General features: G+C 44.9%; 4 protein-coding genes across 4 annotated transcripts; 1 reads left to right on the forward strand and 3 right to left on the reverse strand.

The window, feature by feature from the left end:
- Positions 1-6,727: 6,727 nt before the first annotated feature.
- TXNIP (thioredoxin interacting protein) lies at positions 6,728-12,049 on the reverse strand. The gene is made up of 8 exons (XM_056853810.1): positions 11,795-12,049; positions 10,148-10,220; positions 9,896-10,043; positions 9,409-9,511; positions 8,850-9,106; positions 7,849-8,008; positions 7,552-7,703; positions 6,728-6,874 (listed from the first exon to the last, which is right to left on the reverse strand). Exons 1-8 carry the CDS (start codon positions 12,042-12,044, stop codon positions 6,839-6,841), a joined length of 1,179 nt encoding a protein of 392 aa, XP_056709788.1. The 5' UTR covers positions 12,045-12,049; the 3' UTR covers positions 6,728-6,838.
- A 16,577-nt stretch (positions 12,050-28,626) lies between these two features.
- On the forward strand, positions 28,627-35,822 carry LOC130481115 (intelectin-like protein). The gene is made up of 7 exons (XM_056853813.1): positions 28,627-28,687; positions 29,393-29,536; positions 29,702-29,949; positions 32,542-32,700; positions 33,717-33,837; positions 35,156-35,259; positions 35,670-35,822. The coding sequence occupies exons 1-7, from the start codon at positions 28,627-28,629 to the stop codon at positions 35,820-35,822; spliced, it is 990 nt and encodes a 329-aa protein (XP_056709791.1).
- A 9,654-nt stretch (positions 35,823-45,476) lies between these two features.
- On the reverse strand, positions 45,477-58,329 carry LOC130481127 (intelectin-1b-like). Its single transcript, XM_056853827.1, has 7 exons — positions 58,263-58,329; positions 53,775-53,935; positions 52,470-52,717; positions 51,600-51,758; positions 49,414-49,534; positions 45,758-45,861; positions 45,477-45,635 (listed from the first exon to the last, which is right to left on the reverse strand). The coding sequence occupies exons 1-7, from the start codon at positions 58,325-58,327 to the stop codon at positions 45,483-45,485; spliced, it is 1,011 nt and encodes a 336-aa protein (XP_056709805.1). The 5' UTR covers positions 58,328-58,329; the 3' UTR covers positions 45,477-45,482.
- Positions 58,330-61,529: 3,200 nt separating this feature from the next.
- Positions 61,530-67,282, reverse strand: LOC130481117 (intelectin-like protein). The gene is made up of 7 exons (XM_056853817.1): positions 67,190-67,282; positions 66,428-66,571; positions 66,013-66,260; positions 64,503-64,661; positions 63,749-63,869; positions 63,217-63,320; positions 61,530-61,682 (listed from the first exon to the last, which is right to left on the reverse strand). Exons 1-7 carry the CDS (start codon positions 67,248-67,250, stop codon positions 61,530-61,532), a joined length of 990 nt encoding a protein of 329 aa, XP_056709795.1. The 5' UTR covers positions 67,251-67,282.
- Between the last annotated feature and the right edge of the window lie 3,312 nt (positions 67,283-70,594).

A 70,594-nucleotide genomic window follows, 5' to 3' on the forward strand; every position in this document is an offset into this window, starting at 1 on the left:
ATCTCCTGCTGTTACAACTGATCTCCAGCCGATAGAAATCACCTGGAAAAAATGGCCGCTTTGGCAATTGGACTCTATGGCACTGAAGTCCCTCCCCTCCTCAAATACCGCCCTCCTCAGGCTCCGCCCCAAAAACCTCCCGCCGGTGGTGAAGAGGGGCCTGGTCACCCTACCCATTGGAAAAGGGCTATTCAAACTTGCATGCATAAAGGTTCTACATAACTTTAGACTTAGTCTGTCTGCATAAATATGGAATTTGGGTGCTTCGAGGTCAGAGGGATGAGGCCTGAGCCCAGCACCTCTTCGCTTCTTCTGCTCTGACCAACAGCTGAATTTGCTCTTGGATTCGAAACCCAATCTGTCCCTCCAGCTTCTGCTTAAAATGCTTTGCCTGGCAGTCTTTCCAGACTGAGTGCCACCTGAATGCCAGTTGCCCCTGTGGCATCTTGAGGGTGACGGAAGAAAAAAAAGGAGGGGAATAAAACCCAACCTAAAAACAACAGCTGGGTACCCAAGGTTCGTTGAAAAGAAATTATATATACGTCTATGTATAAATACTGAAAGTATAATTTATTAGAAGCGCTATGTAAAATTTAAAATTATTTAAAAGCATTAAAATAGCACAGTGGCATATCCTGAGGTTGATAACTGTAACCACATACCAAATGCGTTTCGGCCTATGGGGCCTTCATCAGTGGTTAATTAAAACCTTTTCTTAAACCTGCACACATTTACAGAAATACATTAATGAATACAAATACAAACAGTTCAAATCCAACTAGGCATGTGTATATATTGTAAATTCTATTCCCAATTACTCAAACATCTGGTATAATAGGTTCTTGTTGTAATACTGATTAGTATAAGTCTCTCATATACTATGTGTGCAGGTATCAACCTAGTAAAGCAGACTGCTTTTAAATAATTTTAAATTTTACATAGCGCTTCTAATAAATTATACTTTCAGTATTTATACATAGACTTATATATAATTTCTTTTCACCCAATCTTGGGTACCCAGATCTTGAGGGTGACCCCTTAGATTAAGCTTAAATCCTACCCACCCTTACCCTCCCCTCTGTCTTGCCTTTACCCTGGTTGGCTTATAGAACGCCCCACCTGTTCTACAGCCTAACTGGGGTGCTTTTGGCTGGCACAGGCCTGTCCGAACTGCTTATTTAAGCAGCAGTATCAAATTCTCCCCATTGGCAGGGCCAGATCTTCAAAGCATGCTGTACAAAGTTCAATGTCTTGTGGCCCGACACGTTTGCTCCCTGGTCCACGTGTTAGCAGCCCCCTCTTTGCATTTATAAGCAAGTTGCTGCCACTTGATTTCTTTTTAAAAAGACAGAGAGCCCTGATGGACCAGACCAGTTGTCCATCTCGTCCAGCATCCTGGCTCACACAGTGCCCAGCCCGTTCATTTGGAGGTCCAACAACAGTGCATAGAAGATGAGGCATTCCCCTGATGTTGCCTTGGGGCACTGGTACTCAGAGGTTTACTGCCTCTGAACATGGAGGTTCCCTTTAATCCCAATGGCTAGAAGCTGCTGATAGACCTCTATGAATCTATCTAATCCACTTTTAAATCCATATGTGCCTGTGGTCATCACTACATCCTCTGGCAGTGAATTCCACATTTTAATCGCTCCTTGAGTAAGGAAGTATTTCCTTTTGTCTACCCTGAATCTACTGACCATCAACTTCATTGGTATTTCATTAGCATTTTGGGAGAGGGAGAAAAGGTTATCTCTGCCTACTCTCTCTACCCTGTGCATAATTTTATAAACCTCTATCATGTCCCCCCTTAGTTGTCTCTTTTCTACACTGAAAAATCCCAGACTCTTCAGTCTTTCCTTGCGGGAAAGGTGCTCCAACCCTTTGATCATCTTGGTTGCCTTCTTCTCTACTTTTTCCATGTTCTTTTCGAGATGCGGTGACCAGAACTGCACTCAATATTCCAAAGGAGGAGTTCAATGCCATGGAGTCCAATGGCCAAAGCGGCCATTTTCTCCAGGGGAACTGATCTCTATCGGCTATTCGACTGGAGATCAGTTGTAATAGCAGGAGATCTCCAGCCAGTACCTGGAGGTTGGCAACCCTAGCTGTGCCGCAAGGGGCTGAGCATTGCGTAGACTCGTTCCTTTGCGGAAGCTGACGGGTTCGAAACCAAACAGTTGATGTCTCAGCAGCTTTGCTGGGCTATGCAGAGATGAGGAAACTGCGCTTCCATAAGACAGCAGAGACGCTCTTCTTTATCTCCTTCTCGCATATGTTGGCCTGTTGGAACTTCCCCTTATCCAGGCCCTCCCAGCAGAGCCATTAGAGCACTGGTTCCCAACCAGGGGTCCATGGACCCCCAGGGGTCCGCGAGAACTAAATTAAGGTCCGCGAAACAAAGTTATAAACCCATAATAAATTAATATTTTCAATTAAAAGTTCTCTATTATAAAAATATATATTCAAATATTATTCTAAGTTTAATGTTTAACTAACAGTTATGATTAAAGTTTATTTTCAAATTCTCAGAATTTTTATTTTGGACCTTGGGGTCCCTGCACCGAACAGAAAAGTCCTAGAGGTCCCTGGTCAAAAAAAGGTTGGGAACCACTGTATTAGAGCAAACACGGCTGGCCCTCTCTATCACTTGTTCGATTGCAAGCCGCTGCCCTCTGCTCTGATTGCGAGATTTTATCCGCCTTATCTCAGGCAGCTTTCAGATTAGGTTGGTTTGTTTCCCTTACTAGAGTTTGGCAGCTGGTCAATAACACGGTTGCCAGGATGGAGCAGCCAGAGAAATCACCCCCCCACACACCCTTTTATAGACTTTCCCCACATTTATGGACTCCCCTGTGTTGCCCCATAAGCTGGACTCTGATCACCGCCCATCCTTAAGAATATCCTTTCACCTCTAAGCTGAGTTTGATCATTATGGCTGCGTCGATTCCCAGGGGAGAGGCCAGGGCTGAATGATGGCGGAGCCTGTGTTTGCTGGGCTGTGGCTCAGTGGCAGAGCATCTGCTTGGCATGCAGAAGGCCCCAGGTTCAATTCCCGGCATCTCCAGTTAAACTGAGCCACAGCCTCTCCCAGAAGAAGACCCCAGGTGAAAAGGACCACAGTGTAGCTGACTTGGGAAGGATCTCATCAGCTGTAAACGAGCAGATATTGCGCTAGACTAGATCACTCACAGGTTGGATTAGCTGCACAGGAGGGAAGATGTTTCTGTTCTGCTTTTCTGCAAACCCACAGCAAGTTTCCTGTCCTCTAGCAGCAGCTGCTGTGTGATCTCTTTGGCCTGGACCTTTTGCGATAATTTTTGCGCGCTGTGCTTGCTGCTGCTGTGTTTTTCCGATCCCTTTCTGATTTGTGACTTTGGATGGCTAAGGAGCTGGGCTCAGGAGCCTTTGTGCTAACAGCATGGGATATAAATATTTCAAAATACATACAAGAGCTTGGTTTGAATGTCAAGCATCTCACTTTGTTGGTAGCAGATACATGTGGGTAGGGGTAGAGGGGTTGCAGGAATTGTTTCCTGATTATTGAGGCTGCATTAATTGGTCTAGAAGAGACTGTGCTGCTTTACCATTCCAAGCTATGCACTTGTAACGAACAAACCATTCTCCTGCTAATTCAATTTGCCTCCTTGGGGTGGGGCTGTGGCTCAGTGGTAGATCATCTGCTTGGCATGCAGAAGGTCCCAGGTTCAATCCCCGGCATCTCCAGTTAAAGGGACTAGGCAAGGAGGTGATGTGAAAGACCTCAGCTTGAGACCCTGGAGAGCCACTGCCCGTCTGAGTAGACAATACCAACTTTGATGGACCAAGGGTCAGTATAAGGCAGCTTCATGTATTCAGGAGTCCTTGGTGTTTCAATCAGAACCACACCAGTGAGTGGGTGCTGCTGCAGGACAGGTCTTAGGCTACTGGCATCAATGGTATCCATATATGACATCAAACGAGACAGAGTCTGTCAAGTACATGGGCAGTCATCAAGCATGACATCCAGAGTCCGCACAAGGGGAACTGATGAGGCAACAGCCTCATGGACAGCTATCTGCCAAGAACAACCCTCTGTGGACTTAAAAGTGGACCCCTACAATAATGAGTATATTAGGAATGCTTCATCATGAAAGACCCATCTCATGTGGAACCAGGCCTGGGAGCAATAATCACTGGTGTGGACTAGGAACTTCACTATGGAAGAAGTTGATTTTTATATGCCGACTTTCTCTACTGCTTAAGGAAGAATCAAGCTGGCTTACAATATAGTCTTCCCTTCCCCACAACAGAAACCCTGTGAGGTAGGTGGGGCTGAGAGAGTCCTAAGAGACCTGTGACTAGCCCAAGATCACCCAGCTGGCTTAATGTGGAGTGGGGAACCCAATCCAGTTCACCAGATTAGCGTCCGCCGCTCATGTGGAGGAGTGGGGAATCAAACCCGGTTCTCCAGATCAGAGCCCACTGCTCTTAACCACTACACCATGCTGGAGCTCTACTTTTAAAGCTTAGAAAGAAATGGGGGAAGTGCTAACTTTCCATGGCGTTCAGTAAGTTTCTTTACATATGCTGCACCCCCCCCACACACACACATAGCCCTTTCCCAGTTTGTTCTTCTCCACCTCTCAGATTAAAGCAAGAGTCCAGTAGCACCTTAAAGACTAACAAAAAATATTTTCTGGCAGGGTATGAGCTTTCGTGAGCCACAGCTCACTTCTTCAGATACTGTGGCTCACGAAAGCTCATACCCTGCCAGAAAATATTTTTGTTAGTCTTTAAGGTGCTACTGGACTCTTGCTCTTTTCTACTACTGCAGACAGACTAACACGGCTGCCCACTGTGAATTATTTCAGATTAAAGTCATTTGTAATTTATGCAGAACACATACACTTCGGAAAACCCACTTGTGCCTTGCATGACACACAGAACTCAGGGATGGTGATGGATGCCCTGTCCCAGTGAAAGAGACCACATGAGAAGTTAGCCGCTTTAAGTTTTGAAAAACTTTATTAAAAACAGTACCCCAAAGGGGGCTTTCAGTAGAAGGACAATAGTACAAAATATAATTAAATTTTCAAACCCATACAAAAAGCAAAAATACACAGAAAATAAATCCACAGTAGAAAAAGAAAGTCAGTACACTCAACTTTGTGTCTGACCATCGTTTAGACGGTATCTTTTTACCAACCACAGTACTTTGCGGGGAGACAAAGCCAGGAATTGGTTAACACTCTGGATATGCAGTGCGATTAATACATTTTTGAAAAAAGAAAGTGCATTTTACTCTGTCAGTGGGGGATAAACCAAGTGCTTGGTGGTGGTGGTAGGGAACTAGTTGATCAAAGAGCAGCCCAGAAACAAAATAGTTTGCACTTTGATTTTAAGTCAGCCTTCAGCCATGGTTGAGGCGTATGGCTTTTACTGTCCGTCAGCTACGCTTGGAAGTAAAGAGCTGTTTGGCACCGTTGGTCTTTGGTCTAGTGCATTTAGATATTGCTGGAGATTTTGACACCAAGGCAGCCAAGGGGAATGCACGAGTTCTCACTGCAGACAGGAAGACACAAGGAAGATGCCCTCCTTCAAGGCCTCAGATTTCATCCCTGCACTGTGAGAGGCTGCTGCTGAACTGTTCTCACCACCACCACCCCGGGTATCAACACTGGTTTATCCACATAATACAAGACAAAAAACAAAAACAAAACCAGAGATACAAAAATAAGAACACAGGCATAGTGATTCTTCTCCCTTACAAAACCGTTGGCTTGTGTATACTTAAGGAGATGTCAAGTTAAAACATAAATAAAGGAAATTAAGTGCTACGTAAATGGGTCAGCTGTGAGGCTTTTCAAAACTGCCCACTTTTGGAAAGCTACTTTTGTAAGCAGCGAACGAGTTGCTTGTTAGATGACATAAAAGAACATTCAGAAATACAAAAAAAATCAGAAACAGGAGCTCGCCTCCCTTCTTTGGGGCTGCTCTCTCATCCACCTGGAGTATTCGCTGGTATAAAACAGCAACACTTTTTACCACCTGCTAATTTTTTCCTCTTTTCACTCTTCCCCTTCTTCGTCTAGCACAAACAGGACAACCCAGCATCTCTTAACACCCACAAAACATCCTAACGACTCTTTTGCCACACATAAAAGCCCCCCCCAAGAATGAAGTGTTAAGTTACTTAAAAAGTAATTTGTTCAGAAAGCAACACATACTAGAAAAAAGGCTTGTTTTAACATTGAAATCGTCAGACATAACCCCCCCGCCGCCCTCAATGTCTGTAGCTAGATCATAAGGTTCAAAACACTTTTGATCACCGATACTAAAGTTATTGATACATACATCTGTGGCAAACACAGCCACATTTCATTGCTCAGTCTTTTATTCCCCCTATATCATTAATCTGTTGGTTTTCTCCTTCTACAGGAAAACACTACATGCTCCCCGCTCTACAACTCCTACCTGCTCCTACCCCAAAGTTTTATTTTCAACACTTTTATTTCAGCACCTGATGGTTTGTGGGGGTCAAGTTCTTAAAGTCTTTTTGGGGAGGGAGTAGAGAAGCCAAAACCCACCACTGACGCTTAGAGGCTTCTCTTAACCTACGCCACGTCTCTCTGGACAAAAGGCATTAAAGGAAAACAGCCCTGCAATTCTACTCCTTGCTGATGGCTGTTAGGTTTCCTGCAAGACAGCGAAGTGTCCAGCCACCAAGAAGTCTTCTTTTTTTAAAAAAAAGAAAATTTCGGAATTTTCCGCCTGGCGCAATCTGCGAGTGCAATTCTTAAATGAGTCCAGAAAAGGCTGGAGAAGACAACTGTGAAAAGTTGCTTCGTTTAGCTGGTGCTCATTGAACGTTGTTGTTGGCAATGCAAGGATCCACCTGGAAGAGAGGAAGAAGGGAAGGATGAAGACCTGAGGCCTGCAAAATCAGATCACGTTTCCTTCCCAATGAACACACAGACGCTTGTGCTGGTAGTGGGGGGCACATCTCACATGAACACATGAAGCTGCCTTATACTGAATCAGACCCCTAGTCCATCAAAGTCAGTATTGTCTACTCAGACCGGCAGCGGCTCTCCAGGGTCGTAGGTAGAGGTCTTTCACATCACCTATTTGCCTGGTCCCTTTAACTGGAGATGTCAGGGATTGAACCTGGGACCTTCTACATGCCAAGCAGATGCTTTACCACTGAGCCACAGCCCCTCATCTCTCCCTAACTCAACGTATTTTGCCTTAAACAACTTTCATTTCACTCATGACCCCTTCATCCCACCCCCATTTCTACTTCATCGTATTCCTTCATTTGCACTCAGTGTGGACTTATTAGAAAGACAGACAAGGGGGGTATTCTCATTAAATATCAGAAGTGGGCAAATTGTTTTGTCTGAATTGCCCACAAGTCAGACATACAGCCAAAAACTCTGGAGAGCTAATGCAGAAACTAAAGATAAGACTGGATAACCCAGCTACTGCATAGGTTACGACTTGGACAGAACTCTGCTGGGTGTCATCTACTCTGCAGCTGCATTTCAGTCTAGAACATCCAGGAAGCCTCACCTCTGTGTAGGTTGGTGGGGGCATGAACTTGAACTCTGGTGCATACATGAAGATGGGGCTGTCAAAGGAGTTGTCCAGCTCATCTATAAGAGGGGCGGTAGGACTCTCCAGGCGGTGATCTTCAGGGACAATGTCCAGATAGCAGGGAGGTGCTACAGAGGAAGAAGATACAGGTTAATCAAAATCAGGTTAAAGTATTTTTCTCCAATCAGCTTCCTTTGCATCAACCTGTACTCCAAGTCTAGGGGCCATAATCTCCCCCCCCCCAAAAAAAAAACAGAAGAGGCTTCTGCTCACCTTCTGGCATATCAGGGATGTTGAGGTCCACCCAGCTCATCTCAGAACTAGCCTGGCTGGCCATGCTGGAGCTACGGCTGCCGATGCCAGAGGACTTGCTGCCGATGACGAGGGGCAGCTCCAGGATAATCTTCTTGGAACCCGGGACGCTGACATAGATCTGCAACAACAGAAAGACAACTGGTGAGGTTCAATCTTGAGACACACAGCGTTGAGAACTGCCTGGAAATCTCTAAACCGGCTTTTATTTTTTAAAGGATGAACGATGGCCCACGTTTAAGTTGAAAGCTGTTAAACACATGCCAAGGCATTACTCCATCACCAAAAAAAAGGAAGTATTTCAGAGGTCTGCCTTCTGCCCATTCAAATGCACCTAACAACTAGTGTGCTGACAATTGTATGCAAATACCTTGCATAAGGCCCTTTAATCCAGATCTAAAGTTCTTCCAGTTCCTTTCTCGGCCCTCATACAACAAGCACACAGAGGAGGTGGTATGGGTGAAGTGTGGTGGGGACAACCCTCACATGAACACAAGAGACTGCCTTATACTGAATCAGACCCTTGGTCCATCAAAGCCAGTATTGTCTACTCAGACTGGCAGCGACTCTCCAGGGTCTCAGGCAGAGGTCTTTCACATCGCCTACTCGCCTAGTCCCTTTAACTGGAGATGTCAGGGATTGAACCTGGGACCTTCTGCATGCCAAGCAGATGCTTTACCACGGAGCCACAGCCCCTCCCTAGGAAATTCCAAATGTGTCTGCCTGTTGCAGCACTGGTACAGGCAAGCCTTCAGCCCCTGCATTCAGTACAAGCTTTAGGTCCACAACCCAGCCTCAAATCCAACCCCAGATATAGACATGACCTGACTCCTGGGATTTAACAAAAGATGAACGGCACACAACTCAGCGATAAGACTCAGAATAGGTGGCACAGACTGATGGAACCCCCTCAAGCACAATGTTAAGTACAGCAGTTGCTTTGTAGGATCAAGATTCCTCACCTGTAGGAAGTACTCTACACGCAAGATGTTGCAGCCCAGGATTGATGGTTTGATTTTCCGGACGCGGATAGTCTTGCCACGCCAAGTTTCAGACATGCCGGAGACGATGTGGTTGCCTCGGACACAGGACAGCTTCTGGGTGAAGAACTTGGTTTGCCCATTGGCCAAGTAGGTGTGTTTGGAAATGATGGCTGCCTTAGGCACCACAATTCGGGAGCAAGTGTTCTCGAAGTCGGCGTTTATGCAGATGTCATCACCTGGAACAGCAGGTTGGAGAAACAGCTTAGCTACGGAAGACCTTTAGAACTTCAGATTGTAAAGAGATTCTTTGTTATGTGTTCAGTGCTGCTTTAGAACTGAATGAGACTTTTCCTAGAATGAGCTACCCTGAGCTGGTCTAAGCTCCCCGTTAACTCTGGCTTTTTCCCCAACCTGCAGCCTTGAGCTGTGCTTGGATTGGGAACAGTTCTGTCTAACTTTTAGCACTCGTACACAAGGATTCCTACCCTCCTCCCATCAATACCCCCATTCCCCAAAGTGAGAGGGATCCAAAGCTCACCATCACAGAACCCTTTGCGGTCAATCCTGGCGCTAACAGATATGTGTCCATCAGGAATGAACATGCAGGAAACTCTCTTTTCCTTCTTGGCAGAGACCGGTGACTGTAAAGAAGCACACAGAGATATGAGAATGAAATGTAAGACCAGAGACACTATTTCCAAACTGCATTCCTGTCCACATAAATCTTGGTTGCTTGACCTTTTGCCCAACCTTAACTGGTTTGTCCCTCACTTAGAGCTTTAATTGTAACATTGTTCACAAATGTCTTTTTAAGCATCCGTTGAAACAAGACATTTGGATGAACTTCAATTTCAGGCCAAAGGTCCAAAGACACACAGGCATTTCCACTAGCAATTCTGGATCAGCCCACTAAGAAGATTCTGAAAGACAGCCAGTTTAATACAAGCTGCTATAACAAACTTGACCGAGTGGGTGAGCTGCCAAATGAGTTGCAAGACTAAAGTAACACCCCCAATGATAATTACCATCAAGTCTGGAGTGTTGACGTCAATTTGATCCATAACTTCAAAGTGTTTCTTTATTTCTTGAGTTGGGAAAGACGGGCGATCCAGGAAAGCCTTCACCCAATAATCAACACAGCCATACTTCCCCTTGAAGGTAGTGCCAAGAGGTCTGAAGGGAAAAGAAGAAGATGTTCATTAGACAAAGAAAGCTTAGAAGGTAGCAATTTTGTGTTGTGTGACGTTATTTGGTGGTCACATGTGGCCAATACCTACCCTTGGGGCAGCTCAAATCCAAACTTGTATTCATAGGTGTTCCCTGGCCTCAGAATCACAGAGCCATCAGAATCTATAAAAGATATCATAAAGGGAGAAAACATTAGCCTTCCTGATAAAAACAGATTTACTATTTGTTACACAGCAGATACTGGCTCCAATGGAGAAGCTCAAGCTACTCCAGTTAAGGAGGAATTCCTTACCAAAGTGCTTAGACAGGTGTGGGAATTTTAGCCCCGAGGGTTTTAGGATATCCCCATTTTTAGTTGAACCACCAGAATGTCAAGAAATGCCTTCTTTCAGTCTACTACAAGTACAAGCAATTAAGATCAACATTTTTTTTGAGCTCTACCTCCCTCTATGAACACCTTTCCAAGTAATACTGTAAGGAATGAATCACAGAAGCCAGCAATCTAAGGAATTTCTCATTGCCCCAGCTCACTCATCACAGAGATCACCAGCCAAATCTGAAAGCTATGACACTGGGGGAAGGGGGGGCTCCCTGTATTATCAGTATATGTCTGTTGCCCGACCCAGCCAGCTCCACACAGCATCACCTGTTTGTGGGATGTACTGTACTTGCTCTTTTCCCATGGAAGCTAATTCAGCAGAGGACATACATGATAACAGTAGAAAGTGCTGCCCGTCATTCGATGACGATCCACCCCACCCACTCCAGCATCCTTTGTTCAACTTAGCAGGCTTCCTCCTTTTCCTGATACTCAAGCCTTAAAATTAGATGTTGTTTCCTAGTGTGCATCCTGCTACATCTCAGACTAAGGCGCTATTTCCATGAGGAATTTAACCACAGTGTAAATCCCATTTTAGTCCATCAGACTTAACTCCAGGTAATCACATAAGATTGGCTCATGGGAGGGGGGGGGGGTCCTTAAAAACACAACTTTAAAGTGTCTGTGTCCCATCTCTATGCCATGTGCTCAACTCTACAACATAGGTTCATAGAAGATTCCCAAGACCCCTATTGTCCTGTAATACTAATCCATTGTTTATCAGACATCTTATGCTGCATGGTGATGGAATCGTATATTATAATCCACCTTGAGTTCCAGAAAGAAAAGCTGGCCATAGATGAACCTAAATAAATAGGGCTAGGTACACAACCTAAAAATACCATGCGAACAAGACAAACCACATACAGAAAATTAGCAGTTTGCTAATTTTCTGTAAACCCAATTGTTAACGCTCTCTGCTTGGCTAAAAGTTACTGTACCCATCTGAGAAGACGATTCCCAGGCATACCACAAGCAGTGCAACCGAAACCTACGACCCTGCATCTACTGACTTACAGAGCAAACCCCATTCAATCAATCTTTATTAAAAACAGTCAATAGACCAGCACAGCTCTTCACAACTTACCACTAAAACCCTTAGCGTTAAGCTCTACCCACAAGTTTATACAAATAGTAAAAAAAAGAAGAAAAAGTTGTTTGCACTCTTTGGAGCAAATCCCATTCGGTTCACTTCCAAGCAAGGGCGTTAAAAGTAAGATTGGAAGTGGGGATTCTTTCAAGAGGATCACCAAAGGTTTCCGCTTCAATTGCTTTTCTGTAGGCTTCCCAAAGCCAAGCCAACCCCCCACCCCCCCAGATACAGACCCACCAGAACAAAAAGCCCAGGGATGCTCACCGGCGGGCTGGTCATCCAGCGTGATGACGTCTTCGTAGCGCAGGTACTCCATCACTTGCTTGCACTGCTGGGGTCCTTTGATCCACAGGACCTTGGCCACCCCGCAAGCCAAGATCTTGACGGAGGTGACGCGGGTGACCTCGGCCACTTCCACCGTCACCCGGCCGGCCACCTTCTCCCCGCTGCTGTAGACTTTGTCGGCCTCGCTGAAGGCCAAAGAGAAGGTCTTGATCTTCTTGAACATCACCATGGTGGGCAGAGGAGGAGGACTTTCTTGAGAAGGGAGCAGATTCGGTCGGCGTTCAACCGGTTTGGTTTTGGAGATCTTGCTGGATGTTTCCCCCCCCCCCTTCCCCTATAAAAATGCGAGAAAGGCTGAGCGGTACCACCCCAAAATCGAAAAGGTTAAATTGCAACGCTTTGGGCGAAATGGGTTTTTCCGACTTCCGGTCCTTTTTTTAATTTTAGGATTGGTCTTTTCAAAAGACTAAAAAGCCCGTGAGAAACGCTGCTCCTTGCGCGAAAGCACCTCTCGCACTCACGGCCGGGCAGGCGACTGCGCCGCTCCACCCGGATGCGCCCTTTTATACCCCTCCTCCCCTTTCTCACCCTCCCCGCCGTTGTTGATCCCCAGCTGCTCCATGCGGCCGGCTCGTGTACCCTCGTGCTGCCCTCGTGAACAGCGCTCCCATTGGCCGCCTGGCCGTGTTTACAATCCCGGGAGCCAATCGGAAGGCGGACGGCGGCGCGTGGACAGCGTGTGTGGAAGAGATGCCGGCTCTCGGTGACGACGAGAAGGAAAAAAAACCGTTGCAACGGGCAAAGCGGGGGAGGGGGGAGGGGAGGAGGAAGGGCGGAGTGACGGGGAGCCATCCAATGGGGAGGCGGGAAAGGGGGTTGAAGAAGCGCCGCAAGCCAATGAGGGTTGGGTTTGGGTGATTCGGAGCGGGCTGAGGTGCGTTTAGACGAGTGGGTGTGGTGTTTCATGAGTAACGAGGGGACTTTTAGTGGGGGAAGGTCTGAGTGGTGATGGCTTGCCTAAAATAGCCAGCTGTGAGGGGAAGTTCAATCTTCGGCCCACCCTTACTCTATCCAATTCGTTTTAATTTCATTAATCTATCTACTTTGTTTTAATTTCATTCTTTTTAATGAGGGGCATTCCTTCGCTATCTGGAAGAGCAGTGCCGCCAGATCAATTAAAATGGGTGCCAACGCTCAAATTAGTTGAACATGGAAAGATCCCCAAAGACTCACGCCCGGCTAAATTAAATTAAGCCGAAGCGTGGATTTGAATGCCCCAAACGGAGAGTGGGTGAATTCTCCTGTCTAAAGGAGTGCATCCTCAAAGTTGTTTTGACCAATGATCGAAATTTAAAAAAAAATGGTTGCATTATGAGACAGTCGAGTTAAATAAAAATAGCCATAATTGGACTCTTGACAAAATGCACTGGGGTATCTGGGAGAAGGGGCTGGTAGAAAGGAGACTGAACAGTACATAAAACAATCAACCACTTTTCAGCGTACAGCCCCCACTGCTAACAAAGCTAGAAATAATCAATGCTGAAATCAGATTTAAAATAATAACTCCAGTGCCCTAGGCATCAAAATCCAAAATATATATTGCCTCCTTCGCAGATGCATCATGCATACAATTGTGTTAAGGTCTTTTTAAAGTCCTGAAATGTAATTCACAGTGGGTAGCCGTGTTAGTCTGTCTGCAGTAGTGAAAAGGGCAAGAGTCCAGTAGCACCTTAAAGACTAACCAAAATATTTTCTGGTAGGGTATGAGCTTTAGTGAGCCACAGCTCACTTCTTCAGATACCCCTGAAGAAGTGAGCTGTGGCTCACAAAGCTCATACCCTACCAGAAAATATTTTGGTTAGTCTTTAAGGTGCTACTGGACTCCTGAAATGTAGAATTTGTTTATTTTAAAATGTGGCTATATTTATTAAACACATTTACTTTAGAGATGAACAAGTTATAGCTTTGAAGGAAACACTTGTTTGCAAATGAACAGCACCAAGTCATCTTCACTGTCGCAGAGATCTACATACTCATACACGTAGGTTTGCATCATAAGGCTCAGCACCGATACTTAGCACTAACACGCTAATATAAATAAGATAACATATTTCGTCATGTATCATTATACTATTGGTGAGGACAATTGCAGATCAGACAACCAGAGCATGTTTTGTATGCATTACTTGTGCCGCTGATGCCATGTTGAAGCTGGACAGTACAATTTTAAATTGGGACGAAGGCAGGGTATAAGATTGAAAATAAATAAATAAATGCAATGAGAAGACACATTCTAGACAATTTTGCATTTGATCTACAGACGTGTACAATTGTGAACCAAACAACATAAGCTTAACGTGTACACAGCTTCAGTTCAAGAAACAAACTCTTAATTTTGGCCTTGAATTTACAATTCATTATACTTTCCTCACCTCCAAAAAGTCAAACCTGGCTGTTTTAAACCCGGCTAAGATGAATCCTAATTCCTGCCCTCCCCCCTTTCCCTCTCAGGCAACAAGTGCATTCCACAAATGTCAAGGAAGTTTTAAGCCTGGGACAGGCTTACAGCCAGCTATGCTGTGATCCAGTGCACGTTCCTGAAATAGTGTTCTTTCCTGTGCCCTGCCAGCTTTCTTCTGCTCTTTGCCTCCCTGACCTCGATTTGTCCACCAACACTTCCTAGCGACGCTGGAGATACAAAGGGAAGAGCGCATGTGATGTTAACATATTGCAATACCCTCATACTTAGTGTTGATTAATCTAGAGAAGAGGTTTTCTAAACTGTGTTCTGAATCTCCTTGGAGGCAAATCAAGAGGTTTCCCAATGAGATCGAGCTTCCCTGAAAACAGCTTGGCCATTGCTACCAATCTTCTGTTGCAATGCACAGTCATGGGAGATGTTGGACATGTTCTATCAAGCCTTCACTCTTAGACCTTTTATGCATGGCTGTTTACTTGCAGTCACCCCCCACCCACCCACCCACACATACACTGTTTTGATTGTGCATGCCTTTTCCCACCGTCAGAGGTCGCCTTGTTCTCTCAGTGCATTTCCACTTGTTTTGCCTATGTTTTCTGGATGCTTGGCATCCAGAAAACAAGGGCAAAACACATGGAAATGCACAGGGAGAGTGTTGACCTCTGACAGTCGGAAAAGGCATGCATAATCAAAGCAAAGCCCCGAAGCAGTCGGGGTGAGGGGACCGCTTCTGCACTCTGCATCAGCCAGGGATACCATAGCTGACAGGCAAGAGTTCCTTGGCATGCCATTCACCTGTGATAAGTGTTTTCTTCAAGGAGAACTTTTGAAAACCACTGATCTAGAAATACGCCTGCTCCCTCGTCCTGTACATACAATTGCAGGTTAGAATCTCAAAAACGTCTTTCCTACTGTTCTTTAACGCTCCTAATTATGGGTACAATAACTCACACCCAAGGGTGTTAAGTGGTAGCTAATCTGTATGAACTGTTGTTGAAAGTGCACCCTAATATTTTATCTCCTCCAAATGACCTCAAGCTTCCACCCATTTGCAATCACAGGGATAGCCTTGGAGAATAATTTCTAACAGGCAGAACAGACCCCGTTAACAGGCGCAGGACGAGGGCCTTAGTGGTGGAGAAAGAAACCTTATATGGCTTAAAAAATATTTCTTGTGTAAACAAGCCAGAAGGGTATTTGTTAGCAGAAGGAAAACAGCCGCTATAAGAATGCAACTTGGGAGGGATCTTTCTGTGCAGTATCTGAGAGGGTCTAGAAGCTTTAAGAAAACTCTAGAAAGCCGTGACAAGTGTTCTTCTCTCTTCTGACAAGAGTAAATTGTTCCCTTTCTTGCAGCACATGTCAAGAATGTTGGACATGGAAAGAAAAGCTGTGTTTTGTCAACCACATGTCTGAAAATCATCCCACTCTTTCTCCAAGGGCCTCAGGGCACCATACGTAGTTCTTTTATATGATATCCTCACAACAACTCTGTTAGGTTAGCGGTAGGGTTGCCAACCTCCAGGTACTGGCTGAAGATCTCCTGCTATTACAACTGATCTCCAGCATGGTGTGGTGGTTAAGAGCGGTGGTTTGGAGCAGTGGACTCTGATCTAGAGAACCAGGTTTGAATCCCCACTCTTCCACGTGAGCAGTGGAGGCTAATCTGGTAAACTGGATTTGTTTCCCCACTCCTACACACGAAGCCAGCTGGGTGACCTTGGGCTAGTCACAGTTTTCTTAGAGCTCTCTCAGCCCCACCTACCTCACAAGGTAACTGTTGTGGAGAGAGGAAAGGAAGACGACTGTAATCTGGTTTGATACTGCCTTAAGGGGCAGAGAAAGTCGGCATATAAAAGCCAACTCTTCTTCTTCTCCAGCCGATAGAGATCAGCTGTAATAACAGCCGATAGGGAAAATGGCCGCTTTGGCCGTTGGACTCTATGGCATTGAAGTCCCTCCCCTCCCCAAACCCCGCCCTCTTCAGGCTCTGCCCCAAAAACCTCCCTCTGGTGGCAACCCTAGTTAGAGGTCACCTGCAGTGCCATACTAAGCAGAGTTACCCATCTAGGGCATTGACTTCTACAGATTAAGAAGGATATAGCTCTGCTTACAATGGCATTTCCAGTGAGCTTTATGATTGAGGGGGGTACTTGTACCCTGCCCTCTCCAGTCCTGCTACAGAAACTCCAGCACTTGGGGAAGGGGGGGCTGTAACATACTACCATTTCATGTCAAATCCACTCCCCTTCCCATTTACTCTGAGATACAATCCCATAGGTCAGTGGTCTATTCATTTTTATTTGACAGTACACTACGTTTGTTTTAAAAGATGAGGAATCTTTTCAGATTGCTTGGTCGCTAGAGCAGGCAAAATAACTCTCCGTATGATGAACCAGAATGAACATTTCCATACAATACGATACACAACAAATGCATTGGGACTTTTCTGTATTTTATTGGCACACAGGTTAGAAAACAGCCCTCCTGTGGCTGTTGTCAGTAATTCACCATGACCATGCGTTTGAGAAAGTGGAAAAAACCCTGAGGCTTAGCACCTGCCCTTTATGTCAAGCGACTGTCTGATCTTGGAAAAAGAAGACCTGCACCGTAATTACAAACTTCAACTTTTAAATAACTAAATTACAGAGATGGTATATTCACTGTTAATTTTCTGATAAATGTGATACATCATTTTCTTACAGATTCATAATGTGCTCCTTATTTTGGAGTTGTTTGCAGCAACCCTAAAAACTATCTTTCTAGGTTTATGGGAATTTAAATTGATCATCACCTCTCCCAGCTCCAAGGGTGGCTACAGAGTTAGGGCTCGTCTAGAAATCTCAAGCTTAATGTTTTACACAGAAGGTGGTTTTCCAAGTGAAACAGTTACTCAGATATTGTCGATCCAAAATGAGTCAATGTTAGCCCTTTCAGGTTTTAAGGTGCTTACATTATCTTTTTATAATCCTTATAATAGCCCTGTAAGGCAAGTTGGTATTCTTAGCCCCATATTGCAGATGCGTGTGTGTGGATTGAATCAGTGGATTGAATAAGAAAGGTCTCTAGTGAGTTCTTAGCAATGACAGATTACAGTGAAGGACCAGCCCTCTCAGAGGTCCAGTGAGACCGAGGTCCTAGGGTTTCCAGCCCTTCCCTGGCTACAAGCCAGGGAGGTTTTGGGGACAGAGATGGTACAAAACAGCACTGAGCTGAATCGGAATCAAAATAAAATGTCTGCTGCCATCTCTGGTTCCTACCTGTTGTCAAGCTCCTTTGAGGGTCTGATGGAGCACAAAACTCCATGCCTGCTGAGAGAACTGACCTGTACACAGGCGTTGTATTGCCATCCTGGTTCTGTATGGGGGTGCCTAGTGACAGGGCCTGTAGATCCTTCAGCAGCAAGCTCAAATCACTTCTCCGAGGGAACTGCTCAGGGCTGCACCTGGTTAATATGCCTCTTCCTGATCATGCAAAGATAATCTTGGGAGTTTGGAACATATCAGCATTTCTGCCCTAATACAGTAGCTCTGAAATTGTGGATTAGGAATACAGTAGCTCTGAAATTGTGGATTAGGACCCTTGCAAGTGGGTCATGGAAGGACAGAGAGGAGGAAGGTGAGCTGGGAGATGAGGCTTTTGATGTCAAATTTTATAATATAATAATCAATACAAAAAGTTACAGAAAAGATACAGAAAAAACACACCAAATACAAAAACATTAATACAAAAAAAACCCAGAAAACAGAATATAGAAAAAAAAATCAAATAATATGAATTACACTGAGATTACTACTGTCTCACATGTTTAAATCCAACTACTTGATGATTGCCATCGTTAGTGTCATAACTACCCTCTTTAGCGTTATTAATAAACCCAAATTACTACCTGTTAATTTCATTATAACCTATTACAACACAAATGTATTATTGGTTTAAGTCTACTATATAATCATGAACTGCCTCTTATTTGGTTTTTCATATTTTTAATATCTTATCATACAAAACACATAATCTTACTTCATCTGGAAATTTTATCTCTCCAATCATCTATATCACGCATCTCATCTTCCCTCTCATCCCAAGTTTAGAGAATAAAATATATAGTAGAGTTTCCATTTATCCTGAAGTTCTTTAATTTGCCTTCTGTTCACAAAGCTTGTCAGTTTTGCCACCACTGCATATTCTGCGCTACATGGTAGATGCGGATATCTTCCTCATGACATTTTAATTACGGAGGTGAATCTGGCTGTCTGGGCTAATGAAAAGATAGGAATATGCACCTGACGATCTCCTGTCTCATCCTGTGAAGGAAGCTGGCAATTAATGGGATTCAAGGAAATGCATAGAACAGCATCTGTGTACAGCGCATTGGACATGCAACCACCACAGAGTCTGAGATGCTACTGAACAAAATTTATGGTACATTGCTTTAAATCTTGTTACAATTAAGTCTATTTGTAACCTGTTTGTCTAAAAATTGGAGGGAGTAATTTGCACAGTGGTGTCCGTTCAAGTTCCTCTGATGGGTCTCTGCTCAATTCATCTAGCAAACTAAGGTCGTTAAACTCAATGGGACTTACTTCTGAGTATACATGCTTAGGATAGCACTGTAAATGTTCCATGTCTCTCCAATGGGAGAATAGCTTGGATTGTCATCACGTGGTTAAAACACCAGTCTCAAATATCTTCCCGAAACCTCCCCAGGCTCCATCCCCAAATCTCCAGGAATTTCCCAGGCCAGAGTTGGCAATCTTAATGTGTGTTGTGAACATTATTTGTGGAGCTAAAGCTAAACCATTGAATGGAGCGCCTGCAGAGAGATTGTGACCATCCACCAGCCCATTGCCTGTATGGGTATACTAAGACAGTTCCTCTGACTATTAATTGCTGGACTGAAACAAGTGGGATCTCGTTCCCAAATCTGGCCAAGAGAAGAACCTTAGCAATGGAGGCCATTGAACCCAACACTGTAACGCTGAGATGGGGAAAGTCGTTATGGGAGGGAAGTCCCTTGTGCTCTAATGAGCCCCTGTATGAGTTCTTATGGCAACGAAAACTGGAGATTTACAGTGTTGTCAAAGTGCCTCGCTGACAAATAGCTCACCAATAGCTCAAGCCTCCCTACCAATTTCTGTTGAATTGTTTTCACAAACCCTTATAGATTGATGCAATTTTGTTTTGTTATCCTCACATTATTTCCCTGACATAGAATTTAAGGCAGGAGTGTCAAACTCAAATGTTAAGAGAGCCAGATATGACATCAATGTCACTTGGTCAGGCCATGCCTCGCCAGCCCAGATCGAGAGTGGGGTGGTGGTGGCCGCCTCGCAGGCCAGATAAGTACTCTCAAGGGGCCGGATCTGGGCCATGGGCCTTATTAGGCCCCTAATTTAAGGTCTTTGGGGATGAGAGGCTTTCCTCTTTTTCTTAGATAAAATTTTGGTGAAACGTTTAACCACCCAGGACTAATCTAAGCGTTGCTGAGTATAAAGAGATGCTTCTGTCATTTGCTTTAAAAATCACATCTGTCTCAATTATATATGCTAATAAGATGATTATTCCTTTCTGCTGTTGAATAAATAAGAATGGAGTAGGAATAATTTTATTGATGGAGTCTGCCCTCTGGCGGTCACTACCATAACTGACCATGACAGTGTGATTTTTAAAAAGGAAGAAAGCCAGCTCTATTGTAGTACTGCTAGATGTATGGAAATTCTAATTGTGTATTTTTGAATTCCACAGCACTGTCAGTAAATCTAAAATCTTAAAAAAAAACTTTCTAGGGAGAAAGCCCCACTGAATTAAGTGGGACCTCCTTCTGAGGAGACCTGCTTAAGATTTCTTCCTCAGCTTCATTGCCTTACAGAGCATCCTCAGCCAAATTAGGCAGGTTGTTAGCCTTGCAAGGAGCTTACGTTCTAAAGCAGGCAATGAGGGAAACAATAGTATAGAGGGATGTTTATGTTTACTTAAAGCTTGGTTCACAGTTGGGAATAAAGTTTATCCTCTGGGCCATGCAGAAAATGAGGGTTGGTGGTTAGAGCTGAAGGAAGAGGAGAGGCAGCTGCAACTCATGTGACGCAACACAAGACCTGAGTCCTGTTTCCCCGCCAACAGTAAGGTTGCCAGGTCCCTCTTCATCACCGGTGGGAGGTTTTTGGGGCGGAGCCTGAGGAGGGCGAGGTTTGGGGAGGGGAGGGACTTCAATGCCATAGAGTCCAATTGCCAAAGCAGCCATTTTCTGCAGGGGAACTGATCTCTGTCGGCTGGAGATCAGTTGTAATAGCAGGAGATCTCCAGCTAGTACCTGGAGGTTGGCAACCCTAGCCAACAGGGACATGGGTTCTCAATGCCCAGAGCATGAGGAAGGCAAGGCAATTGAGAGGTGCTCTTTCTGGTCCTGTGACCTGTGGATATTTTTCAAGAGGAGGAAAAATGGCATGGAATCAGGGGCAGCAGCCATCTCCGGATTGCTTGTAGAGGATGGGGGGTACCGCAGTGACAAGAACAAACAGCAACTGCACTCTGATATCGATCAGTGTGTGGCCTAGGGTAGCCAGCTCTCCTCTGGCAATTGCCTGGGGATGGGGGGTAGGGTGCCAGGTCCAGGTTGGGAAACTCCTGGAGATTTGGGGATGGAGACTGGGGAGGACAGGAACCTCTGTGAGGTACAATGCCACAGAGTCTCCCCTCCAAAGCATCCATTTTCTCTGGGGAAACTGATCTCTGTAGTCTAGAGATGAGCTGTAATTCCAGGAGATTCCGCAGTTCCCACCTGGAGGCTGGCATTCCTCCCCAACCCCTGCTGTCTCCAGGCTCCACCCTCAAATCTTCAAGAATTTCCTAAGCCAATGTTGGGAAATTGCTACAGCCATCACTCTGTGCAATGTTGCTTAATGCTAGCACAGGCTTTGGAGCTACAGGGGAGGGCAGCAGAGAGTTAGTACAGGGGTAGATAGGATGCTCTCTTACCTTTCCTTTGTCTCCTACTGCTGCTGTCCCTTTGTTACCAAGAATGCCACTCTTAGGGGTTCCTACCTTCTGGTCTTTCTGACCTCTCTCTCTTTTTGTCCACCATGAGGGCTGGACATAGGATTGCCAACCTCCAGGTAATGCAAACCAGAAACAGCACGCAAGAACGATATTATATAAATATAAATATATTAAAGTGACAAGTGAAAAGGTGAAATAAGCAAAAATACAAACAGCAAAATGCACAAATATATACAACAAAAAATTCCCAGCCTAGACAATTCAAACAATCGTCAGAAACTGATATGGTATAACAAGTTCAAAGGTAAGTATTCAGATCACAGATCTTGAAAATGCTTGTTCTATATAATCTTGTATTTCTCTTTTGCAGGAAGAAGTAGACAGAAGGCTTGGGAACAAACATCAATAATTAATCCATAGCTTAATTGATAGGATGTGTTGTTTAGATCATGTGACCACGTTTCGCTATGGGCTTCATCAGCTATGCAATCTGTGCATAATAAAACATACTTATATTGACATATATTTATGACTAGTTATTTTACAAAAAATATTAGTATTCAAGCCATCATATTATACAAATCAAAAAATAATATAAATATAATATACCATTCTTACCAAAAAAAGAGGAAATAGAATGCACCTAATAGGTATAATTTCATAATGGACCAGACTGGTTCCTCACAAGGATCTCAAAGACAGGATGAGAAAACATTTCACTTCGTTTCAATAAGACAAGAATTGCAGGTGTGAGCAATGAAGCAAAAGGTCAGTTTGCTAACTAAAAGGAATGTATCTTAAAGGAACATCAAACAATTTGTATCATTATGCCTATAAGAAGCAAGAATAGTCAATTTCAGTATTCAAGCCCCCAGGTGCGAGGGTCCGGAATAAAAAAATAAATTTGGTCTCCATTTGGAGAAGAATTTTTTGAGCATTTTGAAGATCATATGGGCGTCCTCTGTATTGCCATAATATACAAAAAGATTTGAGCCTTTCTCAAGTCCTGCAAACTGAGGGCCATGGCTTCCTTTATAGAATCTTCCTCTTCTGCTGCTGCCTTCAACTTTTCCTAGCATTATTTTCTTTTCCAGGGACTCTTGTCTTCTCATAATGTGACCAAAGTATGATAGACTCAGATTAGTAATTTTAGCTTCTAGGGACAGTTCAGGCTCAATTCGATCTAGAAGCCACTTATTTGCTTTTTTGGTGGTCCATGGTTTCCGTAACACTCTTCTCCAACACCACATTTCAAAGGAATCTACTTTCTTCCTGTCAGCTTTCTTCATTGTCCAGTTTTCACACCCATACATAGTAACAGGGAATACAGTGTTATGAATTAACTTGACCTTGGTTTCCAGTGACACATCCTTACACTTAAGAATTTTTTCTAGCTCCTTCATGGCTGCCCTTCCCAGTCTCAATTTCTTTCTGATTTCTTGGTTGCTGTCTCCCTTTTGGTTGATAACTGAGCCAAGGAATAGAAGAACAATTTCTATTTCCTCATTGTCCACCTTAAAGTTGAGAAATTCCCCAGTAGACATTACTTTTGTCTTCTTGATGTTCAGCTGTAGTCCTGCCTTAGCACTTTCTCCCTTAACTTTCAGAAATAGTCGTTTCAAGTCTTTGCTATTTTCTGCCAGTATTGTGGTATCAAATTGTTAATGTTCCTTCCCCCAATTTTGACTCCGCCTTCATCTAAATCTAATCCATTTGTTCTTATATGCTCTGCATACAGATTGAAGAGACAGGAAGATAAAATACATCCTTGTCTAACACCTGTGCCAATTGGAAACTATTCTGTTTCTCCATATTCTGTCCTAACAATAGCCTCTTGTCCAGAGTACAGGTTGCGAGTCAAAACAACCAGATGTAGTGGCACACCCATTTCCTTTAAAACCAGCCATAGCTTTTCATGATTCACAGTCAAAATCTTTGCTGTAATCTATGAAACACAAGCTGAAATTCTCTTGTATGCTTCAGTAACCAACATCAATTTAAAATATGATCTCCAGTGCCTCTTCCTTTTCTGAATCCAGCTTGAACAACAGGCATTTCTCATTCCATATATGGTAACAGTCTTTGTTGTAAAATTTTGAGCATCACTTTGAGAAATTAATGCAATGGTCCAATGGTTGCTTCCATCTTTGATGTCTCCTTTTTTGGGAACTGGAATGTAAATTGACCGTTTCCAGTCTGTGGGCCATTGTTTTGTTTTCCGTATTTGTTGGCCTATTCTTGTCAAGATTTTGATAGACTCCATTTCTGTGGCTTGGAATAGCTCTATTGATATCCCATCTGCTCCTGGTGATTAGTTTCTCCCAGTTGCTATCAGTGCAGCTTTCACTTCACTTTCTAAAATGGCAGGTTCTTCTTCAAATGATTATTCTTGAAAGGATCCTTTTATCTCTTTCCTTTCATCCTTTCTTGAAAGTATCCTGTCATCCTTTCATCTCTTCTGTATAGTTCTTCAGTGTGTTGTTCCCACATTTTCTTTATTTTGTCCTGTTCAGTTAATGTATTTCCACATTGATCTTTCAGGTTGACTAACTGCACTTTAAACTTCCCTATGGTTTTTTGGATCTTGTGAAACAGATCTCTTGTTCTTCTTTTGTTGTTGTTGTTCTCTTCTATTTCTTTACACTGGTTATTATAATAGTTCTCTTTGTCTCTACGGTTGTTACCACACCAATAACTTAATGTCGATCCATTAGGTTTGGCAGCGAATCCAATTTTTTTTTGTCTGCATGCTGCCTCTTTCCATAGTTTTGCCCTGTCCACATTTGAAAAAGAAACAAACCATGTGTTCTCAGGGAAGCATCACGTCATTCGTGATGTCCAGGATGCTCCCCCCACTTTTGGGTTTTTGAGCACCAGGAGAAACCACAACAGGCAGCAAGAGTGCACCCGTGAGTCAGCAGCTGGGGGAGTGAGAGGACCCATAGCCCCTCAGCCCCTCCTTGTGCCTGCAAGCCGAGAGCAATTGGGCTGTTAAGGTGCTCGTTGAATGCCTGCTTCCCAAGACCAGTGTCGGCTTTCCCCCTCCTCTTCCTCTGCTGGAGAGATCCGCTCCAACGTGCTCCTCTCAGACTCCTTCCTCCTCCTCCTTCCTCCAAAGTCCCCTTGATGTGATCAATGTCCCTTTTAATCAGCCCTGCCCATTCCCCGCTCCCCGCCAGCACATTAATCATAAGAACATAAGAAAAGCCCTGCTGGATCAGACCAAGGCCCATCAAGTCCAGCAATGTGTTCACACAGTGGCCAACCAGGCGCTACTAGGAAGACCACAAACAAGACGATGACTGCAGCATTATCCTTTGTGTCCCAGCATAAAAGGGGGAGTTAGTTCAATGCTTTAACGTTTCTTTGGATCAACGTTCCAATGTTTTTCTGGTAGACCAATTACATTTTAAAAAATGGAAAAGAACAGGAAATAACTAGCAAGAGAGGATGGGGTTGGGAAGGGGAAGGAAATGCAGTGTTGCCAATGGAGGGGGGGAATAGGAATGGCGTCTCCAGCTTGTCTGCACCTTAGTCATATAAGCATTTGTAGAAAGCACAGACATTAAACGCTTTGAAATCATTTTCAAGACCAAAAGGAAGGTTTTTGGTGCGAACACACAAAGATAAGACGTTTCAATAAACATTGAAAATAATTAGTGCTGAAACTACCTATGTGTGAATCATGGAATGCTGCATTTAGACTTTTGATTCTGTTTCTGTCAGGATTCACTTTTACTTCTCATCTGTCTTTAGCAATTTTAAGAGTTTGCTCAGTCATCCATTGAGACTATTCACTTCTTTTGGCTACAGGAATAGTCTTTGCGCCTTCTTCTTAATAATATCTATATAATATGATTATAATATAATAAAGAGCCAGTGTGGTGTATTGGTTAAGAGAAGTGGACTCTAATCTAGAGAACCAGGTTTGATTCCCTGTTCCTCCACATGAAGCCTGCTGGGTGACCCTGGGCTAGTCACACTTCTCTCTGCTCTCTCTCAGCCCCACCTACCTCACAAGGTGCCTGTTGTGGGAGGGAAGGGAAGGTGATTGTAAGCCGCTTTGAAACTCCTTTCAGTAGAGAGAAGCGGGGTATAAATACTAACTTTTCTTCTTCATCATATTCTTTTTCATCTTTCAACCCATAGTTCTTCTAGTTTACTGTCACAAACTTAGTAATGCAAATCTGTTCTTTACATGGTCTTTAAACTCTTCAGGAATGTTGCTTAGATTGTATTTTGGCACTATAAATGTTCTGGTGTTTTTCTTCAGCTTTATTATAGTTTTCAATATTAACAATTCATGGTCTTTACCACAGTTTGGTTCCTGATACACACAAACCCCCTTGCCACATTAAGGTGTGTGTCTAAAAGGAGGGGGGTAGCCAGGGGGAAATCATTCGAATGTGCAAAGCCAGAGCCCTTTCTGCCCACACCAAGCATGCAGGTAGGATTTGGCCTGTGCTGCTTTCCACAAAACTCTTTCTACCTCTCCTCACACTGTATTAAAAAACTGGCAATTGGACCATATGATTGGCTAGCGACAAGCAGGTGGCTGACATGCTCAGGGTTTTCAAGCACTTTCCCCATTCATGGGCCTTATCTCAAAAGGGCCGAAGAGTGAACAAACGGAAGGAAGGCATTTTGCTCTCTCTGGCATTCTTCTGGTGTAATCCCTAGTTGATATTGCAGCTCTGGAATATGAGCCATTTCTGACAACATTAAATTCTCAGCTCGTTCTTGCATAAATCTTTATTTCTCACCCAAACTGGAACCCTCTGACAGGGGGATCCCCCTTCCAAGATTTTAACATCTTTTCCGAGAAGACATATGGTGAAAAGAATTTGATCCTTATTTGCTGTGCATTATCAACCTCCTGCCCGATGTGTAAACAATTGTGTTCTCGTGACTTAAAGTTCCTTATTGGCTGGTAGCCATTTGGAAATTGAGGCTAATAAATATCGAGCAAGGGGAACAAATGCGGCAGAAGGCCAGAGATTTCGCACTGAAGAAGAAGAAGCTGCTGTTCAGGTGAGCCGACAACTTTTCTCTGAAGGACAGGCATGATATTTGAAATCAATGGATGGATGGGAAATACTGGACGTGATTTTTAAAAATTTACTGGATTACTATCCCACCTTTCCTTCATTATGGAATTCAAAGCTAGGGTTGTATAATGGTTAGATTGTGGAATTCTTCAGGGGATATCAGGGAGACCTGGGTTCAAATCCTCACTAGGCCATGAAGCTCACTGTCTTAGCCCAGTCTGTCTCACCAGGTTGCTCTGAAGATAACATATATTCATGTATGCCATCCTGAATTCACTGATTAAAATGTAAGATGGAGAAGACAGTGTGTGTGTGTAAAGTGCCAAGTTGCAGCCGACTTATGATGACCTCTTATGGGGTTTTCAAGGCAAGAGACTAACAGAGGTGCTTTGCCATTGCCTTCCTCTGCATAGCGATCCTGGTCTTCCTTGCTGGTCTCCCATCCAAGTACTAGACAGGACTGATACTGCTTAGCGTCTGAGATCTGACAAGATCAGGCTAGCCTGGGCCCTCAAGATCAGGGCAGAAGTCAGGTTACGTGGGGTCAAATATGTCTCCCCTCCAGAGCCAGCCCAAGGTGTTTTTGGTGCCCTAGGCGCACCAAGACAGACACCCCCTCCTCATCACCCAACGTGACTTGGGGAGGCAAGCCTGCCACCCACTCTCCTCACCATTCCCATCTCGTGTGGAACCTCCCACCCTGGCAATCAGTGGGAAACTCACTTGGGAGGCGGGTGGCTCAGTGTAGTAATAGTAGTTTATTGTATAAGACCATAGGCCATTACAATCTAAAAACAATCTAAACAGCAATTTTAAAATGGACAAGTCAATATCATTAAGAAGAAGAAAAAGAAAAAAAAGGAAAAGAACATTAAAATTAGACCATTCAATTCTATCCAGCTTTCCACAATTTATATTTGCTTCTGTTTGATTTCCTTGTGCCATTTTTTGGGAAGTGCCATTTTTTGGGAAATAAAGTGCCATTTTGGGGAAATATAGGGATCCACATCTGATAACAACTAAATTAACTTATCAGCATCAGATAACGATTGTAATGCAGATAGAATATTTGCCAAAAACTTATTTCAGGGTTCAATATATAAAGGGCAGGCCAAGACATAATGGGTAAGGTCTTCTACACCCCCACCACATAGGCAGATATGTTGAGCCAGGTTTCCCCCCACTTTTTCTTTTGAGAAACGACCGGCAAGAGGTTTCTGTGGGCATAATCCGATCAAACCCTGCACCTCAGGGAAGTGGGGAAGTGAGCCTGCAGCCCACATTCCTCGCTAGTCCTCACCCCCCCTACTAAAGGCGAGGAAAGGAGGAAGAGGGCCTGCCCTGCCCCTGCCCACCCCGATAGCAGGTGGTAAGAACAAGCTCCCAGTGGGCTGCCCATTGAGGCTAGGAGTGCCCTCCTGATGCCATGGGCTGGTAGATGGGGCAGCGACAGGGCTGATTGGCACCCTCCTACCCTTGGCACGCTAGCCAATTGCCTAGGAGTGCCTAGTGAATGGGCTGGCCCTGCTCCCCCTCAGATACTAACCATATCAATATCTTCTGCAAGTCTGCTTCGTTCAGTTGTTTTCAGATGATACACTGAATTGAACAAACAGGTCTCAGCCCTAGAACTTCATCTTTTGTAACCTCTCTGACTCAGTTCTTCACACAAATAATGGGTTTGGGGTAACAGTGGCCTGGATCCAGACCAAATTTTCCAGTCACAGAAGTGGAGGCGTAACTTCCACCAATTCCCCCCTTCTTACTGTAGACCCCCAGTTGCCCTTCACGCTGTTCCTTTATCCTCTGCTTGCTAGGGGCAACATTTCAGGGAGATCAATAGACTGCAACGGGGCGGGGGGGATGACAGAAAGTTCTGTCCTGCTGACTTTAATAGCATGGTGGTCACTGGTCCTTTCCCAACTGGTTTAATAAGGCTTTTGTTTGGCACCAGCTGGACTTGATTTGCTATCAGAAGGAGTGGCGTATAAGGTTTGGATTTCATTGCTGACTAAATGCACATTCCTATTGTGTAGTGTGCGATGGGTAGCCGTGTTAGTCTGTTTGTAGCAGTAATTTCTGGCAGGGTATGAGCTTTTGTGAGTCACAGCTGGAATCTGAAGAAGTGAGCTGTGACTCACAAAAACTCATACCCTGCCAGAAATTTTGTTAGTCTTTAAGGTGCAACTGCACTCTTGCTCTTTTCTACGGCTATTATTTAGTGGTCAACCACCCTGGAAGACTAGCCATTAACTAGCTGACCCTCTGATTCCTCTCCACAGTCCACGATGAAGCACCTAGCTCTCCTGCTTCTACTCTCTGCTTTCCTTCCAAAGGCCAAACTGTGTAGTAAGTATGTGGTGGGAAGATGGTGGATTGAGACGCTGGCATGGAGTTGGGGGCCGGTCATCTACAAAATGACTTTATTACTATACTGGGCAGGTCTGTATAGTGAGGGAAACTCTTGATGGGAATGGAACGTTAGGTTTTTATTCTGCAAGGGCTGGTCATTCATTTTGGGCTGGATGTGGGGAGATCCCATGGAGTCACAAAACAAACCCTTGATTAAGGGGCATGCCAGTTTTTTTGGGGGGGGGACTCTCATTCAGTGGTAGAGCAGTAGAGCATCTGCTTGGCATGCAGAAGGTCCCAGGTTCAATCCCCAGCATCTCCAGTTAAAAGGATCTGGGAGAGGGTGATGGGAAATGCTGCCCTAAGTAGACAATATTGACCCTAATGGTCATGAGTTTATGTGTTCTTACCTAGACCTGGAGTTTTACTGCCTTTAATCCATAATACAATTCTCTGGTTTGATTCAATAAGGACCTCTATCTGAATATGCCCTAGGAGTGTAGGAGAACATGGAAGGGTGAACGTTCCATGTTTTAGTGAAGGGGGCACTGAAGAAGATAACCAAGTATGCTTAGCGAAGGTGTCAGTGCCTTCATTTTGGTGTTGGGGTTGGTGCCCGAACCCTTTGCGGTTCTAATTATCTTCAAGGGTTATGGTTGTAGATTCCTTCCCACCTAAATTTAACTTTTGTTGTGAACATAGGCCAAAGCTGCATCAGTTCACTGAAGCAGGATATCCTTAGCCTGCTAGTGAAATGGGAAGGGACTTCCTGCGATCCAGACCCACCACAGAAGAACCTGCCCCGAAGCTGCAGAGAAATTAAGGAGTCCCAAGAAGGGGCCACAGGTGAGAAATGAAGTCTCTGCCCATCAGAGAGAAAATGTAATGCAACCTTTATTAAAATCCCATTTTATGACTGAAATAATAACATCTATCAATAAACAACAATATTAAATAACTAGATACCACATTGTCTTAATGCTTTCTTTTAACATACAACCTTCTGGGCAGATGGACTGTATTTCCTAAAGACGGAAGATGGCGAGGTTTACCAAACCTTCTGTGATATGACCACCAATGGAGGAGGTTGGACTCTGGTGGCCAGTGTCCATGAGAACAACATGTATGGGAAATGCACTGTGGGGGATCGTTGGTCCAGTCAACAAGGGAACAACCTCAACTACCCAGAAGGAGATGGAAACTGGTCCAATAACTCCACCTTTGGATCAGCTGTGGCCTCAACCAGTGATGACTACAAGGTAAGAAATTATTCCTAGAAGATGTGAGGACCAGACTAGAAGGAACCATAGACAAAATACATTATCTAAGTCATAGAACCATAGGATCACAGAGTTGGAAGGGGCCATACAGGCTATCTAGTCCAACCCCCTGCTCAATTTAGGATCAGCCTAGAGCATCCCTGACAAGTGTTCATCCAGCCACTGCTTCAAAACTGCCACCTACCTACCTACCTACCTACCTACCTACCTACCTACCTACCTCTTTCTTTCCTTCCTTCCTTCCTTCCTTCCTTCCTTCCTTCCTTCCTTCCTTCCTTCCTTCCTTCAGCTAAAGCATGCTAAATCATGTCTGGCCTAGCCTGCCTTTAAAAGTTTCCAAAGAAGATTTCAATCGATGTCACTTCATGCCACAATAGATCTGCTTAAGTTTTCTTGTGGTTTAGGCTGTAAGAATAGGATCTTTCTTGAATTGGTTTCAAAGAAATTCTTTTTTAAAATTATTTTCTTATTTTCAAACATGGACCATCATAAACATAAATATAGACACCACACACATACCCTACAATCACAATACAGACGATTACATACTAATCTTTCATCATCTATCATCTGTCAAAACTTAATATAACTATTCTGTTTCTACCTTCTGTTTTCATCAACATTATCTATAAGCAAATGAAAAGAAATTAGGGAGGAAAGATAGATTAATACTTCTCTTTACTATTTCTAAAATAATTATGTAGTTGAGTCATCTTCATACTTGTTTTGGCCCTTTTAATGTATTTTATTATATGAAATATTAAATTTGAATAGATTGTTATTTCCCCCCCCCACGCACTGTCCATTATATATTTCTTATTATTTTTAACTTATTTATCTTGTTTGATAACATTTCTCAAGCTGTATAATTGCATTCGTTAATTGAGTTCAATTGCTTAAAGCATATATTCTTAACACATATCATCATACCTGATAGTTTTAACCTATGCTATGACATTCCATTATATTAGTCTAAATATAAATATAAGCATTAGTCAGTCAAATTAAAAGTCTTAACATGTATAGTAATATTTCTTAATCAAAATACATATAAGCAATAGTAAGTCAAATTTTGGTTTTTAACACCTGTTATCATAATATATGTAGTTGAGTCATCTTCATACTTGTTTTGGCCCTTTTAATGTATTTTATTATATGAAATATTAAATTTGAATAGATTGTTATTTCCCCCCCCCGCGCACTGTCCATTATATATTTCTTATTATTTTTAACTTATTTATCTTGTTTGATAACATTTCTCAAGCTGTATAATTGCATTCGTTAATTGAGTTCAATTGCTTAAAGCATATATTCTTAACACATATCATCATACCTGATAGTTTTAACCTATGCTATGATATTCCATTATATTAGTCTAAATATAAATATAAGCATTAGTCAGTCAAATTAAAAGTCTTAACATGTATAGTAATATTTCTTAATCAAAATACATATAAGCAATAGTAAGTCAAATTTTGGTTTTTAACACCTGTTATCATAATATAGTCTCTGCTTTTTCTGACACTCTTCCCTAGCTTTTTTTTCAACAAGCGCCTCAACTTATATATTTCTTATACTTCTTAACTCATTTATCTCATTTAATAACATTTCTAAAACAATATGTTTGCATTAATGAGCCAAGATAGAATTCTTAACACAAGTAGTCTTAACATGTATCATCATAACATTTCAATACAGTTGATGTTTAAACGTATTCTATTACCTTTCATTGCCATTATTTTATAGATATAGATGTATAGACTGTCAGCTGTGAATACATTATTTATCCCTTATCTTAAAAATTTTAGTTCATTTTACTTGTCCAAAAACTTTCTTAAACAGTATATTTGCATATAATATTTCTTAATCTGAATAAAAGTATAAGCAACAAGGTAATAGAACCAGTGTGGTGTAGTGGTTAAGAGCGGTGGTTTGGAGCGGTGGAGTCTGATCTGGAGAACCGGGCTTGATTCCCCACTCCACCACATGAGTGGCAGAGGCTAATCTGGTGAACTGGGTTTGTTTCCCCACTCCTGTACACGAAGCCAGCTGGGTGACCTTGGGCAAGTCATGCTCTTTCGGCCTCACCCACCTCACAGGGTGTCTGTTGTGGGTAGGGGAAGGGAAGGTGATTGTAAGCCGGTTTGATTCTGCCTTAAGTGGTAGAGAAAGTCAGCATATAAACACCAATTCTTCTTCTTCTTCTTCTTCTTCTTCTTCTTCTTCTTCTTCTTCTTCTTCTTCTTCTTCTTCTTCTCCTCCTCCTCCTCCCCCCCCCATGGTCATAATACAACCTTAGGCTTTCCCCCCGCCTGTCCTCTTCCATAACTCTTAGTAATCAAGTTAAGATTATACACTTAGCCATCCCTAGATGTATCCTTCAGTAAATTCTTTTGTTTGTCCCTAAGGCAAGAATCAGTTTGTCACTGATTCTTGCCTTATTCTCAAACATCATGTTCAATAATTGTCCTGCCGGCACACACACACCTTTATGTCTCTTTAACAAATGGCTGCCTACTAGTGGGTCTTCAATTCCTTCCACTTAACCCCCCCTTTTCCCTTGCTTTCCAGAATCCTGGCTATTATGACCTGAAAGCACAAGATCTGGCCATATGGCATGTTCCCAACAAAACCCCGATGAAAGAATGGCGGCACACCTCACTCTTGAGATACCGTACTGAAACTGGCTTCTTAGCTGCAGAAGGAGGCAATCTTCTCAGGCTGTACCAGGTAATAAGTACAGGCCCTGTCTCAACAGAGGCCCGTTTTGCGGGCATGAGAGGGGTGGGGCCTAAGCTGGCATTGGGTGGGGGAAGCGGGTGGCCGGCAGCTCTCTGAGTTGGTGGCGGGTGGCAGAGTCTCCTGGCTGGCTCGCAGCAGCTCCACGGCTCCACGTCTTTGGAGCCCTCCAGCTGGCCAGCACAGCTGCGGGCAAATGGCAGCTGTGCTGGACCGCTTCATCGTCCCTTTGCCTCCTCTCGCCAGATGGAGTTCTCTGGGCCAATCAGGGCCCTTTGGGGGAGGGAGTCTCCTGGCTTGCGGGATTTGAATGGGCTGGTCAGGCCCGGGTAAGGGGCAGGGGGCTCCCTGGCCGGAGCATTGCCTGAGGTTTTCACTCAGGTCCTCCGGCCGAGTATTTAAAAAGATGCCTCCTCGCTCCTCTCTCAGTTCTCCTGCTTTCGTTATACTCAACAAGGACAAGTAAGAGAGGTATCATAAGATACTGTTGTGCCCTCATAACAAAGGAAATTGGCTCATAAATGAAAATCAGTAATCACTAGGGTTGCCAGGTCCCTCTTCGCTATCGGCGGGAAATTTTTGGGGCGGAGCCTGAGAAGGGTGGGGTTTGGGAGGGGAAGGACTTAAATGCCATAGAGTCTAATTGCCAAGGCGGTCATTTTCTCCAGGTGAACTGATCTCTATCGGCTGGAGATAAGTTGTAATAGCAGGAGATCTTCTGCTATTACCTGGAGGTTGGCAACCCTAGTAATCACCTCTTGCCCTGACCTGGATTGCCCAGGCTGGCCCAGTCTTGTCAGAACTCAAAAGGTAAGCAGAGTTGGCCCTGGTTAGTACTTGGATGGGAAACCACCAGGGAAGTCCAGGGTTGCTGCGCAGAGGCAGGTGATGGCAAACCACCTCTGTTCGTCTCTTGCCTTGAAAACCCTACGGGGTGGCCATAAGTTGGCTGTGACTTAATGACACTTTCCATCACCGATCACCTCTCAGTTTGTTTCTCCTTTCAGAAATACCCCGTGAAATATGGAATTGGCAGTTGCCCGGCTGACAACGGCCCAGCGGTGCCGGTTGTCTACGACGAGGGCAGTGCCCCGAAGACAGCTGAGTATTACTCTCCCAGTGGGCGGAGTAAGTCTTTTTTAATTTGCTCAGGTTATGTAGTCAATTTCCAAAAATCCATGTTGTGGCAAAGCAAGTCAGAACCAACCTGAGTTTTGTGTGTCTCTAAAGAAAAAGAAGTTAATGTGTGTTGTTGTAACTGGGTGTTGTAAAGAGGATGCAAAGGGCCAGCTGGCAAGAGGAAGGGGTCCTAAACGCCCTGTCCTTTCCTTTCTCCATTTTTATGTCAGTAAGCAGTAAAGGCCTGCATCCTTTGCTTACACTGATATCAGCATTCTACGCAACCTGTTTTAATGGATCATTCAAAGACAACAGAGGTCTAGCTTCAAGAACTCAAGCTTTATTACAAGCCACTGTGGAACTAGTTGAAAACAACCATAACTCCTCCGTCAGTACTTGGATCTCTGACCAGAAGCTTCATTGCAGCTCCTTACTGACTAGATATCCTCTTTGGTGCAGCTCCCTCTACTGGTCAGGATAACTCTGTTCTAACACCACCCTTTCGCTGCATCTGACAAGGAGGGTTCTTTCTCCACCTTGGCTTTCCAACTGGAGGCCCTTTTTAATGGAACTTCTGCACAACTTCTTTCCAAGTTGTCTTTCCCAAACCCGCTTTGTTCCTATCTTTTTGGAAAGAGCCCAGCCCAAGATATGTTGTTTGGAAGAAATGGTGCAAATTTCCCTCCCCCACTCACATTGGCACCATTTTCCCTGCATTTTTTTTTTACTGCTGCACCATAGGTTGGCTTTATGAGGGCTTTTTTAAAAAAAACCCAGTAACTATTACAGTGCTATAACGATTCATTCCCACTTATCTATTCAAATTTTAACAGAGCAATTATAGTGGGTGATAGACATGTCTCTTAGTTAAATGCGGTGGCCACACTTGGACATTGGGGGCGCTACATCACTCTAAGTGTGTATACGTACCATCTTAACCCGGGAGCTGCCCTCTGACCCCTCTTCTCTCTGTGTGTCCTTTATTCTTCTACTCTCCACATGGCTTTTCATGGAGTCACATGTATCTACAGGTCTCTCCTGTAGAAACCGTGCCTCGTACTTCCATACCCAAGATGCCGGATTAGCTGGCCACTTGTGACAGGAAAAAGTACTCTTTAGATTAGATTTCTCTTTCATCCTTTAGACTGCAACCTGAATGTAGACAAAATCCACTTGAATAAATGTAACTTTTACTTTTTTGCAACATACTTCTTGGGAGATTCATTTATTGCACTCAATATCACACTTTAGCATACAATTTCATTCCCATCCCTTCATTCTTCCAGCTTTTCCTAATGTCTATGATTTCTTCTTTGTGTTCTCTCAGATGAATTTGTTGCTGGCTTTATTCATTTCCGAGTGTTCAATAATGAGAGAGCAGCCATGGCTCTCTGTGCTGGGGTTAAAGTCACCAGATGCAACACAGAACACGTGAGTATCCTGGCTGCAGGCCTCTTCGCCTCAACCAGGGAATATTCTACAACCTCTTGTCAACAGCAGCTGGGCTCCATAACATTGATTAGTTGGACTCCAAATGGTCAGGTAGTCACCAGAACAAGCTGAAGCCAAACCTGTGCTGCTCCACAGAAACATCTCTTGCGTATTCGGTGTGTTTATTAATACATTCCAAAATGGCGCACAACTTTTTTGGGTCCAAATAACACATTGTTGGTCTCTGCTTCTGACCTAATCCAGCTCTAGTCCCTATGGTATATGTGTATTTGCAATTAAAATTAAAATTTTGTGAATTTAAATTCATTATTCGCTGCCCATCCTCTGTAGTGTCGGCAGCTGTTCCTTCCTTTTGTGTTACTTGTTTTACCCTTCCTTCATTTCCTTAGCACTGCATTGGCGGAGGAGGATATTTTCCAGAAGCAAATCCTCGCCAGTGTGGGGACTTCCCTGCCTTTGACTGGAACGGCTACGGGACACACCGTGACTGGAGCGTTTCTAAACAGCTAACTGAATCTGCTGTACTGTTGTTTTACTATTGATGGATGGCATCATAGGAATAGGTGTACCAGAGGCACAGCCTTGAGAATGAAAATCTATCCTCCATGTATATGTACCATCAATGGAATAAAAAAATTAAAAGCTGAACTGAGCTGTTGTGCAGTTTCTTCTTTGTTCATCTGAGGATGCTTCCAAGTAAAGGATTTCACAGGTCACTGCTACGCTAGAACAATATGCCAGATATTGACAGTCACTGCAGAGAATGCGATGGTCCTTGCTCGTTTCACTTAAGAACATCTCCAGTTGAATCAGATCAAAGGTCCATTGAGTCCAGCATCCAGTTTCCTATGGTGGACAGCCAGACATTTCCAGTAGGAGTGTCCATTTGGAAAGTAGCCAAGCAAAACCCAAAGCAAAAACCAGGGGCAGTCTTAGTCAAAGGACATCAAGGGCAGCTGCCCCATGCTTAGGGTTGCCAACCTCCAGGTACCAGCTGGAGATCTCCTGCTATTACAACTGATCTCCAGTCGATAGAGATCAGTTCCCCTGGAGAAAATGGCCGCTTTAGCAATTGGACTCTATGGCATTGAAGTCCCTCCCTTCCCCAAATCCCTCCCTCCTCAGGCTCCACCCCAAAAACCTGGCAACCCTACACATTGGGAAAGGGCTATTAAAACTTGCATGCAAGCAAACAAGCCATCCATCCGGGCCAGCCTCTGCGGCAGCAAGCAAGCCAACCAGCTGCCTGGGGCAGCAGCCACAGCAAGCAAGTGAATGAGCTGGTTGTCTGGGCCAGCCCCATTCCCAACCAGTGGCCAGGGGGAAACCTGGCAGCCCTAGCAGCCACAACAAGCGAGCTGGCTGTCTGGACCGACAGCCTTGGTAAGCTTGCTCTTCTTCCTTTCCCCACTCTGTTGGGAGGGGGGGCAAGAGGCAGGGCCATCTCCAGGGATGTTCTTTCCCCCCAGTACATCCCTTGAGAGCCTGTGTGGTGTAGTGGTTAAGAGCGGTGGTTTGGAGCGGTGAACTCTGATCTGGACAACCGGGTTTGATTCCCCACTCCTCCACACGAGCAGCGGAGGTTAATCTGGTTTTGCTTCCCCTCTCCTACACATGAAGCCAGCTGGGTGACCTTGGGCTAGTCACAGCTTTGATGGAGCTCTCTCAGCCCCACTTACCTCACAGGGTGTCTGTTGTGAGGAGGGGAAGGGAAGGCGATTGTAAGCCAGTTTTATTCTTCCTTAAGTGGTAGAGATAAAAACCAACTCAGGGAGGGAAAGTAGCATGGTATAGCCCAATCTCATCTGATCTTAGAAGCTAAGCAGGGTCAATACTTGGACAGGAGACCATCAAGGAATACCAGGGTTGCTACGCAGAGGAAGGCAATGGCAAACCATCTCTGAATGTCTCTTGCCTTGAAAACCCCATAAGGGGTTGCCATAAGTACACACACACACACACAAACACCTACCTTGTCAGGGCCCTGATGCGGTGATGAGGCATGTTAGGTTTGGCTTGGAAACTGAATTGACAAACAATGGCTATAGCCACTACTCTGCCTCTAAAGGCCGTTGCTCAGAATTGCTGAGCACAGGGGAAACCAGCTGCTCACCTTGGCTTGCCTGTGCATTTCTAAGCTCATACCATGGTTTGGCTCTATACTGTAATTAGTGCAAACCTGAGGTTGGTATGAATTGAGCCGCATGCTGGATCAGTACCTAGAGAATGAACAGAAGCATTCTGTGAGAACATCCAGCCTCCTAGTGAGAACTGTGACAGAAATGCCGTCTACAAGATCTTTGGTGGTGAGAGGATCATTTTGTAATTTCGGGAAAGAAAGCGAGTCCAACTCTGTCCGCTGCCCTCCTGCCCTGTGTGTGTCAACAATTTCTGGCCACTCTTTGCCCTCTGCTCTGATTTGTTTACCAATGCTCCAAGGTCAATTTGGTTGTGGTAGAGATGGAGGGAGGGAGAGATACAACCGACCAGGCCTTTCTTACCTTTCTTCCTGTTTAAGCCATTCACACTAATTCAGCAGTACAGAGAAAGGTAAGCATGGATCATGTGAGCTGGAAATATTCCTCTACACCCCTATGCCTACCCTGCTGTGCCATATGGTGCGGTATCCATAGGTTTTGGTTTTCCAAAATGGATGTTAGTCTCCCATGCAGAAAACAGAGTCCAACTGTATTCACTGCCCTCCTGACCTGTGCATGTCAACAATTTCTGGCCACTCTGAGCTCTTTGTTCAGATTTGTTTATCAGTGCTCCAAGGATGATTGCCAACCTCCAGGTGGTGGCTGGATATCTCCTATTACGACTGATCTCCAGGCGACAGAGGTCAGTTACCCTGGAGAAAATGGCCGTTTTGGAAGGTGGACTTTATGGCATTATACCCCAGCGAAATCCCTCTCCTCCCCAAGCCCCACCCTCTTCAGGCTCCACTCTCAAAATCTCCAGGTATTTCTTACCCAAGAGCTGGCAACCCTAGCTCCACAGTCAATTTGGCTGTGGTAAAGCAGAAAGAGGAACAGATACAACTGATCAGGCCTAGGGTTGTGCATATCGATAAACCCGAACTGAAAATAAACCTGAAATTAGCCATTTCGGCAATATTCTGGCTTTGGGTTTACCGAATGCCAAAACCTGGGGATCTCCCCGAAGCCAAATACGTGCTTCTTGAAAAAGCCAACTAATTATTCGGCTTTTTCGGGTTCAGCTATTCACCTTTGCTCAGAGGCACGGCTCTCTGCTTTCTCCCATTTTTCTATATATATATTTTTGCTGGTTTTGTTAGGGCTCATAGTTGGGGCCCTTTTGAGATGGGGATCACATAATCGGAGCCAGTTTAGTCTAACCGACCTTTCAGTGGGTTGATATGGATCAAACATAAGGGTCTGACCAACTATTCAGTTTTTTAATCTGAATCAAGCACAAGGGTTTTTTAAAAGATGGGGCTCACCAAGTCCTGTCTGGAGGGATATACCCTCCAACTAAAAAGAGCCAGCTTCAACAGCTGCTGACACCACCAGGCTACCGAAGAAGATTCCCTCACCCGCGCAGATGAGCAATCTCCTTCAGACAGCCCCCGTGGTCGAAACTTCAGCTGGCTCTGATATCACCCCCCCCAAAAAAATGAAAACCTGCTTTACAAAAGAAGGTCGCCCCGAGTAGAGGCTTCATTCTCCCGCACTGTGACCATTTCTTGAAATCAGATTTTTGATGACCATAATAAAGGACAGTTCACAGGAAGTCATTTGCCACAGAAAGAAATGTTTTCCATGTCTTATTTTTCATGCATTTAAGCCTTTTTCATGAGACGACAAGAGTCACTGGAAAAGACCGTCATGATAGGAAAAGTTGAGGGCAGCAGGAAAAGAGGAAGACCCAACAAGAGATGGATTGACTCAATAAAGGAAGCCACAGCCTTCAATTTGCAAGATCTGAGCAAGGCTGTCAAAGATAGGACATTTTGGAGGACTTTCATTCATAGGGTCGCCATGAGTCGGAAGTGACTTGACGGCACTTAACACACAAGCCTTTTTCCTCCATTTGGAAGCTAATTTGCATGGACATCATGCTATGCGCCCCAGATACAAAGGCAGCCCCTAGACTTTGAAGCGCCAGTATTGCAATTGGCTCTTTCTGCCAGTCCTCAGCAACACTGAACTTCTGAACCTGAAAACCAGTGGACAGCTCTGCTCACAAATGCCTGGAGGATGGGGTGACCCCTTTGTGGTCCCATAAAATTGGACCCCCTATCCCAAAGTTCACCAAACTTTGGTGACCATCTAAGGAGAGTCCCTTGCAGCCACGCTGCAAATTTGGTGACTCTACCTCCAAAAATGCCCCCACAGGAGCTTCAAAAAAATCCCCACAGACTATATTGGGCCTGAATTTTTCAGTAAACCCAGAAATAAGCCAAATACCAATATTTACCAGTATGGGTATTCGGCTTTCCAGGTTTACAAAAAAAAATTGGGCCCAATAAACCCGAACCCAAAATTTACTGATTTTATTTTTTGCAAACTAACCAGGCCTTCTCCACCCCTGTTTAAGCTGCTCACGCTAAATCAGAACCATAGAATCATAGAATTGGAAGGGGCCATACAAGCCATCTAGTCCATCCCCCTGCTTAATGCAGGATAAGCCTAGAGCATCCCTGACTGGTGCTTGTCCAGCCTCTGCTTAAACACTACCAGTGAGGGGGAGCTCACCACCTCCCTAGGGAGCTGATTCCACTGCCGAACAACTCTTACTGTAAAAAATTTCCCCCCTAATATCCAGCCAGTACCTTTCCTTCTGCAATTTAAACCCATTATTGTGAGTCCTATCCTCTGCTGCCAACAGGAACAGCTCCCTGCCCTCCTCTAAGTGACAGCCCTTCAAATCCTTAAAGAGAGCAATCATGTCCCCCCTCAACCTCCTCTTCTCCAGACTAAACATTCCCAATTCCCTCAGCCTTTCCTCGTAGGGCTTGGACTCCAGGCCCCTGATCATCCTTGTTGCTCTCCTCTGCACCCGCTCCATTCTGTCCACATCTGTTTTGAAGTGAGGCCTCCAGAACTGCACACAATACTCCAGGTGCGGCCCGACCAATGCAGAATACAGCGGAACTATGACATCTTGTGATTTGGATGTTATGCCTCTGTTGATGCACCCCAAGATCGTATTAGCCTTTTTTGCCTCTGCATCACACTGGCTGCTCATATTTAACTTACGGTCCACCCATACCCCAAGATCTTGTTCACACACACTGCTACCCAGAAGTGTATCGCCCATCCAGTGTGCATGTCCCTCATTTCTGTTACCCAGATGTATAACTCGGCACTTATCCGTGTTGAATTGCATCCTGTTCACACCCGCCCACTTTTCCAGTGTGTTCAGATCTTGTTGAATTCTATCTCTATCTTCTGGTGTGTTCGCTGCTCCTCCCAATTGTGTCATCTGCAAATTTAATTAGTTGTCCTTCCACACAGAAGCACAGAGGAAGGTAAACTGTGGATCAGGTGAGCTGGGAATATTCCTCTACACCCTTCTGTCTATGCTAGTATCTCATGTAGAGAACAGGTAGGTGAAAAGGGATTCCTTTGTCTGCCAAGACGGATAATTTCAGATGGGTACAGCATTGCCAACCTCCAGATACTAGCTGGAGCTCTCCTGCTATTGCAACTAATCTCAGCTGATAGAGATCAGTTCACCTGGAGAAAATAGCTGCTTTGGCCATTGGACTCTATGGCATTGAAGTCCCTTCCCTCCCCAAACCCCGGCCTCCTCAGGCTTCACTCCCCAAAAGCCTCCTGCCGGTGGCGAAGAGGGACCTGGCAACCCCAGATGGGTATCTGTGTTCGTTTTTAGCGGTAGAATAAACCAGAAATTCAGTAGCACCTTAAAGGCCAATCATGGAACCAATAAGACTTTAAAATACCACTGTACTCCTGCTTGATTCTGCAAAGGCAGAGGAAACTACAGCCACACACCAATGTGACTCTTCCATCCAGCTGAAAGGGCTTTGTAGTATGGCCATTTGCTTTGCAAATTCCTGCCTATCTATAAGTGGGGCCTCCTCTGGTTTTTGTGGGCCACCAACCAGATATCTCCCTCCTGAACTGCATACACCCTCTCCTTTCCAGGAGACTGTGCGGAGGGGGCAGCAGTGGCTTGAGTCACCCACTGCAGAGAGAGGAGTTCAGCATCATAGCACTATGAGGAGAGAGGGGCCAGCCAGCAAGCCACAGTCATGGCAAGGAAAAAGCTGGCAACTCAAGCCATATCCATGCTCTGACCTGGATAGCCAAAGCTAACCCAGTCTCATCTGATCTCAGAAGCTAAGCAGGGACATCCCTGGTTAGGGTTGCCAGGTCCCTCTTTGCCACTGGCGGGAGGTTTTGGGGCGGAGCCTGAGGAGGGCGGGGTTTAAGGAGGGGAGGGACTTCAATGCCATAGAGTCCAATTGCCAAAGCGGCCATTTTCTCCAGGTGAACTGATCTCTGTCAGCTGGAGATCAGTTGTAATAGCAGGAGAGCTCCAGCTATTACCTGGAGGTTGGCAACCCTATCCCTGGTTAGTAGGGTTTACCAATTTCCAGGTGGTACTTGGAGATTTCCTGGAATTACAACTGATATCCAGAGGATAAAGATCAGTTCCCCTGGAGAAAATGGCTGCTTAGGATGGTGGACTTCATGGCATTATACCCTACTGAGGTCCCTCCCCTCCCCAAACCCCCCTCCCCCCCAAACTCCATCTCCCCAAGGCTCCATTGTGTCTGGGCTGTGGCAACCAGCCTCCAAGCAACAAAGGCAAGGAATTCCACGTGGGTCAGAAGAAGAGACGTCCCATCTTCCCACCCTCTCTGCTGCATTTTCCATCTTCTCTTTGATTACTGTTGCTTCAGAATGCATTGTCCTCCTACTCAGCATGCAAGGGAGAAGTCTGACTTGTCTTTCAAATGCTTAGGCATATTTAGACAGTATAAGTGCTAATTCTCCAATTTGACGCTTCATTGACTAAATGGCATTTGAAGCGACCGTGGAATGAGTGAGCAAACACTGACGTTCTCTGAGGAAATGCAGCTGGAGACAAGTCAGAACGCTTGCGGGTTTTGTTTGGGTGGGAAGAATATGAAAAAATTAGATGTATGTGTGTGTGGGGTGTGTGTGTGTGTCAGAATCCACTGGCAGGCATAATTTTGAGAGGGAGCATTCCACAAAGCGGGGCCACAACTGAGATGCCACAAGCCATAATTGTCACCTCTAGCTGTATAGAAGACACTATCAGCCAGGCCTACGGAAAGCGTCTGTGGGCTCATACAGGGAGAGAGAGTGTTTCTTGAGCTACCTGTTCTTCAGGCACTTTATTAGTTTCCTTTCTGGCACAGTAGTAATCTGGCCGGTACATTTACAGGTGAAAGCTGCATCAGTTCACTGAAGCAGGATGTCCTCAGCTTGCTAGTGAAATGGGAAGGGACTTCCTGTGAACCAAACCCACCGCAGAAGAAGCTGCCCCGAAGCTGCAAAGAAATCAAGGAGTCCCAAGAAGGGGCCACAGGTGAGAAATGAAGTCTCTGCCCATCAGAGAGAAAATGTAATGCAACCTACATTAAAATCCAGTAACAAGTCACAGGGACCAGACGGTATTCGTCCTAGAGTTCTTCAAGAACTCAAATGGGAAATTGCTGAACTTCTAACAAAGATATGTAATATGTCCCTTCAATCAGCCTCTGCACCAGAGGACTGGAGAATGGCCAATGTAACACCCATTTATAAAAAAGGTTCCAGGGGGGACCCAGGAAATTACAGGCCAGTTAGCTTAACGTCTGTTCCGGGTAAATTGGTGGAAAGCATCATTAAAGACAGAATTGTCAAGCATATAGAAGGGCAAGGTGTGCTGAGCAAAACCCAACAGGGCTTCTGCAAGGGTGGGTCCTGTCTCACTAACCTATTAGAGTTTTTTTTAAGTGTCAATAAGCATGTGGACAGGAATGAGCCTGTGGACATTGTGTATTTGGATTTCCAAAAAGCTTTTGACAAAGTCCCCCACCAAAGACTGCTAAGCAAACTTCATAGTCATGGGATAAGAGGACAAGTCCTCTTATGGATTGATAGCTGGCTGAAAAATAGGAAGCAGAGAGTAGGAATCAATGGTCAGTTCTCCCAATGGCGGGATGTGAGCAGTGGGGTGCCTCAGGGATCTGTGTTGGAACTGGTGCTTTTCAACCTGTTCATCAATGACCTGGAGTAGGGGTTAAACAGTGAAGTAGCCAAGTTTGCAGATGACACCAAATTATTTAGGGTGGTTAAAACAAAATTGGACTGGAGGAACTCCAGAAGGATCTCTGCATACTGGAAGAATGGGCATTAAAATGGCAAATGAGAATCAATGTGAGTAAGTGTAAAGTGATGCATATTGGAACAAAAAATCCCAACTTCACATATACACTGATGGGATCTGTGCTGGCCGTGACAAACCAAGAAAGGAATCTTGGGGTGGTAGTGGATAGCTCAATGAAGATGTCAACCCAGTGTGCGGCTGCTGTAAAAAAGGCAAATTCCATGCTGGCCATAATTAGACAAGGAATAGAGAATAAAACTGCTGATATCATACTGCCCTTGTACAAATCTATGTTGAGACCACACTTGGAATACTGTGTACAGTTCTGGTCACCACACCCAAAAAAGGATATTACAGAGCTTCAGAAAGTGCAGAAAAGAACAAAAAAATGATCAGGGGACTAGAGCAACTGTTCTATGGGGAACAGTTAAGACTCTTAGGGCTGTTTAGCTCGGAAAGAAGGTGGCTAAGGGGAGACATGATAGAGGTCTATAAAATTATTCATGGTTTGGAGAGAGTGGACAGGGAGAAGTTTCTCTCCCTCTCCCATAATACTAGAATGCGGGGTCATCTGCTGAAGCTGGAGGGTGAGAGATTCAAAACAGATAAAAGGAAGTATTTTTTTCACAGAACGCATAATTAAATTGTGGAACTCCCTGCCCCAGGATGTGGTGATGGCTGCCAGCTTGGAGGGCTTTAAGTGGGGAGTGGACATTTTCATGGAGGAAAGGGCTATTCCTGGCTATTAGTTAAAATGGATACTAGTCATGCTGCATACCTGTTCTCTCCAGTATCAGAGGAGCATGCCTATTATATTGGGTGCGGAGGAATACAGGCAGGATGGTGCTGCTGCACTCGTCTTGTTTGTGGCTTCCAAGAGGCACCTGGTTGGCCGCTGTGTGAACAGACTGCTGGACTTGATGGGCCTGGGTCTGATCCAGCAGGGCCATTCTTTGTTCTTATGATGGCTTGATATAGAATCATAGAGTTGGAAGGGGCCAAACAGGCCATCTGAGAGCCAGCATGGTGTAGTGGTTAAGAGCAGTGGCTTGGAGTGGTGGACTCTAATCTGGAGAACTGGGTTTGATTCCCTTCTCCTCCACATGAGCGGTGGAGGCTAACCTGGTGAACCAAGTTGGTTTCCCCACTCCTCCGAATGAAGCCAGCTGGGTGACCTGGGGCTAGTCACAGCTCTCTTAGAACTCTCTCAGCCCCACCTACCTCCCAGGGTGTCTGTTGTGGGAGGGGAAGGGAAGGTGATTGTAAGCTGGTTTGATTCTTCCTTAAGTGGTAAAGAAAGTCGGCATATAAAAACCAACTCCTCCTCCTCCTCCTCCTCCTCCAAGCCCCTGCCCAGTGCAGGATTAGCCTAGAGCACCCCTGACAAGTATTTGTCCAGCCGCTGCTTAAAAACTGCCAGTGAAATATCAATACATGGATGGCAGTGAAATAACATACACTGATGGCATGTTTGGTAGAAGAGGACTTGTAAGAACATGCGCCAGATAGCTTTTGCACTGGACTGCACCCCTGGACTCACTTCCAAGTCTCCGCTCAGGTCCTAGAATTTTTGATTGCATGAACTGGCAACCCTGTCTATCCCTAAATTGTGGATAATAATAACTGATAGTAATGGTTTCACTAAGACGCCTCCCCAGGTCTATTAATTTGCCTAACAGTTGATAGGAGTAGTAAGAGATGATCTGAGTTGATTCTTGGTTCCTATAAGGGAGGAATGATGACACCGACATGAAAGATTGTTATTCATATTCTTTCATTTGTAGAATTTGTAGGCTTCCAGACCAGGAGGAAAACTGTCCCAGATTTCCAGGAAACAGCCCTGGTGTGTGTTCCTGGTTGCCATCTTACAATCAGTGGTAAAAGATCAGCATTGCAGATTCCAATAATTGTTTGGAAACACTCCAGCTACTGTGAGACCCATAGCCATTCTTGTCGAAGGCAGTGTAGTCGCCACATTGCGATGGAGAATCTTTTGGAAAATACCCTCCTCCACCGACACAGGTCTGGGGGAAGGAAAACGGGGTTAGTCTGGGTTGGAATCTGGAGGGGGGTCAACGTTCAGCACTGCTGATGGAACAAGCCAGTCCCCAAATCTTAGCCCGCTGTCTTAAAGCCACCTACTCACATGTTCTGGGTTGCATCCGGTCACTTTAACCCCAGCACACAGAGCCATGGCTGCTTTTTCGGTACTAAACACCCGGAACTGAATGAAGCCAGGTTCAAACTGAGCTGGAAAGACAAAAACATAAACAGTGCTCACCTCTATACCTGGGCCTAAACTTGCCGCAATCCCTCCCAATGTATTTTGATTTTTTCATAATCCCATGTTACAGACGACTATTTATGTTGGCTAGACTGAATGCAATCCCATCAGGGGAGTTAATAGGTCATTTAAATAGGGTACTGTACTGTGAGAGAGCATGTCAATTGTTCTGGCCAAATAGACACTCTTCAGCATTCCTTGTTTAGCTTTGACTCGCTCAACGAGGCTAGAGACAGATGGATAAAGCCTTTTATTCGGGAATCTGTCTCTAAACTGGATAATCTGAGGGTTCTTTTAGCAGGGGTGGATTTTAATATTGCATTGGCAGTTGCCAAATTTCTTTCCCAGTCAATTAAGATTTAAAAATGCTAATTTCTTTATGGGCTATTCAGATAGTTCCTTTTTCTTCCTTTTTATATTGATCTCAATGTGACATTGTTCAGGGACGAATTGGCCATGTGAACACTATCATTAAAGTAAAACATAAACAGCAAGGAGGTTTCTCTGTAGATCAAACGTTGTATCCCAGGAGCTTGGTATTCCATAGCTCTGGTTTGGTTCAGACCTAATAGCAAATGGTTGCTTTCTGTTATGTCCCAATCAGCAATTTGCTAATTCAAAGCAAACCGTCAAACCAGTGTGGTGAAGTGCTTAGGACTCTAATCTGGAGAACTGGGTTTGATTCCCCACTCCTCCACATGAGTGGTGGACGCTAATCTGGAGAACAGGGTTCAATTCCCACATGAGCGGTGGACTCTAATCTGGAGAACCAGGTCTGATTCCCCACTCCTATACATGAAGCCTGCCGGGTGACCTTGGGCCAGTCACAGTTCTGTCAGAACTGTCTCAGCCCTACCTACCTCACAAGGTGCCTGTTGTGGAGAGGAGAAGGGAAGGTGATTGTAAGCCGCTTTGAGACTCAGAGAAAAGCGGGGTATAAAACCCAACTCTTCTTCTTAAACTACTTTGGCATGATATCTGAACTGAGCCAATAATTAATTAAAATATTAGTATCCTGTTTTTTCATTTTGTAAAACCTGCAAGATGGCTTATATTTATTTGATTGTGTATCGTGTATGAACTGGTACGATCCTTTAGAATCCTCAGCTAATTGGGCCCAAACTTCCATAGAGATTTAAACTATGTTCCACTGAAAATTATGTTGTCCTACTGGTTACACCCTCTGTGCACCAAGTCCATACTTCCAAAGTAGGTGGAATGGCTGCCTTCACCTATGGAATTCCTTGCCTCCAGGGACTCGAGAGTGCTTAGCTCTGATAGCTTTGTAAAACCCATTCTGCTCTCATGCTGGGTTTCAGTGGCTAGGGATCAATCCCAAAAGATGTGGCAGGAGGACGCTTTTGTAGGGAGCTGGTTAAAAGACTTTCAGCTCTGTTACAACACAGGATGACTGATGAACATAATCAAAGATTGCAACCTTTCTACGACAGATACTCGTGACTTAATGTGGTTTACTGTCCTTTATTGGTTAATATTAAGTATGAGACTATATAGAGATAAACTAGAAAATGTATTGGTTCAGCAAAATGGTATAAAGCTAGATAGTATCAGAAATAAAATTAATAGTCAAGGTCGAATTTATAGTATGGTATTTGTTAACAATGGTAAACGAGTGATGAAACACAATTGAACAAATGTAGTGGTATTTTTGTAGTATCAGGTGAAGGTTTTATTTAAAATATGGGGCTTCCAATAAGAAGGGGGCGAGGGATGTGTTTGTGTCAGAGGCAGACATGCAGTGATGTATTTTCTTCTACTCTCTTTTCTTCCCTCCCTCCCCTTCAACTTTCCCATATTTTTATCTTCTGTACCCTAAAAATTTCTAATAAAAACTTTAAAAAAAATAGTTCTTCTATCTTCTATCTATCCAAGTCGGAGCTGCAGCTTCTGATGTTGCAGTGGGGAAAAGTAGAAGAAAGCCCTGTGTGTGGGAACTGTCAAGTTCAAGGTGCCCAGTGTTGACTTTAACCATCTGTCACCCTGATTTCATTTACCAATTTAAAAAACCCACCTCCTGAAACTGGGGGGGGGGGGGGCGGAATCGGCACGTGCTCAGGAGACTCCCATATAGTTACATCATATATTAAAAACCTTAAAAAGGAAAGCCAAAACTAGATTATAATCACAATTCAAAATTCTGTGCTTCTTCATTTTCTTCTCTGTAAGACAGGGGTGGGGAACCTTTTTTCCGCCAAGAGCCATTTGGATATTTATAACATCATTCGCGGGCCATACAAAATTATCAATTTAAAAATTAGTTTCTTGGGCGGTCCTAGCAGCTCCATAGCTAACGACTCTTCTGCAAGAGGGGAAAATGTTCCTTTTCTCGGCAAAACAAACTCACATCTGCCTTGAATAGAGGCTATTCCTGTCCGCCGGAGGGGGCGGATCACCAGTCTTAGATCCTTCTGAGCTAGAGATCTGCCAGGACCCACAAAGGGCCAGACCAAATGATTTCGCGGGCCTTAAACAGCCCCGGGCCTGATGTTCCCCACCCCTGTTGTAAGACTTTGACTTTGGTACATTCTTTTTTTTTTTATAAGATTTTTATGTAGTTGGAGGGGTACAGGGAAAAAAAGGAAGGGGTAAAACGTTATATTTATAAAAACATTTCAACATTATAAAATAAATTCAGTTGTAAACAACAAAAAATTATTGGTCATTTGTGATATATTATAAAACATTTTCTGCGTTAAAAATAATTGCAAAATATCGTTCAGTTATTCTACTTGTGTCATATTAATGTTCTATTATGTAAAAATCCGGAATTTACTTAACAGTTAGTTAAAACATAAAAGATAAAACTTAGCCTATTATAAAAGGTTAAGCTAGCGTACTTCGTTCAATTAGTTGCAATTCATATAAGTATAGAATGACACCCACTTATCATCAAACTGCTCTGTAGATTCACTAAACTTTAAATTTAACTCGAAAGTCATCTTAGCCATACTGGCATATTCCAACAGTTTTTCTTTCCAGTCTTCTGTTTCGGGTATATGAGTTTGTTTCCAGGTTCTTGCCAGAACTATTCTGGCTGCAGTTGTAGCATATTTGAAAACGTCCTGGAATTTTAAAGGCAGGTTTGGTGGCACTATACTAAGTAAGTAAAATTTAGAATCAAATGTTATCTTGGTATCTAACATCAGCTGGAGTTCACGATGAATTTTTTTCCAATATAATTGTAATTTTGGACATGTCCACCAAAGACTTTGGTACATTCTTGTATTCCAAACCAAAGTCACATGAACACATGAAGCTGCCTTATACTGAATCAAACCCCCTGGTCCATCAAAATCAGTATTGTCTACTCAGACAGGCAGAGGCTCTCCAGGGTCTCAGGCAGAGGTCTTTCACATCACCTGCTTGCCTAGTCCCTTCAACTGGAGATGTCTGGGATTGAACCTGGGACCTTCTGCATGCCAAGGAGAGGCTCTTCCACTGAGCCACAGTCATCCAATTTCTACACAGCATCTCACCATAGCAAACAAATCACTTACCTCGAGCATTTGGTGAGTAAAAGAAAGATGTCTGCTCGACATTACCATAGTCATAGAAAACTGGTACGGCTGGGCCGTTGTCATTTGGGCAGGTGCCAATTCCAAACGTTACTGGGTATTTCTAGAAAGGCAATCAAATGGCAAAGAAAAGCAGGCCTTGATCTAGTGGTTAGAGCCTTGGATTAGGATCTGGGAGACCTGGGTTAAAATTCCTGCTCTACAATGAAATGTGCATTCTCTGTCAGCTTAACCTACTTCACAGGGTTGTCGTGAGGATGAGATGGAGGGAGAGAGAACTGTGTATTCTGCCTGAAGTTCTTTGGGGAAAAGGGTGGGATAAAAATGCTAAACAGAGAGAGAAACCCATCTTACTGAGGGGGGTGGAAGGTCCCCAAAGCAGATATGGTAGCCAAAGCAGATATGGTAGCCTTCCATGCCTGGGTGAAATGGAGGGCATGATCGGCATCCCCAGCACAATGGTGTTACTGTTGGTGCAACCAGGAAGTGACATCATCCCACCAGGTGATGATCTAGCATTCGGCCAAAACTTTATTGTTAAAAGACAGAGTTTGGGGTGAATGTCACAGCATCACCCCTGGTGTGAAGATGCCACTTCCAGGTCATGTTGGAAGTGACATCATTGTTCCGGGAACCCCAATCCCCCACCTGTAATCCAGAAGTCCCCGCCTTCCCTATCTACACTGGGCAACTCTAATCTGTAAATAACCTGAATATTACAAAGATGTAATAAGCCTCCATTGTTCCTCACCCTGAAAGGAGACCGATCAGAGGCACTGAAAGGAGACCGATCAGAGGCACTGAAAGGGGACCGATCAGAGGCACTGACTGTGGACCTTCTCGCTGAAGCAGATCATCTACTGTGCCTAGTGGTTATGATTATAGAAGTTGTATCTCACTAAGAGATATGATATCTTGCTTAATGTAACTGTATCAGGTAGAGACACAACCCATTTGAACCTTTTAAGGTCTTTTCATTGAAAAAACTTCAATATAATAAATGTGTGAATGTAAAATAAGAACAATGAAAATAAGCTAAGTTACATGAAAAATTCTAACAAATTCTAACAGATCTGCATACAATGCCTTTTAAAGAGTAAAATAAGAATTTACATATCCCATTACAGAATACAGGATTACAGGATTACCATACCGGGGGAATTCTCTGTTAGACAGAATGTCTGGCCAGAAAAGACTCCAAATATTCTAATTTTTCTGCCCCTGGAGAGATGCTGCTATTTGCCAACCAAAATATATGTATTTCAAGCTTTTATAGGGCTAAGACTATGGTCATTTATGCATGGTCACTTTAACCTCCTTTATTCCCCGTTTCAGCCAGGATCAAAGTAACCCCGGGTTGGGGAAAACTGTATGCATTGGCTGGAATGATCAGGGATGAAATTGGGTGCTAATGGAGGCATGAATACAGAAAAGCAGTCTCCCAAGTTCAAATCAAGTCCCACCCCTTTAAATGCTGCTCTGTAATTGGCTGACTTGCAGTACTCACCCTGAAAGAAGATTTCCTTCCCCCCCAGACCCAACTGCCGCATAGAAAAGCATTTTAAGAACAAAAAACAAAAAAACAGAGCAATCTGAAAGAAGGGGGGGGAATCCAAGCCTTTTTAAAAAAAAGCCTTTCTTTCGCTCAGAAAGAGCTCCAAGGTAGCAGGAAGCAGGAAGCACTTGAATCCCTGCCTCTTTATGCACTGCTTCGTGATTGGCTGTGAGAGAAGCCAATCTTCTATGCTTCCCCTGTTTGGCTGCCTCGAAGAGGGGTTTGGAAAAGGGTGGGGTGAAGCTCAACCCGAGAAAGGTGTACGCTCGCTCTGTGACTCTGGAATGAGCCAGGAAGAACGGTTTGACTCGGTCCAGAAGACGAACGGGAAAAGCCGGGTTCATTTTGCATCGAAACAGGGTTGAGCCGACAAGGAATGAGGTAACGTGCATACTGAAAAATTTGATCCTGGCTGAAACAGGGAATAAAGGAGGCTAAAGCGACCATGCATAAATGGCCTATGACATCACCACTCAGAGAAGTAGGGAGCATGTAACAGCATGTATTCTGAATTTCCTGGTTTCTTGAGCTCAGTCCACCTCTTTATGGGAGCTTCACACTACTTGCACTCTTCCAAGTCCCAAACGTCCAATCACCGGGCAACCATCCTTACCTGGTAGAGTCTAAGAAGGTTCCCCCCTTCGGCATTCAAGAAGCCTGTCTCGGTGTGATACCGCAAGAAGGCAGCATTCCTCCACTCCTTCATGGGGGTGTTGTTGGGGACATGCCAGATGGCCAGATCCAGTGCTTCAAGGTCATAATAGCCAGGATTCTAGAAAGTTCATAAACAGAATCTGAGGGAGATGCCTTGGTTGCGCCTAAATCCCAGATTAAGCTTGGATTGCCAGCTGGGTGCTGGTAACCAGTGGGAGTCTCCAGGGTGTGGAGAACTGATGCTGTATGTTGACAGCTGATGTCATGACATCACTTCCAGTTTGTACCAGAAATGATATCATGACATTCTAGGAATTTACTCATCATCCAGCTGGAGAAAACAGGTTCGGTAGGGCCTGCCAGCATCTTTTGTTTTAATAATGATAATAAAGAACCTTCCACAATGACATGAGAACTTTTTACACCAAACAGACTATGACTGATATGTGTAAGTCAGGGAACAGAGGGCCAGCATGGTGTAGTGGTTAAGAGCAGCGGTTTGGAGTGGCGGAGTCTGACCTGGAGAACCGGGTTTGATTCCCCACTCCTCCACATGAGCGGCAGAGGCTAATCTGGTGAACTGGATTTGTTTCCCCACTCCTACACACGAAGCCAGCTGGGTGACCTTGGGCTAGTCACAGCTCTCTCAGCCCCACCTATCTCACAGGGTGTCTGCTGTGGGGAGGGGAAGGGAAGGTGATTGTAAGCCGGTTTGATTCTGCCTTAAGTGATAGAGAAAGTCGGCATATAAAAACCAACTCTTCTTCTTCTGTATATCTTAACTGTCCAACCAGAAAGGTGCAGCGTGCATATGGAAAGAGAGACTCACCTTGAAATCATCGCTAGTTGAGGCCATGGCAGACCCGAAAGTCGCATTGTTAGCCCAGTTGCCGTCCCCCTGGGGGAAGTCTTTTAGGTTCCCTTGTTGGCTAGACCAACGGTCTCCCTGAGTGCAGTCCCCATAGATGTTGTTCTCATGGATGCTGGCCACCAGAGTCCAGCCACCCCCATTGGTGGTCATGTCGCAGAAGGTTTGATAGACCTCACCCTCTTCCGTGGCCAGGTAATACAGGCCATCTGCAGGAAGACACACCATGCTGTGGCAAAGCTCACACTACATTTATAGCATTTGGTAACAGGCTGTCGGAGATGGGCTACTGCAAAGAACTTTTTGGTCCTACTTACAGCTCATTGAGGAGATCAACTTTCTCAGCACAGCCCTTGGATTAAGTAGTCTTTACCTTTACTGAAGGTAAAGCAACTATAAAGTTAGTCATTTTAAGGCCTGGGTTGACCTTGATTTCAACGGGCAAGAAGGATTAATAGAATCCTAGGGTTGGAAGGGACCATCTAGTCCAGCCCCTTGCACAATGCAGGAAATTCCCAATTACCTCTCCCCAGCCCCAGTGACCCATACTCCATGCCCAGAAGATGGCCATGGTGCCCTCCCTCTCATGATCTGCCTAAGGTCACAGAATCAGCATTGCTGACAGGTGGCCATCTAGCCTCTTCTTGAAAACCTCCAGGGAAGGAGAGCTTACCACCTCCCGGGGAAGCCTGTTCCACTGAGGAACCGCTCTAACTGTTAGAAAGTTCTTCCTAATGTCTAGACAGAAACTCTTTTGATTTAATTTCAACCTGCTGGTTCTGGTCCAACCTTATGGGGCAAAAGAAAACAACTCGTCACCCTCCTCTATATGACAGCCCTTCAAGTACTTGAAGATGGTTATCATTTGATAACAGGCTGTCGGAGATGGGCTGTCAGTACACTGCAAAGAACTTTTTGGTCCCAGTTTCAGCTGAACTTTCTCAGCCCAGCCCTTGGATTAAGTAATCTTTACCTTTACTGAATGTGAAGAAGCAACAATAAAGTTATTCATTTTAAGGCCCAGGTTAACCTTGATGTCAACGGGCAAGAAGGATTTAAGTGTGCGGTGTTGGGTGTGCCTAGTGTGTCTCATTTAAATTGGGTACATCCAGACATTTAGGGCTGGTCCCAGTTTCAGGAAACCCTGGACAAAATGCAGATGTGCCTTCACATGACCTTCATTTCATTGTTTCCACACAATTCCCCCTCTTTGTTTTTGGAGAAACTGCTTTAGATGTGTCTCTCCTCCTTTTCTGCCCCACTCACCTGTGGCTCCTTCTAGCGCTGTTTTGATTTCCTTGCAGCTTCGAGGCAGAGTCTGGAGCAGGTTCGGGGGCAGGCCCTGATCGTTCTGGAAACAAGTAGCATCTTCCCACTTAACCAACAATCTGAGAATGTCCCGTTTCAACGAGGTCACGCAGCCATTGCTATCTGCAAAGAAGGGATTGATTTGGGACGATTGAGAAGAACCATTCATTCATGGCAACGAATTCCACAAACTAGTTATGCACTGGGTAAAGAAGTACATTTTTGATGGGGAAACTACAAGGTTATTCTTTGTTCTAATCCACTGATCAATAAGGTATAGGTAAAAAATTGCAATACTCAAATCCTATCTTTATACCGTACAGTTTATTTTAATTTCTTTTTATTACTACACATAATATTTAATAACCAAAGTTTGTAAACGATATATTATGTTTTTCCTTTTATTTTCTTTGGTTGAAATGAAGAAATTAGTATGCAATAAGAAAGCTATTGCTAGACATAATATGAAATAACATTAGGATTAGAATTCTAAATGCAAAAGACCAAACAAGTAAATAGAAAGATGGAAGAGGATGAAGGGGAAGTTTTCACTTATTTAATCTTTTAATAATGATGTATTTTCAACAACTATATCTTGATACGAATGTTTATGTAGTTATTTTTGAGTATTTGTTGAAAAGCTTATATATGTCTTTATGGAAAATAATAAAAATTCTTTAAAAAAAGAAGTACATTTTTGATGATTAACTTAATTGGATGCCCTGGAGTCTTATTTACTATTGTGGGTAGGGTTGCTAGCCATCAGGTACCAGCTGGAGATCTCCCGCTATTACAACTGATCTCCAGCCGATAGAGATCAGTTCACCTGGAGAAAATGGCCGCTTTGGCAACTGGACTCAATAGCATTGAAGTCCCTCCCCTCCCCAAACCCCACCCTCCTCAGGCTCTGCCCCAAAAACCTCCCACCGGTGGCAAAAAGGGACCTGGCAACCCTAATTGTGGTGGAGGGAGGACAAAGTCCACTTTCTTTATTCCATATATCATTGTATAAACCTGTTACGTCCCCCATCCTAATTTTTTCCTAAACAAAACTAAAACACCGTAGCCTTTGTTCACAGGGAAGTGCTCCACTCTCTTCATTTTGCTAGATTCGAGTCTGTTGGCACCTTAGGGACCAACAAGATTTTCAGGGTATAAGCTTTTGAGAGTCAAAGCTCTCTTTGTATCCGATGGAGGAAACTTTGATTATTGAAAGCGGATACCCTGAAAATCTTGTTAGTCTCTTACGTGCTACTGGACATGCATCTAGCTCAGTGGTTCTCAACCTGGGGGTCGGGACCCCCAAGGGGGTCGCGAAGTGCTTTCTGGGGGTCACCGCCACTGTCCTGGGACAGCCCCCATCCCGGGCTGTCCAGGACTAACCCAGACGCCCTGTAACCCTGATCCATCCGCGAGGGCAGGGAAGACCCCAAGCAGAGAGGTGAGGAACTGGCCGACCAACAGCCAGAAGGAGCCGGGCTGCAGAGATGTGGCGGCATGCCGCCGCACACCAGCTGTAGCCCCGCTGCCCAGCTGAGAGGCGGGCGGGCCAGCCCTGGGCGCGGTTGCACCTGCGCCGGGCAGATGATGTGGCAGGATGTGTGGGAAGCCGAGGAAGCTCCCCTGGCTCGGCCAGGTCAGGTCTTGGAGGCCGCTACAGCCACGTTGTTTTTACTTTTAGCCGCGCTCGGGTGGGGCGGGAGCTTCAGCCTGGAATCCAAGTGCGCATGTCTGTAGTGTGGCTTCGCTTTTCTGCCCTGAGTCATCAGTTCCGCTCTGGAAAGGTCAAGGGAGAGAGAGTCGAGGTGCGTACGCAGTTCGGGATTTCTCCCTCGAGTGCGCAGGTTCGGTGAGGCGCAAAAGGAGCGGTGACTGGTGGAGGGGAGAAAAAGGCACGAAAAGTCCGAGTGGGATAAGCGGCCCTCAGCTCTTTCCTGGCCCTTTGCTCTTGTGAGGTGATTAAACGGAGCTCCGCTTTGAGGGATAACTGCAGTTCTGTGCACAAGCAGTGTCCCAGTCACAAGAGAGGGGGTTTCCTCGCGAGAGCCCCGGCCTGCTGGGAAGAGTTTTTGGGGAGAGAGGGGAGGACAAGGAACGCAGTGCATGCTCAGAGGCACTCTTTCCTCCGTGCCAGGAAAGGTTGCTGTGCCACACAGTCACAGCTGCTGCACAACAGGTGGTGGTACCGTTTGCTTGTTTGTTTTAAACTTTAAAATTTAAAGTAATTATATATATGGATACCCTGGACTGCCAAAAAAACAAATGTGTTTTCTTTATCCTATTGAAAATGTCATTTATGGAAATGTATGCAAATTTATGCAAATGTGACGAGGGTCGCAGGTTACTTGGCAATGGTAAAAGGGGGTCGCGACTCGAAAAAGGTTGAGAACCACTGATCTAGCTCTTCTACTGCAGACCAAACAGACTACCCTCCCAAAACTCCCTTGATTTTGGCAGCCCTTTTCTGCACCCTCTCCCATAACCTTTATAAGATACAGCAACCAGGGCCATACATAGTATTCCAAACGCAGCAGCAACCACAGATTTATATATTTTGTTTTCAAACACTTGCCTAATAATCCCTAGGACAGAATTAGCTTTTTCATCACTGCCTCACACTGACTTGATGTTTTCACTGAGCTGTTCTCCATGACATGGAGGGACCAGGTCTCCTGCTATAGCAGGGGACCTCCTGGTCCCTCCTACTTTCCCCATCCCCTGTCCCACATCCCTCACTGCTGCCTGGTGCAGCAGCAGGATAAATTGCGATGAAAAAGCAAAGATACAGCGATTCTGTGATACCCCTTCCAGTAATATAACTGGAAGCAACATCACATTTTGCTGGGACCCTTTAGCAAACCCCCAGAACTCTATGGTAAAGCCATAGAGTTTGGAGGGTTGCTAAAACGTTCCAGGGACACTTTTCCTGTTACAGGACTGGAATTCATTGCAGTGTTACATAATGCCATGTAATGCCCAGCTGCATGCCCAGTCCTACCATGACCCCAAGAAACCTTTCTTGGTTATTGATCACCAGTTCAGACTTCATCAGGTTATATGTAAAGTTAAGATTCCCCCCGCCCATCCCAGTTTGCATCACTTTGCATTGACTTATGTAGAACCTCATTGTATTGACTAATTCGTTCGGAGAGATCATTTCGGAGCTCTTTTGCAGAGGGTGGACAAGAGTAGAACATAGGTAAAGTCGACTCATAGGTAAAGTAACCACACAAACCTGTCTCTGTCATATGTTTAACAAGACATGTGTGATCTAGTTCTAGGTACTCCTAGCTTAGGGTTGCCAGGTCCCTCTTCGCCACCGGTGGGAGATTTTGGTGGCGGAGCCTGAGGAGGGTGGGGTTTGGGAGGCGGGACTTCAATGCCATAGAGTCCAATTATCAAACAGCCATTTTCTCCAGGTGAACTGCTCTCTATTGGCTGGAGATCAGTTGTAATAGCAGGAGATCTCCATCCACCACCTGGAAGCTGGCAACCATATCTTAGCTACATACAAAATTAATCACACATAGGGTTGCCATCCTCAAGGTAGGGCCTGGAGATCTCCCAGAACTGTAACTGATCTCCATTTTCTGGGCATGGAGTAGGGGTCACTGGGTGTGTGTGTGGGGGAAGTAGTTGTGAATTTCCTGCATTGAGCAGGGGGTTGGACTAGATGACCCTGGTGGTCCCTTCCAACTCTATGATTCTATCCAGACAACAGAGATCAGTTCCCCTGGAGAAAATGGCTGCTTTGAGGGTGGGCTCTATGGCATTATAACTTATTAAGCTCACTTCCCTCCCCAAACCCTACCATCCTCAGGCTCTGACCCCAAAACCTCCAGATATTTTCCAACCCTGAGCTGGCAACCCCACACTCTAGTTTGGATTTGGTTCAAAGAGCTCATGAATTTGCTCTCCTTCCTCAGGTCCCATGCAACTGCCAAGACTACCTCGTTTTAAAGGGGAATGAGATACAAACTGTGTGTTTGTGTGTGTGTGCATGTGAAAAGAATTACTGTAAATCTTTCCTTTCCTTTATCCCTTAGAACAGTGGTTCCCGACCTTTTTTTGGCCTTGCCCCACCTAAGCATCTCTAAAATCCTGATGCCCCTCCCGCCGTGACATTGTCACCAGCTGACCGCCGTGTACATTCTGATTTTAATTTTTAAAATGTGTATGTCACAATATATATTTATATACTGTATATGAGGCCCCTAGAACCATAAGAAATGCAAAAAAAAAAATCCCTGTTAATAACTCATTCTCGAATTGCCCCCCTTAAAAATCAAATTGCCCCCCTGTGGGGCATGTGCCCCATGTTGGGAACCACTGCCTTAGAAGCTCCTTGATCCATTGATCTTGAGCAGTGTAAATCTAATGTTTGAGGGATATAAGGACATGACTATAAATCTAGCAACTGTTTCCCCCAAAAGAACACAAGCACACTTACCGCACCATTGGCCTTTTGGGAACACAACCACACACAGCAGGATGACCAGGAATCCCCTCATTTTCCTGACCTGTAAGAGTCAAGATCTGTCATGTAAGAACCTTTTTGCTTGCCCTGAAATACACATAAAGAGAGATGCAGACCTCTTGCTGAGCAAGCTCAGTTTTATACAGTGTGAACTTTCTGCATATCCCAAATGAAAACTGTTGTAAACTGAATTTCACTTGACAGAATTTAAAATTTCAAACTCTTGGGCACAATTATTCACTACAGTTAAGATGAGTTGGGCGACAAATTGAAGAGAACAAATATGAGGATTCAGCACTTAAATGTGCAAAGATGTGGTCTTACAGAGAAAGTTGCAGACTCTGTTCTGGGGCATTAGCCTGCAGGTGCCATTCCCCTCCCCAGCAATATTTCTGTTAAAGAAACAGGCTGGTCTCCAAGTTTCTGAAAAGTACACATCAGAACTCTGAAAATATCTTGGGGAGACAGGAAGAAACTCAGAGAAATATACTCAAAACTTGACAAAAAACCCCTGCCAGCTTTCCAAATGCTGGAAAGACACACATAAGTTGGGTATCAACGATCAACATCATTGCATTGGGAACCTGCTGAGGTCACACTAGGGATGCCAGCCTTCACGTGGGGCCTGGGAGATCCCCTGGAATTACAGCTCATCTCCAGACTACAGAGATCAGTTCCCCTGGAGAACTACAGAGATCAGTTCCCCTGGTGCTTTGGAGGGTGGACTCTATGGCCTTGAACCCCACTGAGTTTCCTGTCCTCCCCAGACTCCATCCCCAAATCTCCCGGAGTTTCCAAACCTGGATCTGGTAACCCTCCCCTCCCCTCATCTCCCTGCAATGGCCAGAGGAGACCTAGCTACCCTAGGCTACACACTGGTAGAGATCATGTGCAATTGCTGTTTGTTCTTGTCACTGCTGTATCCCCCACCCTCTAAAGGCAATTAGGGTTGCCAACTTCCAGGTACTGGTATGAACTACTCACTCAAACTGTACAGTTAAGCTGCAAAAATAAACAGTAGTTGGCTCTGCAAACTGTGATATATTGCATTTTACAATCAGGCTGAAGAAGTCACTTTTGGTGATGAAAGCGCTGCTGTATATCCGGAAAGGCGTTTCCTCCGAGTTGCCTGACTGCGCAAGCACCCAGCCAAGAGCCAAGCTGACTTTATTGGACATTGTTCCTTACCATGAGCATTTTGAAATTATTGTGACTCTTCGCTGTTGCGTTTGTTTGCTTGCGCCATCTTCACTTGTCTTGTACTTGTTGCTTGTTTTGGTCCATTTTTGTATACAAAATTGTCATCGTCAGTCACTTTTTCACTGTTGCACTGTGTCCTGTTACATTGTTTAAATGATTGTTTGATGTTTTATTACAATATATCACAGTTTGCAGAGCCAACCACTGCTTATTTTTGCAACCTCCAGGTACTAGCTGGAGATCTCCCACTATTACAACTGATCAGCTGGATGAGAGAGTCACGCTGGTGTGCGGCTGCAGTTTCCTCTGCCTTTGCAGAATAAAGCAGGAGTCCAGCGGTATTTTAAAGTCTAATTCGTTCCATGATTGGCCTTTAAGGTGCTACTGAATTCCTGGTTTATCCAACCGCTAAAAACTAACACAGATACCCATCTGAAATGATCCGTCTCGGCAGAGAAACGAATCCCTTTTCTCTGCATGGGAGGCAAACATCCATTTGGGGAAACCCCTTCAGCTGTATGGATATAGCACAATATGGCACAGTAGGGTAGGCAGAGAGGTGCAGAGGAATGTTCCCAGCTCACCTGATCCATGGCTTACCTTTCTCTGTGCTTCTGATTTCGTGTGAACGGCTTAAACAGGAAGAAAGCCCTGGTCAGTTGTATCTCTCCCTCCCTCTGTCTCCACCACAGCCAAATTGACCTTGGAGCATTGTAACAAATCAGAGCAGAGGGCTCAGCGTGGCCAGAAATTGTTGACATGCCCAGGGCAGGAGGGCAGTGGACAGAACTGGACTCGCATTCTTTCCCAAGATTACAAAATGATCCTCTCACCACTAAAGATCTTGCAGTCTGCATTTCCATCACAGTTCTCTGCGGGAGGGAGGGATATTCTCACGGTCCACAGAATGCTTCTGTTCATTGTCCAGCATGCGGCTCAATTCATACTAACCTCAGGTTGGCACTAATGACAGTATAGAACCAAACCATGGTATGAGCTTAGAAATGCACAGGCAAGCATTGGGTCAGCTGCTGGTTTCCCCCGTGCTCAGCAATTCTGAGCAATGGCCTCTGGAGGAAGAGTGGTGGCTATAGCCACTGTTTGTCAATTCAGTTTCCATGCCAAGCCTAACATGCCTCATCATGGCATCAGGGCACCGCTGGAGGTGGTGGAGGCGGGGACAAAGAGGTGGAGGCGGGCTGTGCCCATGGGAGGCTGATTTCTCCTCCTCCCACTTAGAGATGCCAGCCTCCAAAGGTGGGACCTGGGGATCCCCCAGAATTACAGCTCATCTTTAGACTACGGAGATCAGCTCCCCTGGCGAAAATGGGTGCTTTGGAGGGTGGACTGTATGGCACTCACTGTACCCCACTGAGGTCCCTGTCCTCCCCAGGCTCCACCTCCAGCTCTGCACGAGTTCCCATATTTTCTCATACTATCACCCTGACCTGGATCTAGCAATACCTCCCCACAGACTCCCTGGTGGAACCTGGGGGGACATGGTAACCCTACTCGCACTAAGCCCTGACAAGGTGTCTCTCTCTCTCTGTGTGTGGACCTATGGCAACCTCTTATGGGGTTTTCAAGTCAAGAGACATTCAGAGATGGTTTGCTGTTGCCTTCCTCTGCAAAGCAACCCTGGTATTCCTCGGTGATCTCCCATCCAAGAATTGACCCCGCTTAGCTTCCAAGCTCTGATGAGATCTTTGAGATGTCTGGCTGTCCACCATGCGAATCTGTATGCTGGACTAGATGGACCTTTGATCTGATTCAGCTGGGGATGTTCTTAAGTGAAACTAGCTAGGACCATCGCATTTTCTGCAGTGATCGTCTATATCTGGCATATTGTTCTAGCATAGCAGTGACCTGTGAAACCCTTTACCTGGAGGCATCCTTAGATGAACAAAGAACAAACTGTACAATATCTCAGTTTAGTTTTTCAATTTTTTATTCCATTGGTGGTATATATGCATAAAGAATTGATTTCCATTCTGAAGTCTTTGCCTCTGGTACATCTGTTCCTATGACGCCATCCATCAACGGTAAAAGAGCAGTACAGCAGATTCAATTAGCTGTTTAGAAGTGCTCCAGCCCTGGTGTGTCCCGTAGCCATCCCAGTCAAAGGAACCGAAGTCCCCACACTGGCGAGGATTCCCTTCAGGGAAATATCCTCCTCCGCCAATGCAGTACTAAGGAAATGAAGGAAGGGTAAAACAAATAACTTGGAGCAGCTGCCAACCCTACAGAGGATGGGATTAGAACTGGGCAGTAAAGAACAAATTTAAATTCACCAAATTTTAATTTGAATTGCAGATACATACGCAATAGGGGCTAGAGCTATATTAGATCAGAAGCGGAGAGCAGCAATTTGTTATTCTGACCCAAAAAAGTTGTACGCCATTTTAGAATTTATTAATAAACACACTGAATACAAGACAGGTGTTTTTGTGGAGCAGCACAGGTTTGGCCTCAGCATGTTTGGGTGACTGCCTGACCATTTGCGGTCCAACTAATCGGTGTTAGGAAGCATAGCTGCTGTTGACAAGAGTGTAGAATCATCCTCACAATGGAGAGATGCGAGCAGTGGGGTCCCTCAAGGATCTGCTTTGGGACCGGTGCTTTTCAACCTGTTCATCAGTGTCCTGGAGTTGGGGGTGAACAGCGAGGTGGCCAAGTTTGCAGATGATAACAAATTATTTAGGGTGGTTAAAACAAAATCGGACTGTGAAGAGCTCCCAAAGGATCTCTACAAACTGAAGTAATGGGCATTAAAATGGCAGATTCAATGTAAGTGTAAAGTGATGCATATTGGGGCAAAAAATCCCAACTTCACATCTACACTGATGGGATCTGTGCTGGCAGAGACAGACCAAGAAAGGGATCTTGGGGTGGTAGTGGATTGCTCGATGAAGATGTCAACACAGTATGTGGCTACTGTGAAAAAGGCAGATTCCATGCTGGCCATAATTAGACAAGGAATAGTGAATAAAACTGCTGCTATCATACTATCTTTGTACAAATCTGGAAAACTGTACACCTGGAAAACTGTACAGTTTTGGTCACAACACCTAAGAAAGGATATTGCGGAGCTTGAGAAGGTGCAGAAAAGAGCAACCAAAATGATTAGAGGACTGGAGCAACTGCCCTATGAGGAGCGGTTAAAACGCTTAGGGCTGTTTATCTTGGAAAGGGAGGTCAAGGGAGACATGATAGAGGTCTATAAAATTATGCATGGTATGGAGAGAGTGGACATGGAGAAGCTTTTCTCCCTCTCTTATAATACCAGAATGAGGGGTTGTCTGCTGAAGCTGAAGGGTAAGAGATTCAAAACAGATAAAAGGAAGTATTTCTTCACACAACACATAATTAAATTGTGGAACTCCCTGCCCCAGGATTCGGTGATGGGTGCCAACTTGGAAGACTTTAAGAAGGGAGTGGACATGTTCATGGAGGAGTTCATGGCTACTAGTAAAAATTGATACTAATCATGATGCATACCTATTCTCTCCAGGATCAGAGGAGGATGCCTATTATCTTGGGTGTGGTGGAACACAGGCAGGATGGTGCTGCTGCACTAGTCTTGTTAGTGGCTTCCTGGAAGCACCTGGTTGGCCACTGTGTGAACAGATTGCTGGACTTGATGGGCCTTGGTCTGATCCAGCAGGGCCTTTCTTATGTTCTTATGTTCTAATGAGACGAAGAGCCTGCAGCCAGGATACTCACGTTTTCTGGGTTGCCTCCAGTGGCTTTAACCCCGGCGCAGAGAGCCGAGGCTGCTTTCTCATAACTGAACACTCGGAATTGAATAAAGCCAGCAACAAATTCATCTGAGAGAACACAAAGAAGAAATCATAGAGATTAGGAAAAGTTGGAAGAGTGAAGGGATGGGAATGAAATTGTATGGCTAAACATTGCCTAAAGTAACTGATGATGTTAGTGACTTATAACCGTCCCATAGAATTCCTTACCTATCAACTTCAAACTACACGTTCCCACAGAGAATGACAATGATCCTCCCAAGGTTGTATTGGGATAGAAGCATAAAAATGTAGAAGGGGAAGTACAGGGCATTGAGGCCCCCTACATCTTTCCAGCTGTCCCTTTGCATCCTCTTTACAACACCCAGTTACAACAACACACATTCACATCTTTTTCTCTAGAGACACACAAAACTCAAGTTGTTTGTGACTTGCTTTGCCACAGCATAGATTTTTGGAAATTGACTGCAGAACCTGAGCTAATAAAAAAGACTTACTCCGCCCGTTTGGAGAGTAATATTCAGCTGTCTTCGTGGCACTGCCCTCATCATAGACAACAGGCACCGCTGGGCCATTGCTACCTGGAGTACTGCCAATTCCATATTTCACTGGGTATTTCTGAAAGGAGAAACAAATGGAGAGGTGATTGGTGGTGGAATCATTAAGTCGTAGCCAACTTATGGCCACCCCGTAGGGCTTTCAAGGCAAGAGATGAACAGAGGTGGTTTGCCATCACCTGCCTTTGAGTAGCAACCCTGGTGGTTTCCCATCTAAGTCCTAACCAGGGCCAACTCTGGCTTAGCTTCTGAGTTCTGACAAGATTGGGTCAGACTGGGCAATCCAGGTCAGGGCAAGAGGTGATTACTGATTTTCATTTTGGCATCTTGGCCATCTTCTGGGCATGGAGTAGGGGTCACTGGGGGTGTGGGGGGAGGTAGTTGTGAATTTCCTGCATTGTGCAGGGGGTTGGACTAGATGACCCTGGTGGTCCCTTCAAACTCTGTGATTCTGTGATACTATTTATGAGCCAACTTCCTTTGTTACGAGGGCCCAACAGTATCTTGTGATTCCTCTCTTACTTATCCTTGTTGAGCATAAATCCTTGTTGAGTGTAAGCCACCATCATTCACAATGGGGGGGGGGGGGTAAGATCCATAATCCTGATGAGTGCTTGCCTTCCCTCCCATTGTCCTGAATCCCAAATGCTGAGTCATCAAGCAGAAATGCATGTCACCAAGCAGCAGTTATTACCTGGTACAGCCTGAGAAGGTTGCCTCCTTCTGCAGCTAAGAAGCCAGTTTCGGTGTGGTATCTCAAGTGGGAGGTGTCTCGCCATTCTTTCATTGGGGTTTTGTTGGGAACATGCCATATGGCCAGATCTTGTGCCTTCAGGTCATAATAGCCAGGATTCTGGAAAGCAAGGGAAAAGGGGGGGATTAAGTAGAAGGAATTGAAGGAAAGAATTAAAGAGAGGCACATCAATAGATCTACATAGAAAGAATATCAATGCAAAGGTGTGTATGTGTTGGGGGGGGGGACAATTATAGAACACGATCTTTGAGAATAAGGCAAGAATCAGTGAATATTTGAAGCTGCCTTATGGTGCCAGACCATTCATCCATCTAGCCCAATACTGTATATTCTGGCATTGCTGGAAGGACACTTTATTTGTTCAAGCAGAGCTTTCCCCCAGACCTATTACTTGTGATTATTTAAATGGTGATGTTGGGGCTTGAACCTGGAAACCTGTTCATACCATTCATGTGCTTGATCACTGAACTCAAGTTCTGAAACCCCACATTGTAATGTCCCCTTGATGCTTCTCTGTTTGAGGACTGCCTACTTGGAATGTCCTGGAAGCTCTCCCACTGGTTTTGGACTGTTGTGATTTTTAATGTCAGATTTGTATCTATTTATTCATTTATACTTTTGCATTTATTCATAGCATTTGTCCAATGTAGAGAGTGGAAGGGCACTGCTGACATTTGATGTTGGAATGAACATGGGATGAGGGCATGGCTGGTGTGGTTAGGTCCAGAGATTGTTTTGTCAGAGTGAATGTGGGAAAGAGTTGGCATCTTGGTTTGTTGCAGGCCCTGGTCCCAGAGTCCGTGTCCATGTTAGGAAGTGCGCTGTTGTGAGCGAGATGTTTAAAGCTAGGATACTGTTTGTGAGCAAGAAAAGGTTTGCCTCCAAATGCTTGTGAGAGTGGAGTACCATTGTCCAGCATAAGTTGTAGTTTGTTAATGATATGTTGAACTGGTTTGAGCTGGGAGCTGTATGTGACCACCAGGGGTGTTCTGTTGTTGTTTTGTTTGGGCCTGTCTTGGAGCATCCTTTGGTATCATTCTGGCTTTATTGATCTGTTTCCTTACTATATCAGGTGGGTGTTGTAATTCCAAAAATGAATGTAATGAAAACTTGCTTTTAACTACTGGTGATGGAGAATGAAAATCTACAGGATGAGCTAAACGTAACGTGGTGTCAGAATTTCATTGTAACCAATTCAAAAAATGTTGTATCCTTACAGCCTACATCACAAGAAGACTTGGGCAGATTTATTGTGACATGAAGTGACATGGATTGAAATCTTCTTTGGAAACTTTTAAAGGCAGGCTAGGCCAGACATGATTTAGCATGCTTTAGCTGAAGAGAGATGTGGGTTTGGATGGCAGGAAGTCCATTCTATGATTTAGATAATGTATTGTGCCTATGGTTCCTTCTAGTCTGATCCTCACATCTTCTAGGAAGAATTCCTTACCTTGTAGTCATCACTGGTTGAGGCCACAGCTGATCCAAAGGTGGAGTTATTGGACCAGTTTCCATCTCCTTCTGGGTAGTTGAGGTTGTTCCCTTGTTGACTGGACCAACGATCCCCCAGTGTGCATTTCCCATACATGTTGTTCTCATGGACACTGGCCACCAGAGTCCAACCTCCTCCATTGGTGGTCATATCACAGAAAGTTTGGTAGACCTCGCCATCTTCCGTCTTTAGGAAATACAGTCCATCTGCCCAGAAGGTTGTATGTTAAAAGAAAGCATTAAGACAATGTGGTATCTAGTTATTTAATGTTGTTGTTTATTGATAGATGTTATTATTTCAGAGTCATAAAATGGGATTTTAATAAAGGTTGCATTACATTTTCTCTCTGATGGGCAGAGACTTCATTTCTCACCTGTGGCCTCTTCTTGGGACTCCTTGATTTCTTTGCAGCTTCGGGGCAGGTTCTTCTGTGGTGGGTCTGGATCGCAGGAAGTCCCTTCCCATTTCACTAGCAGGCTAAGGATGTCCTGCTTCAGTGAACTGATGCAGCTTTGGCCTATGTACACAACAAAAGTTAAATTTAGGTGGGAGGGAATCTACAATCATAACCCTTGAAGATAACTAGAACTGCAAAGGGTTCAGACACCAACCACATCACCAAAATGAAGGTAATGATGCCTTTGCTATACTTGGTTATCTCCAGTGCCCCCTGCACAGAAATAGGGACCTTTCACCTTTCCAAATTCTCCTACATTCCTAGGGCAGATGCAGACAGAGGTCCTTATTGAATCAAACCAGAGAATTGTATTATGAATTAAAGGCAGTAAAACTCCAGGTCTAGGTAAGAACACATGAACACTTCCTTTTATCACTTTTGAATCTCTCACCCTCCAGCTTCAGTAGATGACTTCGTGTTCTAGTATTATGAGAGAGGGAGCAAAGCTTCTCCCTGTCCCCTCTCTCCATACCATGCATAATTTTATAGACCTCTATCATGTCTCCCCTTAACCACCTTCTGTCCAAGCTAAAGAGCCCTAACTGCTCCTCATAGGGCAGTTGCTCTAGCCCCCTGGTCATTTTGGTTGCTCTTTTGGTTTAACATTTTTATTTTGTAGATGAACGGCCCCCAACAGTGCCAGCGTCTCAACCCACCATTTTCCCACCACATACTTACTACACAGTTTGGCCTTTGGGAGGAAAGCAGAGAGCAGAAGCAGGAGAGCAAGGTTCTTCATTGTGGACTGTGGGGAAAATCAGAGGATCATCTAGTTAATGGCTTGTCTTCCAGCATGGTCGACCACTAAAATAATAGCAGTAGAAAAGATCAAAAGTCCAGTAGCACCTTAAAGACTAACAAAATTTCTGGCAGGATATGAGCTTTCAGGAGTCACAGCTCACTTCTTCAGATTCTAGCTGTGACTCACAAAAGCTCATACCCTGCCAGAAAATTTTGTTAGTCTTTACCGTGCTACTGGACTCATGCTCCTTTCCACTGCTATGGACAGACTAGCACGGCTACCCATCACGCACTACATAATAGGAATGTGCATTTGGTTAGCAATGAAATCTGAACCTTATTCGCCACTCCTTCTGATAGCAAATAGAGTCCAGCTGGTGCCAAGTCTCGTTAAACCAGTTGGGAAAGGACCAGTGACCACCGTGCTATTAAAGTCAGCAGAACAGAACTTTCTGTCCCCCGCCTCCCGTTGCAGTCTATTGATCTCCCTGAAATGTTGCCCCTAGCAAGCAGAGGATCCAGGAACAGCATGAAGGGCAACTGGGGGTCTACAGCAAAAAGGGGGAATTGGTGGAAGTTATGTCTCCACTTCTGTTACTGGAAAATTTGGTCTGGATCCAGGCCACTGTTACCCCAAACCCACTATTTGTGTGAAGAACTGAGTCAGAGAGGTTACAAAAGTTGATGGACAGACTTAAAAATCAAGTTACCAAGTGCACAGTGCAGTTCATAATTTTAGACCTGTTTGTTCAATTCAGTGTATCATCTGAAAGCACCTGATGAAGCAGGCTTGCAGAAGATATTGATCTGGGGTCTGGAGGGAAGCAGGGCCGGCCCATTCATTTGGCACTCCTAGGCAATTGGCTAGGGTGCCAAGGGTACAAGGGTGCCAACCGGCCCTGCCGCTACCCCATCTGCCCACCCACGTCATTAGGAAGGCACCCCTATCCTCAGTGGGCAGCCCGCGGGGAGCTCGTTCTTACCACCCTCAGTTGGGGTGGGTGGGGGCAGGGCAGGCCCCCTCCCCCTTACCTCCCCCACAGTAGGGGGGTGAAGAGGGGCGATGAATGTGGGAGGCAGGCAGGCTCATTTCCCACTTCCCCAGGGTCCAGGGGTCGATCGGGTTGCCAATTCTGGGCTGGGAAATTTCTGGAGATTCAGGGTGGAGCCTGGGGAGGGAAGGGTTTGGAGAGGGCAGGCACCTCAGCAGGGTATAATGCCGTAGAGTCCGCCTTCCAAAGCAGCCATTTTATACTGGAAAACTGTTCTCTTTAGTCTGGAGATCAGGTGTAATTCCTGAGGATCTCCAGGCCCCACCTGGAGGTTGGCAATCCTGAGGGTTAAGGTAGGGTTGTTTAAAAAAAAACCTTGTGGGGGAGAGGGGTCCCATGCTGCACTCAGCTGGGAGCCGGGGGGGGGGAATCCATGGGGAAATGCAGGGCAAGGGACCAGTGATTCGATGCACTGATGTCACTTCTGAGAGTATGGGGAGATACAGCAGTGCATTGCTGGTGACATTTTTATATCACTGCGAGACCCCCCCCCAAGTATGTTTCCCACTGATTGCCAGGGTGTCAAGTCCCACACAAGGTGGGAATGGTGAGGACAGCAGGTGGCAGGCTTGCCTCCCCATGTCACGTTGGGGTGGTGAGGAGTGGGTGCCTGCATTGGTGCCTAGGGCACCCAAAACGCCTTGGGCTGGGCTCTGGAGGGGAGGCATCTTTGACCCTGTGTAACCTGCCTTCTGCCCTGACCTGGATGGCCCAGGATAGCCTGATCTCATCAGACCTCAGAAGCTAAGCAGCCCTAGTTAGTAACTGGATGGGAGGGAGACCAGCAAGGAAGTCCAGGGTCGCTATGCAGAGGAAGGCAATGGCAAACCATCTCTGGCAGCACTTTACACGCACCCACACAAAACCTGCCTTCTCTCTCTTACATTTTAATCATCCAGTGAATTCAGGATGGCATACATGTATATATGTTATCATCAGAACAACCTGTTGAGATAGACTGGACTGAGACAGTGAGCTTCACGGCTTAGCGGGGATTTGAACCCAGGCCTCCCTGATATCCCCTGATGAATTCCACAGCCCAGCCATTATACAACACTAGCTTTGAATTCCATAATGAAGGAAAGGTGGAATAGTAATCCAGTAAAATTTTAAATATCATGTCTAGTATTTCACATATATCCATTGATTTCAAATAGCATGCCTGTCCTTCAGAGAAAAGTTGTCAGCTCACCTGAACAGCAGCTTCCTCTTCTTCGGTGCAAAATCTCTGGCCTTCTGCCGCATCTGGTCCCCTTGCTTGATATTTATTGTCCCCAATTTCCAAGTGGCTACCAGCCAATAAGGAACTCCAAGTCATGAGGACACAACTGTTTGTACACAGGGCAGGAGGCTGACAATGTACAGCAAATAAAGGTCAAATTCTTTGCACCATTTCCTCTCTGAAAAGATGTTAAAATCTTGGATTTATGCAAGAATGTGGTGAGAATTAAACATTGTCAGAAACAGCTCCCATACCAGAGCTGCATATCTACTAGAGCAGGGGTGGGGAACCTTTTTTCCGCCAAGGGCCATTTGGATATTTATAACATCATTCGCGGGCCATACAAAATCATCAACTTAAAATTAGCCGACCAAGTCCCAAGCAGGCAGCTGCCCCAGATGAACCCCCCCCCCGCGTGGGCAAGCAGGCAGGCATCCAACCAGTGGCGCACTCGCCCACCTGGTGGCACAGGATAGTCTGTTGCAGCAGCCAGGTGTAGCCATACAGCCGCACACCGGAGTTGCTCCTGCTACGCTCAGTCGGGGCCGGATTCTACAGCCGGCTCCTGCTACCTCCGTCTGCAGGGATTAAACGAGGACACGTTGGCTAAGAACTGGCCCTGCCCTTTTTGACCCCTCTATTGTTGCCCCTTCCGCCACCAGCCTTCTTGTAGTACAGAGGGAATACGTTTCTCCATGGCCCGGGTGGGAAAGGGTTAACACAGTTTCTTGGGCGGTCCTAGCAGTTCCATAGCTAACGACTCTTCTGCAAGGGGGGAAAAGGGTTCCTTTTCTTGGCAAAACAAACTCACATATGCCTTGAATAGAGGCTATTCCTGTCTGCGGGAGGGGGCGGATTGCCAGTCTTAGATCCTTCTGAGCTAGAGATCTGCCACGACCCACGAAGGGCCAGACCAAATGATTTTGCGAGCCTTAAATGACCCCCGGGCCTGACGTTCCCCACCCCTGTACTATAGATTACACCAGAAGAATGCCAGAGAGAGCAAAATGCCTTCCTTCTGTTTATTCACTCTTAGGCTCTTAGGCTCATTTTGAGATTTTGCACCAT

Source organism: Euleptes europaea, chromosome 7 (genome assembly GCF_029931775.1).
Source record: "Euleptes europaea isolate rEulEur1 chromosome 7, rEulEur1.hap1, whole genome shotgun sequence".
Lineage (NCBI taxonomy): Eukaryota > Metazoa > Chordata > Lepidosauria > Squamata > Sphaerodactylidae > Euleptes > Euleptes europaea.

Bases quoted from the DNA above. Each gene is read 5' to 3' on its own strand.
- LOC130481127 (XM_056853827.1), bottom strand. From the start codon at position 58,327: ATGAGGGGATTCCTGGTCATCCTGCTGTGTGTGGTTGTGTTCCCAAAA. The intron at 49,535-51,599 runs GTAAGGATGGTT...TTGCCTTTCTAG, and splicing joins ACCTTCTTAGACTCTACCAG to AAATACCCAGTAACGTTTGG. The intron at 45,862-49,413 runs GTAAGTGATTTG...TTGTCTTTCCAG, and splicing joins TTACTCACCAAATGCTCGAG to CTCAGTTTGAACCTGGCTTC.
- TXNIP (XM_056853810.1), bottom strand. From the start codon at position 12,044: ATGGTGATGTTCAAGAAGATCAAGACCTTCTCTTTGGCCTTCAGCGAG. The intron at 10,044-10,147 runs GTAGGTATTGGC...TTTTCCCTTCAG, and splicing joins GGATTTGAGCTGCCCCAAGG to ACCTCTTGGCACTACCTTCA. The intron at 8,009-8,849 runs GTGAGGAATCTT...CTGTTGTTGCAG, and splicing joins GTGTAGAGTACTTCCTACAG to ATCTATGTCAGCGTCCCGGG.
- LOC130481117 (XM_056853817.1), bottom strand. From the start codon at position 67,250: ATGAAGAACCTTGCTCTCCTGCTTCTGCTCTCTGCTTTCCTCCCAAAG. The intron at 63,870-64,502 runs GTAATAACTGCT...TTCTCCTTTCAG, and splicing joins ACCTTCTCAGGCTGTACCAG to AAATACCCAGTGAAATATGG. The intron at 63,321-63,748 runs GTAAGTCTTTTT...GTGTTCTCTCAG, and splicing joins TTACTCTCCAAACGGGCGGA to ATGAATTTGTTGCTGGCTTT.
- LOC130481115 (XM_056853813.1), top strand. From the start codon at position 28,627: ATGAAGCACCTAGCTCTCCTGCTTCTACTCTCTGCTTTCCTTCCAAAG. The intron at 29,537-29,701 runs GTGAGAAATGAA...CCTTCTGGGCAG, and splicing joins GTCCCAAGAAGGGGCCACAG to ATGGACTGTATTTCCTAAAG. The intron at 29,950-32,541 runs GTAAGAAATTAT...CTTGCTTTCCAG, and splicing joins CAACCAGTGATGACTACAAG to AATCCTGGCTATTATGACCT.